The following is a 55,400-nucleotide window of genomic DNA, read 5'->3' as shown; positions in this document are numbered from 1 at the left end:
CTGCAAGAACCCTGAAGAAACCAGGGGACAATGAGTTACAACCACACTCATGACTTTTGGTCATGAAAGGTTTCATTGTTGTTTAGTATGTTTTTAAAAAAGTAGAAACGAGTTTAAGCAGTAGAGAATGATTCCCTTGCAGAGTGTTAAAATTTCTTAAGTGTTGGGGCACCTGGGTGGCTCAGTTGGTTAAGTGGACGACTTCCGCTCGGGTCATGATTTCGTAGTCTGTGAGTTCGAGCCCTGCATCGGGCTCTGTGCTGACAGCTCAGATTCTGTGTCTCCCTCTCTCTGACCCTCCCCCGTTCGTGCTCTGTCTCTCTCTGTCTCAAAAATAAATAAACGTTAAAAAAAAAAAATTTTCTTAAGTGTTGATAGGAGGCAAGGATTCTGCAGGCCAGGCAGGGTGTTGGGAAATGGGAATATAATGTCACTTAGGAGGGAAAGTGACAAAACCACCCGGTTAAGAGTTCTGGGATTTCACTTGCAAATTTACAAGGGGGAGTAGGGAGGGTTGGGGAAGGCTTCCTGGAAGAGGAAGTCCAGTCCCAAAAGATGAGATGGGATTGGTCAGGTCAAGAGGAGGATGGGAAAAATGGCTTTCATTCGAGGCAACTGCATTCAAGGCAACTGTAATGTGTACAAAAACTTAGGAGGCCAGAGCACGCTTGGCTCCGGGGAATTAAAAGTTGCTTCTGGAGAATGGAAGAGGGCTAAGAGACTGAGAACTCAGAATTTTCTAGGCACCAGCTCATTAAGCACAGAATATTTGGTTGTGTAAATTCCCTCCTCTGCCCCATGGGGCCAGGTCAGTGAAGAAGCTGGCATCCACAATCACAATAATAACCCACCTCAGGACATTCCCCACGTCTTTCAGGATACTGCTTTGCAGAGTTTCAAATTTAGCTGGCTTGCTCACAGATTCGAGAGAAAAGGGTTGCAGGCATGTGGGGGGAGGTTGGGGCAGGCTCTAAGGCTGAGCTGCACGGCCTTCACCCAGGCAGGCCAGGCTAGCTGGTAGGTCTGTGACATTTGTGCCGTCAGAGGTCCCAGGTCTCCTTGCTGGAAAAGGCTCCCCTGCAAGCCTGGCATCTCCCAGTTTCTGGTTAACACACCAGTGCCCAGGGAAGCAGAACACAGTCTCTGTCTTCATTAACTCTTTAGCAAGAAGGGAAGGCTGGAGGGCTTGGGGGGCAGCAGATGCTGGAAAAGTGAGGGTGGGGAGGGATCTGGGAACGCAAAGAACAATCCTGCCACCTCTCAGCTTTGCCGGATCCAGCTACACTTAATGTCTGTACTTTAATCCTGAGATACAGAAAAGCTCTTGTTGGTGGAGTAGATTCTGACACTGCCCCCAGCGTCGTCACCCAGGCTGGGAAAAGCCCCTCACTCCCCTCCTCCCACTTCAGGAGAACATAGAAACACAGCAGTGGGTGCGCACAGAGTGGGTAGCCAAGGAGGATTAGAAAATTCTGGGCCCTCAGTCCCTCACACCCTGTCCCCCTACCTCCAAGTCTTGGCGTCTATTCCTTTCCTTATTCCTATGATAAGCCCCTGGCGCTTCTGCACCGAGCCTCCCCGTCCCCGTCGCATCTCTAGCTGCACAGCGTCCTAGAAGCTCCGCGCACCGCCAAGCCCTTGGTCCCGGGTCTGTTCCCCTCCCCACCTTTAAACTTGGGCATCCTGAGGCTTTCTCACCTCCTCTCCCTCCCCCCAGCTCCCAGCCCAATCCAGTCTTCTCTCCACCAACTTCCCCTGCCTTGAGCTTGCCCGCTCGGCTTTTCCAAGCCCTCCTGCATCTCTAAGGCTCTCTGGATCCTTCCGGAACAGACTGGACCCGGTGCCCAGGGCCCACTGCGCTAGCTGGAAGACCTAGTGCTAGGACCTCCCCTCTCTCCCGGCCTCAGTTTACTGTGGTGCACCAGGAGGGAAGCCGGCCTAAAGAGTTCCAACTTGGGGGGGTCTTCCCCCCCACCCCCCGACGCCGCCCGCCCGCCCGCTCCCGGGCCTCGTAGTCTCACCTGCACGCGCGGGCCCCGCAGCTTGCAGCGCTCTGCAGGCGGCCGCCTGGACGGCCAAGCTGGAGGCCGGGTGGCCGGGGCGGTAGGCGGCCGCCTGCACCGGGCCCCCCGCCTGGCGGCCGAACACCGCGCGCAGGAGCGCCTCCAGGAGCCGCAGCCCCGGCGCCACCGCGTCCTCGGGCCCGGCCTCGGCCACCAGCACCCCGACCAGCGCCGCGCCGGCCCGCCGCCGGCCGCGCACGTCCCGCAGCATCTCCCGCAGGCGGCGCCGCGGCTCGCGGGCGGTCAGCGAGGACGCGCGGCACAGCACGAAGACGAGCGGCGAGCGGATGGCGCGCGCCGCCGCCGTCCCGGGCGGCCTCTGCGCCCCCGGCGCCCCGGCCCCCGGCGCCCCGGGCCCCGCGCCGCCGGGCTTGCCCGCGCCTGGCTCCGGCGGGAACACGGCCCGGGCGAAGTCCCGCAGCAGTGCGCGGCTCTGCTCGCGCTCCCACAGCTCGCCCACCAGCAGCACCTGCCCGCGGCCGCCCGCCGCCTCCACCAGCGCCTGGAAGGGCGGCTCGGCCGGGCGCGGGGCCCGCGCCGCCAGCTCCTCCAGCTCGCGCTCCATGCTCGCCGCCGCGCGTCCTCTGCGGCCGCCGGGGCCAGGGCGCGCCAGAAGCGCCCCTCTCCAGGCGCCGGCGCCCGGGCCCAGTAGGACACGCCCCCGAGGGCCAAGCTCCGCCCGACCCCCGGCCCGCGGGCCGCGTTTTCCGTGCCGCAGCCGGCTGCTGGGGGGGGGGGGGTAGGGAGGGGGGCGCGGCTGGGGCTCTCCCCCCAGGGCTCTAAGGGCGGCTCCTCCCGCAGTGTCTGTGGCAACGCGGGGACACCGAGCCGGCCGGCCGGGTATCCAGGCACCGATTCATCCATCCATTCAACAAACACAAATTGAGCACATACTAGGAACAGGGCAGCCGAGGGTGAAGGAAGACCGAAAATTATGTGAACAAATACACCTTCACAAGTTAGATCGGTTTGAGACCTGGAACAGATACTTCTTTTTTTCCCCCCTAATGTGTATTTTTATTTATTTTGAGAGAGAGAGAGAGAGAGAGAGAGAGAGAGACAGACAGACAGAAAGAGAGAAAGAGGGAGAGAGAGAGAATCCCAAGAAGGTTCCACACTGTCAGTGTGGAGCTTGATTCCAGGCTCCGTCCCCTGGCCATGAGATCATCACCTGAGCCTGACAATTAACCTTCCTCTAACTATGCCGCTTTAGAGATGATGGAGGGGTGGGGGGGGGGGGGCACCAGAGACGGAAAGCAGACAATGGGGTAGGGAGGTGAGAAAAGAATGGAAAGGGGGATTTCTTCGCTTCTGTCACTTAACTCACCTTTTGGGTCTTAGCATTTAACAAAAGCTAATTGAGGGTTCATTATTGCAACAAATACTTATCGTCCACAGGGCAGTGCCCCAGGTGCTGGGGGGAAGGAGGTGAAAACTAAGAAGGCCGACAGCTTTACTCCCCGTGGAGCAGAAAGCTTAAGAAGGCAGATATGGGCACTGATGGTGCTGTGATCTGGGCAGGGGTAGTGGTGGTTTAGGGGGTGGCAAGGGGATGTCAGTAGGCCAAGTTAGAAGCAGGGGTGCATTTACTTTCATTCTAAGTGTCTAGGTCAGCTTCGTCCAATGGAACATTCTTTGATGATGACAATATTTTATATGATCCGTACTGTCCAATGCAGTAGTCACAAGCCACATGTGGCTGTTATTAGCAACTGAGAAGCTGAATTTTACATTTTATCTCGTTTTAATGAAATGTAAATAGCTGCACGAGGTTAATGGCTGTGGCAGTGGACAGTGCTTTACTTCCGATGACTCCCTTTCGGTCACTAGCATATTCATGCTCAGCTCTCTCCTTCACCATATAACCCCCAATGTGCTCTTCAGTTACCCTATTTCCTGCCGCCCCCCATAATTATACTGAAATATCTCCTCCCGGAGAAATTGTATGTCCATTCAATAAAACACACCTTTTTTGAGCACCTACTGTGTGCAAGCAGTGGGAATTTGAAGATGTGCAAGCAGCCCTGCCCTAAGTCGAAATTATTCAGCAGTTGTTTTAGCCAGTGCTTGGAGTAAGGACCCCATATCTTTGTTGTGAGCCTAGTTCATAGAAAGTTCTTCTCATTGTGTACGGTCTTTGTTCAGGGCACAGATCCAGGGGCTTGGGTGGGAAAAACCCAAGATTTGGAAGCCCTGGGCCAGAAGCAGGGTTGGGTTCCAGCACCAGCTCAGTGATTCAGTCCCTCAACTTGTATGTACTGAGCATCTCTGCCGTGTATTGTGCCCGGTGCTGGGGAGACAGCTTACCCTACTGGATAGGCTGTTCTAGTGGGGACTTGTAGAGAGAGAGAGAGAGAGAGAGAGAGAAAACAATACACGCATAAATAATAGCTTCAGATGGTGATCGGTGCTATGAGAAAAGTAATGCAGAGCTGACAAAAGGGTCACGTACTTGAGATGCTGGCCTCTTCCTGTGAATACAATCCTGAAGATGCCACAGAAACAAGAGGGGGGTTGATGAGGATTAAGAAAGCAACGCACAAACCATGAGAACTTCTCCCCGCCCCCCCCCCAATCCTACCTCCTTGGAGGCACCAGGTGGTTGGGTCATGGAGGGTGGGAAGGAAACAGCAATCCCTTGCAGGTAAGGGCTGGGGGCCCTAGAAGGGGATAGGATGAGTGAATGTCTCACAACATGTACTTTTCTCTGCCCGCATCGGCTTGGATGGATCGTTGCCCAGCCCCAGCCCCACAGTTATCGCCATCACTGCCCTGGCGCTCTGAGGCAGAAAATAGTTGTGCTAGCCAGGAATGGTAACATCAGGCTGGAGTCGGAAGCATAGCATAACCGGACCTGGCAGCCCCTCGAAGTCCAGGCCCTTCTTCCCCCTGCCTGGGTCAGGGCATTCCACTCACATGACCTAGCTCATGAAAAGAGTAGCGGCCAAGGGAGAGTGCCTAGAAGTCCCTTGAGCAAGGTGCCTGGTAAGGGTCAGAGGGGGGTCTGAGGGACCTAGAGGTAGCCCAGTCTACACTGTAATGCCAGAGGCAATTCCCTTGTCCTCACCGCCACCCTCCCTTCTTTGAGCTCCCCAGGAGGGATACAAGGTAGAATTTAGGCTTTTGCCTCTTCCAGGGTAGCTGATATCCAGGTGAGTATCAATCACTGGGAAAACTAATCAGATTTAATTAAGACATGAATTACGATTCATTTCAGCTACTAATAACACAGACTCCAAATAACAGCTACTGATAATACAGACTCCAAACACAATGAAAGTTTATTTTTTCCCTTTTGTAGAAGTGCGGGGGGTGGACTGCTCATGGCCGACATAGTAGCTTTGTATCACTAGTTCTTGAGGACTCAGGTTTCAATCCAGATCACTATTCCCCCATCTCATCTTCATAATCCAAGCTAGCAGCATCCGCGCCAGCCATCACATCTGTATTCCAGGCACCTGGATAGCAGAGGGCTGAGGAAGGAACAAACATCAGATTGACTTCAGATTTCTTCACAGCACCACTGCATTTAAGATGATAGTTGAATAATACTTTTAAAGTATCAAAGAGAAAGAACTTCGAACCTAGATTTTAGATTTCTAGCTAAATTATCAGATATTTAAAGGGTCGGAAGTTTTCTCGCAAATAGCCACCCTTTGAAAACACTGTTAGAGGAAGCACTCCAACAAGAAAAGAAATAAATACAGGGATGCTCAACAATACTGAGTAAGAGGGATTAAATCATTTGCTTAAATCACTCTTGTCTGAGTAAATGGTACAGTGCAGGGCCAGCAAAGCACAGCCTGGGTGCATAGAAATGCAGAGGCGACAGCCTGTGGGAGTCCTACCTAGGGAATAGACAGGTAATGGACCCCAGCGAGGTCACTTCTTTGAGGAAGAGAGGAAGACACAGCAGCTGACTAGAGCATTGCTCTTATTTTTGGACTGTCTTGCCAGGCTTGTCTAAAACCAACATGCTCTGCTGCGAGCCATTTATTCTATTTATTCTTCGGCTTTAAACTTCCAGGTAACAATTCCAAGCCTTCCAGAGGTGGGATGGAGAATGAATCAGAGAAGGGGTGGGTGTTAAACAAAGGTCAGAGTCCAGGGCCAGTGAAGTTTATCTTTACCTGCGCTATTTACATGGCGAAGGTTCAGGGATTAAATTAACAGGAAACTACAAAGACCTTAAAAAAAAAAAAAAAGGCAGGAAGCCAAGATTATTTTTCCCTCCTCTGTGTCCATGCCCTCGACAATATCATGAAACAAATAGGCTTTTTCTGATTTCTCTGGTTTTCAATGAAGATGTAGAGTGAAACTGGGATTTCTGGAACAATTTGCTTCCTCATGGTCCCTCAAGCAGAACTTGGTAGGAAGAGTGACAGAAAAGTGTTGATTTGGAGAAAAAGGAGTGATTTTGGTCTGGTTTCGGGTACCTCCTTTCTCCTCTAGTCTCCCGATCTTTCAGGCTATCTTTCCTTCTTCCTTCCCTCAACCCCTCCCTCCTTCCCCTCCCCATCCTTCTCGCCCCACTCTACCCTACCCCTCAACCCTTCTCTCGTCCCCCTCCCCATCCTGCTCCCCATCCTCCTCCCCCTTCCCCTCCCCCTCCTTCCCTTCTCCTTCTACCCACTCCTCCTTCCCCTCCTCTCCTCTCTTCCCCTGTCCCTAAGTCTTTTTTCCTTCCCCACTGGTCTTCCTTTACATCTTTCCTTCCTTTCTCTTCACCCATGAAACAGTTGTTTTCGGAGCTCCAAGGAAAGTGGGGCCTGGGGAGAGTGTATGGGCTCCTGGGGATCCCAGTAGAGGGAGAAAGATCTTCAATGTGAGGAAGACCGTGAAGGGGAAAGAAGTTGGAGGAGACCCCGGGACTCAGAGAGGACCAAGGCTGGAGCCAGAAAGGTTTCAAGACTGCGTCTGATGGGGGCGCTGTGGGCCCGACAGTGGAGCAGCCCCTGTGCTGGGTCCCCGCTGCCGCATGACCACGAGGGCACCCCTGTGCTAGGACTTCATTTCCTTGTTGTCGAGGTGCAACGTTTTCCTTTCTTCCTTTCTGGGTTCTTCCGCTGGTCTAATGACGAAATTTACATAAGGCAGGTTAACGGGAGAAAAAGAAATTTAATTACATCCTTATGGGAGGCAATTGAGGCTCACTTGTTGTCCTGAGCTGAGGAAAGGGATAGGGGCCTGGGGGCTCCAAAGGGGAGGAGGGCAACTCACAGGACGATGAGAAGGCAAAAGTCTGGTAATCAGATGTTGGCCCTACCATGCAGGTGAGTCTCGCAGATAAAAAAAAAAATTAAAAAAAATATCTATCTATCTATATCTATATATATCTATATATATATATCTATCTATATCTATCTATATATAGATATATATATCTATATATAGATAGATATAGATAGATATATATATGGTAATGATTCTCTTTCTGGGCCAAGTCCCCAATCTAAATTCTTCTAGGCAGTTAAAGGAGAGGTAAAAATCTTTTCCTGAACATTTTGGGTCTTGATTGCCTTCAGCTCAAATAGTCCACATGCCAAAGTGGCATTTTTGGGTGAGGTATTCTGTTCCCTTTCAGCGTCTACCTGACCAGGGCTGGTTCCTGTCAGGGCACTGGGGATGTAGATCTCTGTGACGGCTCATGCTCCTATGAGGGTCAAGCGTCTCAGTTTTACTTGAACTTTAGGTAAGTGAGGGTCTAATGAAGGTCTGTTAAGAAGGCCGGGCAGAAAGACCCTAGCCCTAATCCTTACTGCACCCTTGCCGGGCCCAGGACGGGTCAGCCGTGTCAGCAGGGGAGGGGGCAGGCCCCCTGGGCACGTCTACACAGGCTGAGGGCGTGGGGGGCAGGAAGGCGATCCCCCATCCTCAGAAATGCGTACTCAGCCGGTGCCTGAGCATTCTACCCGCCCCCACCCATCCCCCTCCGAGGTGTGCACTAGGAGACCGGGGAGTCACAGCTGAAAGAGCATCCATGCAAGAGCGGGGACACCCGCCAGCTCCGCCTGGCAGCCGGGAGCAGGTGACAAGCTTGCCTGAGCATCGCCAGCGTGTCTGCAGCTTCAGCCCGGCAGAATGTTGGCAAAATGCAGCTTCAGCATGCAATCCCAGGGAGGCCGTCTGCACCTGCTGCCCTGGCCTTGGCCTCAAGGTGACTTCACGAGGATCCGCCTATGTCTGAGCCTCCGGCACAGCGCGGAGGGGAGCAGCAGCTGACCTGTCCTGCAGTGGCGTGGGGTGACCTCGAAGCCACTCAACTTGGTCCTCCTTTAAAATCCCCCTGGCCAGGTCAAGTTAGAGTTTGAGCAGGAGTCTCCCAAGATCCAACCTCGCAGGAGAATGGCACTGGCCGGTAGTGGCCAGGAAGTGGCTGCGGTCTCCAAGAGCCGAATGGGGCCTTTATCTCCTCCAGGATATGAATGTACCAACCTCACTCCAGCTGGCACTTAGTTGTCAGGCCTCTGGAAGTTAGAGTGGAACTGGGGGGGGGGGTGGTTATCACAGGACACATTCCTCTTCCTCTGCCAGGGTTCAACACGCGCACCCGTTTATAGACAATCAAGTACAATGTCAGCTGTGTCCATGGGGTGGACCTGAGGCATAGCGCTCCCCATGCACTTCCTGCCCCTGTCTCATTCTGTGCCCCTTCTGCAGCTCCTTAGTGCCCTCGCTGATGAGCTATAGGAAGCGTGTGTGTTTTGGGGACACGTGCAGTGGGCGACTTCATGACCACTCTTCACAGGGTGCCTGGCGTAGGACCAGAAAACCATTAAATATTAATCTCATGATAACATTATTTGCTCAACCAGCTCCCGGCCAGCACCTCTCCTGCCCAGAGAGATGCGTTGAGGATTCAGTCGGGATGGACTCTGTGAGTGCACGAAAACACGGGTTTCATTGCCAAATCTGTATGTCGAATGTGGCTCCACGGCTCAGAAAGCTTCTGCGATTTCTGGCTTGGAGACTGCTCAGCTCACCAATTTCGGGTTGTGCTGGGCAAAGGTGATGGGGGTGTTGCTGATGACACGATAGTGGCATGACACTGGTGGGACAGTGAAACCCTCACCTCACAGCTTTAGAAGAAGCCTCTTCTCACTTATCATTGGCAGCAGAAGCTGTGGTTGCCAATAGAACCTTCTGTGATGATGAAGATACTTTATGTCTTTACTGTCCAGTCTGGTAGCCACTGGCCACAGTGGCTGTTGAACACTTGAAATATGGCTGGTGTGACTCGATTCTAATTTTTATTTAATTTCAATTATTTTTAGGTTAAATTTAAGTAGCCACAGGTAGTCAGGGGCTATCATATTGGGCAGATCTAGAGGTATGCTTTCATTTTCTTCCAAGGATGATTTCTGTGACTTTATCGACAATTTAGTTTACATTGTTTTTCAACATTAGACAGTGACGGCGTGAGGTTACTGGCTGTGGCAAACATTGGTGGTTCCCTACTCGCTGCCACTCCATGCTCACCGAGCTCTGACTTTGTTACAAAGGGCCAGGGGTTGAATCACTGGTAGATTAAGCCACCTATGATACTCCCGCCCCTCTTTGCCAGTGATTGGTCTTGGGGTGGGTTTGTGACTCAGTTCTAGCCAGTCCAACACAAGAGGAAGTCCCCTGGAGAGACTTCTGGGAAAGATTTTCTTTCCCAACCAAGGAAGGTGAATAACCCCTTTGAGCCCATCATTTTTCCATCTTGTTTGGGACACTGTTATGTGGATTTGATATTTGGACCCGGGACAGCCAACTTGTCATTGTGAGGGAAAGGCCAAGACAATCAATATCTTTCTTTGAACTGTTGATAATATTTGGGGAAACTCAGTGAACCCATGTCCTGTGAGAGCTTCTAAGGCTCACCTTAGTCTAAGCACAGTATCATCAATGAGGTGGACCGACATGGTGTTCCATAGGGCAGTGAGATGGTCAAGGTCATTCCAGCACAAAGTCTAGAAGCAAGATGGAGGGGACTCGCCGTTGTCCACTCCTGTCCCACACTTTCTTCGGCACTGGCCAAATGGGAGAATTGTATAGGACTGAGAGAGTAATCATCCCCCTGTACACGCGCACACACACACACACACACACACACACACACACACACATATTCACAGTGATACTAATGGCTGTACTACCTTCTGGGCTTGGTCTTCCTCCAGATTTGCCGTTTGTTGGGTGGCAGTGGGGGGACTCCAAGGGCTTCTCCTCTGCCCTTCCTGTCATAATAGCCCTTACTTTTGGGTCAGAGAACCAATGCGAGGATTCTGCCTGAGGTTTAAGGCATCTGTTTCAATCCTACACCCAGGCTTTGGAGAAGTAATGGGCTCAGGGTTCCAGCAGCCCTACTATGAGCGGGAACTCAATCAAGTCTCCATTTATCACTCAACTCAGTGGTGTTCTTGTCCCCTGGGATTACTGTTGGCTTGAGCTAGCATCCCAAATCCCCTGAAAGGGGGTATTCATTGTTTTCCTTGGGGCACAGATTCCCTGACACATGGTCAGACCCCCTGTAGGAAAAGCAGGAGTAAGATAGGCAGAATACATTTTTGATGTTATCACATGCTTGTTTTCTTTTCCAAGGGGACCCAGTCTTCATTCAATTCGATGGACTGTGAACTGACACATCAGAGAAGCCACACTGCCACTCTGGGACCTTCTGCTGAAAATAGAGAGGCCATTTTGATGGCAGTGTCCTCTTAGTAACAGCCTGCCTGGCATGCTGGCCCTGACATTATTGCTGTTGGCCTCTCAGGATTATGCTGTTAGACTCCCAACTCTGCTTCAGCCACTGTGAATATTATCTGATTGACCATAGGGCCTTTCCATCATTCCTTCACAATTCAATTAGGCAGGAACACCTAATTGTCTAGTTTAGGTTACATGATGATGTACTAGTTATAAAGAAGCTGAATGAGAATATTTGATTCCCCTTTGGGTTCCATAAAGAGAAATAGATAAGAACCTTGCCTGCCACCTGTCCTAGAGGCTGGGCAGCCAAAATACTGGTGATTTTTATCTTCCCTTATTCCTTTTCTTTCTTTCTCTCTTCCTTCCTTCCTTCTTTTTTCTTTATTGAGGTATAGTTGGTATATAACATATTCGTTTCAGGCATTTTACAAATGATTCAATATTTGTATATATTTCAAAATAATCATAATAATTCTATTTAAGATCAGTTACCACACACAGTTACAATTTTTTCAATAATGAGCATTTATTACATGCCTAATTTTTATTGTTCTTTTTAAAAAATATTTAATTTATTTTTTTTAAGTAGACTCCTCACCCAATGTGGGGCTCAAACCCATGACCCCAACATCAAGAGTCGCTTGCTCTACCAACTAAACCAGCTAGGTGCCCCTACATGCCTAATTTTTAAAAAGGAGTCTGTCATTTTAAATATTTTTCAGTCAGCCAGTTCCAAAGCTATAATGATTATACATGCTTGAGGCAGGGAGGTGGGGGGTGGGCAGGCATTAAAAATGGTTCTTGGGCTTGGAAAGGTCAGGAATACTAGCCTAAGAATTTGAGGTGTTGGTCATTTGTGTGTGAGGGTAAGACTGAAATGGCCCTGCCTGGGTCCTGCCGGCTGACACCCGCCCCTCGCACCCCCCCCCCCCGGCCCCCTACAGTATGGGTATATCTGGTGACCTCTATTCAGGCTCCTTGACTTTCAGAAGAGGCTGTTAACCCTGCCCCAATCTCAGTTGTCTCTTTAAACATTCAGGTCTGCCCTTAACCAGCAATATAGAATATCAAGGGTCCTTGTCAGATCGGAGCCACAACCTAAAACTCACTCTTGTTTGATACTTAGCAAACATTTGGTTGAATTTAACAACATTTAGGAAGACTTGTCTGAATGGCAGGTCACACAGTCATGCATAAGAGCTCTAGTCTTTTTTATTTTTTAATTTTTTAAACACTTATTCATTTTTGAGAGACAGAGACGGTGTGAGTGGGGGAGGGGCAGAGAGGAAGGGAGACACAGAATCTGAAACAGGATCCAGGCTCTGAGCTGACAGCACAGAACCCTATGTGGGGCTCGAACTCACAGACTGAGATCATGCCTTCAGCTGAAGTCAGACGCTTAACCTTAACCGACTAAGCCACCCAGGCGCCCCGAGCTCTAGTCCTTGTTAGCATTTATTTTAGGTTTGAACAATACACTTAGATGATCACGTGCTCTCTGCCCTGGTAGGATTTTTTTTGGTTTGAACCCACATGGAGTCATGCCATTGACTTAAAGAAGGAAGACTGCCAACACCAACCCCACAGCACTCATTGTTTTATTTACAGTAAGGATGTTTTTTAGGGCCTTGTTCACTATATTACATAGGCCCTTTGAATGAAAGCATATGGAAGAAATTCCTTTCTGGTCTTGGAATTAAGCTCCTGATTTGTTTTTGTATCTAATGAACATTGTGAGTGATATGGCTGGCCTTGTTTCTTTCCTTGCATGGGCTGCTAGGAAGCTCAGAGTCAAATTGTGGCCCATATCTAGCAAGCGTAGAGGATTTTCACGGTAAGCATTTTGTGTATTAATTTTATCTCTGGCTTCACAGTATCTCTCCTAACCTGTTTTCCCTTCTTCCTAATGTTTCCTGTGACTTTTTATTTTTAAATGTTTATTTATTTTTGAGAGAGAGAGAGAGCACGCACATGAGCGAGGGAGGGGCAGAAAGAGAAGGGGACAAAAGACCTGAAGTGGGCTCTGTGCTGACAGCAGTGAGCTGGATGTGGGGCTCGAACTCACAAACCGTGAGATCATGACCTGAGCAGAAGTTGGATGCTCAACCGACTGAGCCACCCAGGCGCCCCTCCTGTGACTTTTTAAAAAAGCATTTTATTGGTATATTTTGTAAGCAAGCTTAAATGTTTGTTCTTTATTTTTTAGTCAAAGAAAGATAAAAACAAAGATACACACAAAATATTTAAAATTTTATATTTTCACTTGGACCCTTATACTGAACTCTGAGCTATTCTCTAATCTGGGGAGCTCAGGGATCTTATTGGGCCTGAAGTTTTCATTTTAGTCTTTAAGAATAATCATTTTGTCACCACTCCTGCGATCACTGTGGTAGAAAGAATTTTCATCCATTTGCAATCTTTCAAAACTCCTCTTCTGGCTTCTGATGTTTACTTAGTACCTGACACCATCGTTATGAACGCATCTTTATTCTCTGGAGAGCGGAATGGGATTCAGAGACTCGTGTTCTCATTCAGTTTTCTAATCCTCTAACAAGAATTCCAAGCATTTTGCGTTTTTACACTTTTTTTTTTCCTCTTTGCTGTGGATGTGGGACAAATCCACATCAAAAAATCACTAGTTTGCTTTAGAGGCAATCTTGAGAGACCAATCTGTACTCAGTGAAGTTCAAGTTCCCTCAGCCACCAACACAAACAACAGAAACCTAAAAACAGTGTTTGCGTACAGAGGAATTTATGTATTCATTCTGGGATAAATCTGAGACAGCAGTTACAATCCTCTACTCACCATGTTTTTTGTGGAAACAAAAACAAAACATAAGGACAATGAAAAAGAAAAAATATCACTCAGTTTCTTATTATTAGCAACTAGGGGATTAGCCTTCCAAGTTTATTTATTTATTTGTTTATTTATTTATTTTAATGTTCATTTATCTCTGAGAGAGACAGAGAGACAGGGCATGGGCAGGGGGTGAGGTGGGTGGAGGGTAGAGAGACAGGGAGACAGAGAATCCGAAGCCGGGTCCAGGCTCCGAGCTGTCAACACAGAGCCTGACACGGGGCTTGAACCCATGAACAGTGAGATCATGACCTGCGCCGAAGTCGAACGCTTAACCACCTGAGCCACCCAGGCGCCCCAGCCTTCCAAGTTTTGAACAAAGTGCTTGTTATAGTCAACAAATATTTATTGAGCACCTACTATGTGTTATGTCCTGGAATATAGCATTGTTCAAAACTAGACACAGTCCCTACTCTGTGCTTCCTATCATGCATCTCACAGCCCATAATACCTTTATGCGAGTGGTTATCCCACAGTACATAGTGTTATCATACCTACTCTTCTCTCTGGACCATATAGTTTAGATACTTTTCCATATCAACACCTATGGACTGACATCATCATTTCAAAACGCCAAATAGTGTTATGTATCTGATTACCATACTTTATTTATTTTGAGAAAGAGAAAGTGAGCTTGAGCAGGGGAAGAGTAGAGAGGCAGAGAGAAAGAGTCCCTAGCTGGCTCCACGCTGCCAGCACAGAGCCTGATGCAGGGCTCAAACCCACAAACTGCGAGGTTGTGACCTGAGCCAAAGCCGGACACTTAACCAATGGAGCCACCCATGTGCTCCTAGCTGTACTCTATTTTAGTCAGTGCCCTCATGTTGTAAACTTCCATGCGATTATAAAAAGCACTTCTGTCCACAACTTGACAGAAAACCTGTGCACTGATGCTTTCAAGATGCTTTTAAGTCATCCTCAGAAGCACCAATGTGGACAAGTGAGCCCACATCACCGGTAATCTTTCTGACTTTTCTAGTTCAATGACTTTGGCTGTACCTTTGGCACATGAAGCCTGACTTGCTCAGGCCTCGCTACCCAGAACTGTTCGGGAGATGATTGAAGAAAGCATCTGGCTTCCTCCTTACAAGGACCTTCCTTTCTACAATGACAGCATCATCTCATGTTGGTCTCAATGATTGCATTGCCTCGTCACTTCTGGTAGCAGAAGGAGCCGGCTCTCTTTCTATTCATGGCTTGCTTGAGAGCTGGCACTCTCTTCCTGCATTATCCTGCTGCTCACTAAGTGTGTGCCTGCTAGATGAATGCACAAATAAATAGATTCCAGGAGCACAGAATTGGTATGAGTGAGGGACAGACAGTCCACAGGGACGAGGTGACATGTGGGGGTGATGGGCAGGCTTAAACTCAACACTATGGATGAGTTACAGATACATGTTTCAGTTTCTAGAAAAAAAAAAACACTAGAAACAACACCAAGAAGCTTACCTAAAGAGCTAATAGATGAGATAAGTGGCAGAGTAAATGATACTCAATTCACCTAAAGAGTGGCAGAGAAGGATGAAGAGAGGAAAAACAAACTTGGGGGACAAATAGAAAACTAAACCAAGATTCCAGACTTAAACTTAACCATGTTAATAGTTACTTATTATCAACAAAGTAAATACTTTTTAAAAACGTTTATTTATTTTAGACAGAGAGAGCATGAGCGGGGGAGGGGGAGGGCAGAGAGAGAGGGACACAGAAGATCCAAAGCAGGCTCTGTGCTGAGAGCAGAGAGCCCAATGTGGGGCTCGAACTCACAGACTGTGAGGTCATGACCCGAGCTGAAGTCGGACGCTTAACCGACTGAGCCACCTAGATGCCCCTAAATACTTTTATGTAAAAATCAGTGATTATGAGATTGTGTAAAAAAGCATACGGAACATTCACCAAGATAGACCATACGCTGGGCCATGAAACAAGTCTCAATAAATTTCAAAGGATTGAAAACCTGCAGAGTACTTTATCTGAGGTATTAAATTAGTCATCAATCATACAGGTATTAAAATTAATTATCAGGGGCGCCTGGTTGGCTCAGTCGGTTGAGCATCCGACTCTCAATTTCTGCTCAGGTCATGATCTCATGGTTTGTGGAATCGAGCCCCGTGTCGGGCACCATGCTGAGTGTGGAGCCTGCTTGGGATTCTCTCTCTCCTTCTCTCTCTGCCTCTGTCTCTCTCAGAATAAATAAGCATTAAAAAATGTAACAAAATTGTAAAAATATATATATAAAATTAATAATCAATAATAATATGATATCCAGGAAGTCCTCAAATATATAGGAATTAACCAAACAATCCCAAATAACATCTTAATTTTTTAAATTTTTTAATTTTTTAAAGTTTAATTATTGATTTTGGGGGAAACAGCGTGAGTGGGGGCAGGGGCGGAGAGAGAGAGGGACTCTCTCCCAAGCAGAGTCCTTCCTGCCAGCTGTGGAGCCTGACGCAGGGCTCAAACTCACGAACCATGAAATCATGACCTAAGCCAAAACCAACAGTTGGTCATTTCATGGACAGAGCTACCCAGGGTCCCCCTCACACAAATCTTAAAACACCACACGTGAAATGAGGAAATATTTTTACTTGAACAAAAGCAAAAACGAAACGCCAAAATTTGGGAGCTGCAATTAAATGAGCGCGTGGAAAGATTTTTTTGTTTATAGCTATGGGCTAGTGATTATTACGCGCCTCCCTTTCCCCTCACCTTCTGAATGAGAGAATAAGCTATTATATTTTCCTATCTCTGTCTCGCCAATATGTGTCAGGTGCGCGTTGGGGAAATAACATCGTTAGTCCTGGTTCACAGGGCTCTGCACCTAAGAAACCAAATCTGAGGAGTATTTGAGGAACCGAACCAGGGGTGCATCACCCCACCCGGATCTAATCTTGACGCTAAGATCCCGGACCTCAGACCCGAGGGTCGTGCTGGAATGGCGAGATAACTTGGGACGTTTTATTTTGCTTCGTTTTGTGGGGTGACTCCGTGTCACAAGTGGATACAAATGATTAGGAGCTGGAGGGCTGACCTGTGTAGATTGTCCCGCATCAGTTCCATACCGACTCATTTAGCTCTATATCGACTCAGGGCTTGGCTATTGTGACGTTGGTAAGAATGATGCAAATAGAGACTGGGTAAGGGCCTGCACCGTGGGGCTTTGTCCTCTTGGAATACCCCCTTGGAATTCAGCTGCCACGCGTAAAGAAGCCCCGTGTTAGGCTACAAGTGAGGAAGGCAAAGGGGAGCCGACCCTGCAGGATGAGAGGCGAGCTTGGGGGTTCCAGGTCCTGCCAAGCTGCCAGCTGAACGCAGCTACAGGAGGGACCTCAGCTATACCATGAACTACCTCATTGAGCCCATTGGCCCGTAGAAACACGAGACATAACAAGTCATTGCGCCACTGTTTGGTTTGGTAAGTTTTGGGGTGGGTTGTTATGTGGCAATAGAAAACTGGAACACATAGGAAACTTTGGAGCTGGGATGGTCTTTCAGAGTTGTCTCAAAACGAGACGCAAGCGCAGGCCTTTTCATCCCCACATGGACCTGAAGGGGAGCAGAATATGCCACCCCAAACTTGGGCATGTGGATTATTTTGAGCAGAAGGCGATCCAGTCCCAGCAGACTCAGGAAAAGCTTTTTTACCTCTCCCTTAAATGCCTAAAATAATTTACATCGGGGGCCTGGCCCAGAAAGGGAGATGTTATCAGAGATAACTTCTTTTTATGTGAAATACATCTGCATGGCGGGTCATTTGATTACAGAACATCCGCTCTTCTCATCTTCCTGTGAATTTCCTTTCTCCCCTTTGAAGCCCCAGGCTCCCATCCCTTCCTTTCCTTAGCTCACGATGGCACATAAGCCTCAATTGCCTGAGTGCCTTTGAGTCTCATATTTTTATGGGGCTCCCTCCCATACGCCTGTAATTAAATTTGTTTTCTCCTGTTAATCCGTCTTATGTCAATTTAATTATCAGAGCAGCCAAAGAACCTAGAAGGTAAGAAGGGAAACATTTTCTGCCTCTACAAACCTGTCATTAAATTCATCTTGCCTCTCGGGAGGTGGCATGATCTTGGGTGAAGCAACATTTTTTTTTTTTTTTAACCAACGGCAGTTCCCAGAGATGGGCACCGCCGTGAGCACTCAGTAGCCAACACTTCTGGCATCTAAGGGAATGAGTGCTTGGATCCAGTAGAACGGTACAGCATTCACTACAGTCAGATTTCTATAGGCTTCCACTATTTTCCCATTGGTGGGATAAATGAAGGAGGCTACAGACACTTTATTTGATGTCAGGTCAAACTTCCGGCATGATGTGCTTGGCTTAAAAGAAGAGTTTAATATAAAAACACATGGTAGGTGGACCTATGAGGGTATCTCTCCTGGATTTCTGGCCCTAGGGGAGTACTTTCCCACCATAGCTGGCTGCTGTGCAGCGAGAATTGAACATCACATGTCCCAACCCTAGAAGGCCAGCCTGACTCATTTCTGTGTTCATTACAGGCTGTGGAAGTAATGATAATGAAGTCTGACCTTGGAGCAGCAAATACACAGAGAGAGGGGGACAGGGCAAGTCTGAAGAGGGTATGGGGGGGCTCTGGTAATCAGAGGAGAGTGACATTGAGAAGGAATCTTCAGCAAAAACGTACGTATCTTTAGGGATGTTCATTGTAGCACTGTTTCTAAAAGTGAATGATTGGAGAAACTTCTTTATCCATCAGCAGGTGAACTGCCACAAGAGGAAAAGCTCATAATGAGAACCCACCTGTGTTCATCGTCTTCCCAGCATTATATGCTTCCTGAACTAAAATCAGCTAATTTTCATTCAGATATTCTGCCTTTCCTCAGGCAGCCTACTCAGGGGAAGCTAACCTCAGCCCAAACTGCGGCTGGGCCCGGGGTGGCCTAAGTCAATCAACACATGCCTTTGGTACCAATCATCGGTGGTCATGTGACCCAACGCCGTTCAATTAGAGTGAATCAAAGGACTCTCGCTTGGAATGCTGGGAAGGGCACCTGCTAGTGGGCACTCCTGCTGGATGGCTCTAGGCAATGCAACGATTTCTTTCTACCCTCTAAGGGTTTTTTTTTTTTTTTGGTTGAGACTGAGAATTAAACACCTAAGGCCCGTCAGCGGGAGAAAGGCACACAAATTTATATAAATTTTATGTGACCTGGGAACTCGTAAGGGAATGAAGACCCAAAGAAATGGTGAAAACGACTTACTCCTCCGTTAGGTTGAACAAGGCGAGACAACCGTGGAAAAATTACTAGGCTACGTGGGGAGGCTAAAGGAAGATGAGTATCTTGAAGAGGCCTGTTTGTGTAGAATTCCCCAGGTCTCAGCTGCTTGTCCTTGATAAGTGTTGCTTTCCTTCTGGTACAGGGAGGGCATCTTTCTCATGGGACTTGTTAATCTCCGGCTTTCAGAAAGAAAGGGGGAGATTAGAATGCCCTTTCTAGATCTGCTGTTTTTAAAGTGCTTTTAGCTCAACCCTTAGGCCAAAGTGGCGTCTTGTGGGATGGCGTAACCGGCCACCCTTTGGGGTCTCATTTGAGCAATTCTGGAGCAGTCGTCTGATGGGACATCATGCAGCTGCTAAAACTGAGCGATTGGAAAGATTTCCATGAGAAATGAAAAAAACGGGTATCAAATCTATGGTACGAAATGCTGTATAATCAGGGGGGGAAATGTCTATTTTAATCAAGTGGTCTCTTGGTTTGGGGGGGGTTAGAAGAGGTCGTGGGAGGAGAGAGGAATCCTGTTTTCCTCAGTTGTCTCGGCTTGAATCCCGCCTGAGGCCTGAGGCCTGAGGGAGGAGAGGGCACCCCCTCCTCCAGGGAGAGCTGCTGCAGGAGGAGAGGCTCCCAGGGGACCTGGCAGGAGGTGAAGCCTGAGGCACTGGAGAAGGGGCCTCACGTACAGATACAAAGACAAGACTTAAAATACCCAGTCTTACTGACACAACAGCCATCCCTGTGGGGATCTGTCCCTCTGAGAAGGGGCTGAGACCACACACAACCTCAGGGTTCTACGGGCTGAAAGGAGCAGGAGGCCTCAGGGCCCCAGGAGAGGGGAAAGTTTGCTCCTCTGGAGGCTTGTCTAGCCCCCTGGATTCGAGCTTCCGGTGGGCAACAATTCTGTCTTGTTGTTGGGTCCCAGTCACCCGGGACTAACGTGGGTATCGGCGCAAGACTGTACTGAATGAAGGAGGCAAGGCCAAGTGGGGGAGGGGCGCAGAAAGCAAAAGGAGGGGGCTTTCCACCTGCATGCCCCCAGGGAGGTGAGGCCCAGAGAAACTGGGCCCCCCTGGCCTTTTGTCGTCAAGCCTGACTTCAGCTGGGAGTTCTGCTTTCTGGTTGTTTCAGACATTTCTCCTTTCAATGTAAATATTATTTTTAAGGAGCCTCCAGCCCAAGGCAGTCTTGGTCAGCTTAACCGCTCTCTGTGGGAATACGCAACTTTAAAGTGTTTGAAAAGAATCTGCTTCTGAGGAATTTGCATTTCCAGAACGCTTTCAATAGAGGGCCAAGCGATGGAGCCTGTGAATAAGGGCTTTCTGTGTTTGCTGTACCATGTGAACAGTACAGGAGGGATGAGAGAAAGGAGGCACATTGCATTTCCCCCCCACCCCCCCCACCCCAGCAGCTGCGGCTGAGGGGGTGGGGGAAGGCTCTTTGCCAAGAACCAGTGAGGATTCTGGGATGTCCGTGTTGAGTCATCTCTTCCCTGCAGGTTTCCAGGGAGCTGGTTTGCATGAGGTAAACTCGCGACCTGATTCCCAATTCCAAGGGCCACTGTTCCTTGCTCTGCAGCCTTCTCTTGCCTCAAGGATGTGGCCTGGTGGGGAGGGGGAGGGGAGTCCTGAGTGGGGGAGGGGGAGTGTTGGGGCAGAGCCCGGCTGTTTGGGCGCCGACGTGGAATTCAGTCCCACACTCACATGGGCTCCTTTTCCAGCCCTTCTCCCTTCAGTTGGGACCAGTGGCTGCTTTGGGCAGTCAGAAGACCTCCCTGTGTGGTTTGCTAATGCTCCCTTTGGCCCCACCCCTCGTTCATCTTCGTTCTCTGAAGAAGCTGAGAAAGTGGTTTGTCTTCACTCTCCGGGGCTGAGAAAAAAAACCTTGAGAAGGAAGGTCACTTTAAAGCCCCACCCACCAAGAGTCGGCCATAGGCTTCCTGCCCCCAGCTTGGGAGTCCCCCAGTTCTGGGTTCTCGGCTCACTCCGGGAAGCTCCCCCTAGAGGTCACAGTGACAAGGAAGGGGCGTTCGCCAACACTCCTTCCCACTCCTACCCCTCCCCACAGGAGTCCCTCCCCTGTGGCCTGTGGTCAGTCTGTTGGGTGTGTGGGTCCTCTTGGACGGACACAGACTAGCAGAGTGCCAGAGGAGCCCCGTGGCACCGTGAGGGTGTTGACCCAATTCTTAGCGTGGGGCCTGTGACTGTACTTGGCTCCAAAGAGCTGAGGGGTCCAGATGTGTAACTTTGAAGCCCTTTGAAGTCACTTGACGTGCATGGGACATCATTTCAGGAGAGCTTCTTCTTTTTTGAAAATTATTTTTCAAAGTTTTTAATTTATTTTTGAGAGAGAGAGAGAGAGGAGGGGAAGCGAGCCCGATTCGGGGCTCGAACTCACAAACCGTAAGATCATGACCTGAGCTGAAGTCGGATGCTCAGCCGACTGAGCCACCCAGGTGCCCTTTTTTTTTAAGTTTTTAATTTACCTTTTAAAGCAATCTCTACACCCGAAGTGGGGCTCGAACTCATGACCCCGAGATCTAGAGTTGTGTGCTCTTCTGACTGAGCCAGCCAGGGGCCCCTCAGGTGAGCTCATTCTAAGACCAGCCTAGACACTAGACCAAGAAAAGCCCTTGCTTTTATTTCTGACATTAACCAAACAGGGTGATAAAATGGACAACACACTAATCGAACAAAAGAGCCTCCATATGTGGCTTCCTTCCCCTAGAAAAATGTTACCCTACACACTACTCTTTCTTCTTCTCTCCCCATTCCTTCTTTTTTCTCTCCCTCTCTGCTTCACTCTCTCCCTTTCTTTCAATCCATACAAAATATTGACTCTTTCTGTATGCCAGCCACTGGCATTGCCAGGAACTGGCAGTATACGTGTGAACAATAAAGAGATCCTTGGCCGGCACATCTTCCAGGCTAGAGGCAGGACACAGGCAATAACAACACCATAAGCAATAAGTGAATTTTACAGTGTTTTATAGAGGACTGAGGGTCATGGGAATAGAATAAGTGGGGGTTTGCAGTTCTAAGCAGCTGGTCAGGGTGGACCTCATTGAGAACATGACACTTGAGCAGAGACTCGAAGGCAAATGCAGAGAAAGAAAAACATCTTTCCCCCTGCCCGTCCAAGTTCTTGGCTGGGGATTCTGTAACAACAACAACAACAAAAACCCCAGATTAATAAGAGAAAAGCATGCAGACTTATTTAAGTTTTATGTGATGTAGAAGATTTTATAAGGAAATCTAGACCTGAAGAAGTGGTTATACCTGAGCCTTTCAATGCCAGGTTGATGAAGAATGAAAAGTTGTAGGAAAATGCGATAGGACAGCTGTCTTGGAGATAAGGCTTATTAATTTTTTTCTTGTAGGTATAGAGAAGCCATCTCTCACCTGAGGGTCTATGACCTACTTGAGGGGAAGGTCACAGAGTCCTTCCTGCACCTGCTGTTTTTCAAATTCCTTCGGCTCAGATAGCCATGCGCTATGGAGAAGAGCGTGCCAGGCACAGAAACCAGCCAGCACAAAGGCCTAGTGCCTGGCTCTGGGGAGACATAGCAAGGAGGTCTCCCTAGCTGGAGCGCAGTAGGTGGGGCATAACAGGACATTCGGTCAGAGAGGGAGGGGCCTTGGAAAGACCTCAACTGGAGGATTTTTAAAACACTTAAAATTTAAAGAATATATTTTTATAAAAATGTTTATTTTTGAGAGTGAGAGGGAAAGCGGGCATGAGCAGGGGAGGGGCGGGGGGGGGGGGGGCGGAGACAGAGAATCTGAAGTAGGCTCTGTACTGTCAGCACAGAACCCAACATGGGGCTCGAAGCCACGAATCATGAGATCATGACCTGAGCCGAAATCAAGAGTCAGGCAGCCAGCCGGGCGCCCCAAAGTGTCTCTTCTTGACCTAATTGTAGCCAGGCTTATCTGGCCCAGACCTGGGCCTGCTTCATCTGGTTTTAGTGGGAATCCTGCTGGGTCAGTTTACAGAATCCTTGGTATCTAACTATCCTTGATATCTGATCAAAATCCTCACCCATCTCAATATCTTTCACCCTGGCTTGCCTACAGCAAGAATCCTGTCGAGTTGGTTAAGCCAGAATTGCCCCTTACCCTATGTTTCCTCTTAGTAATTTTCTGCCCATTGACCCCACCCTGCTCCTTGACTATAAATCCCCCCTTGTCCCTATGTTCAGAACGGAGCTCAGTTCTACACTGAGGTCCCTCTTGCCCTATTGCAATGTTTCCAGAATAAAACGTGCCCTCACTGCTTTAACTTCTGTCTGGCTCTGGTCCTCTTGCAACACAAAAGTAGAGTGAAGAAGATGATAAACTCAGCGTGAACCAATCACACGGGTTCCACAGTGAGCAGCTCACGGCCACCTTGTTTCATCCGTATCTCCATTTCCCGTGTCCCGCATCATTTCATCCCTAAGAATTTCTATGTGTATCTCTGAGGAGGATGTCTTTTAAGCTGAACATAAAGTCATTTTCACACCTACAAATTTACAATAATTCCTTACTGTAATTAAATATCCCGTCCTTAGGTCATTAGAGGGTGTTTTGCGGAGGGATAATGTGCTCTAATTTACTTCCTTAAATGGTCACATTGTGTGGTATACTCTGGCACAGGAGGGTCAGATGGCACAGCCACTTTGGGAGTGTGGCAGTTTCTTTCCAGGTTAACCATGGGCCTACCTTTGGACCCAGGAATTTCATTCCTAGGTATACACCAAAGAGAAAGGGAAACTTTAGCCCACCAAAAGAATCACACAAACATATTCGTAGCAACTTTATTTTAAAATCCCCAAACTGGAGGGGCGCCTGGGTGACTCAGTCGGTTGAGCGTCCGACTTCAGCTCAAGGTCATGATCTCGCAGTTTGTGAGTTTGAGCCCCGCGTCAGGCTTTGTGCTGACAGCTCAGAACCTGGAGCCTGCTTTGGATTCTGTGTCTCCCTCTCTCTCTGCCCCTTCCCCGCTCATGCTTTCCCTCTCTCTCTCTCTCTCTCTCTCTGTCAAAAATAAATGAACACACAAAAAAAAAAATTAAAAAAAAAAACCTCCAAACTGGAAACCATCTGAATGCCCATTAATGGGCAAGGAGATAAACACATTGTGGCATGGTCACACATGGAAATACCCAGAAAGAGAAAGGAATAGATTATTGATATATACAAGACTATGAATCAGGTTCAAAACATTGAGCAAAAGAAGCCCGATACAAGTGTGTGTGCTGGTTGATTCCACTTATATGAGTTTCCAGAACAGGCAAAACTATGTGTCTGTCTGTCGGTGGGTGTAGAAATCAAACCAGTGGTTGTCTTGGGTGAAGGGGACATGAATATTGACTAGAGAGGGGCTGGTAGATGGGGAGACTTGGGGGTAAAGTTTGAAGACAGAAGAGTATCAGGGAGATGTGCGGTGATTCAATCCCCGCCAGCACTGAAGCCTACTTGGAATTCGAGGTCATAAATTTAGAGTAATTCCAGGAGGCATGGTTGTATTTGACCAAGTCCCGCTGGACGTGCACCAGAGATGGAGAACTGGTTTTTGAACCAGGATGTGGTTTTGCTAAGTGAGTAAGAGGAAGAAAGTGGGCAAATCGGTTCCTAAGCCCACTAGAACAAGAAGACTTTCCTTTTGCTTCTTCCCACAGAGAAAGCAACACCCCCCCACCATATGCGCGAAACACAAATCCCCCCGAAGTGCAACATAGACCCCAAAAGTTCCTCCAACCCACTTCTCCTGGTCAGCTCTGCCCAGCTCCAGGGGCTCGCCCGGGGGGCCGGCTGGGCTCTTTGAGCTACAGTAGCTGTGGGATTCTTCCACACGCACTACCTCCTTCAAGATCCCTTATCAGCTCATCAAAACACCTCCTACCACATCTGCAGAATAGAGCACCAGAGGGTAAATCTAAATCCCAGTGGCATTCTGCAGCCGACTTCAATCCACACAGGCGTCCTGGGTATCCTCGGATTTCCCAGAACAAGGTACAAGCAGCTCACCCTTGACCACTAGAGGTGGGCAGGCAAGAGAAAGGCAGAAAAAGTGGAAGAGGGAGGAAGAGAAAGGTAAAAAAGAGAACACAATCCCAGGGGTTCAGCATCTTCATGGAGCTGGCCCACCCAGACCTTTCATCCTGAGTCTAATGCAAGACAAGCCGATTGTCCAATTCATCCATTTTATGTACTCCTTTTTTTAATGTTTATTTTTGAGAGAGAGAGAGAGAGAGAGAGCATGCACACAAGTGGGGGAGGGGCAGAGAGCGAGAGAGGGAGACACAGTATCCGAAGCAGGCTCCAGGCTCCGAGCTGTCAGCACAGAGCCTGATGTGGGGCTCGAACCCACGAACCGTGAGATGATGACCTGAGCCGAAGTCAGATGCTCAACTACTGATCCTCCCTGGTGCCCCTATTTTATGTTCTTCTTAAGTGGGATCAGTCGCCCCGGATTCGAACAGAACTCCTTAGCTCTCAATCTCCTGGAGGAGTTTGAGCCTGGATCCCTTGCTTCAGCCCTGCAGCTAAGACCAACTGGCCTTCTTCCTTGGATACTTCCCTCCTTGGCAGCCAACAATGCAACACTCCCAGTAAGGAGGTACCTTAAGACTTCTTAGCCCCAGTCCTTTTGCCAGCTCATGGCTCAGTTCCCTGACTTTGGCCAGGAACGTATCATGAATCGTTTTTACAAGGGCACTTTGCCAACTCAAATTCCTGCTCCGAGTCTCCATGACTAGCTGTGTGAGGTGTCGTGAGAGTATAGTATCTGCATGTTATTAATGTGTATGCTGTCGCTGCCTATACCGAGGAGCGCTGGCTGGGGAGAAAAGGTCTTCCAGAATCTTCCAGTGAAGGCAGAACTTGCAGCAGCAGCGTGAAAAGCTGTCTTACCTCTACGGGCTACCAGCAGCCACAGGCCTGATTTACTGCCCTGCCAAACATAGCATTGAGCCTGGGACCTCAGAGGAGATGGAAGGGGCTGCCCTTGGGTGTTCCACCTCAGTTTTACGACTGGACTTGTCATTTTGGTTCCCTGCATCCTGCTTACTCATTCTACCTGTAGCCCACCAGGTTTCGTGGCCAGTGGGAGAGTGGTTGTCCTCTGGAGGGTAGGGTGGGAAGGAGGAGGACCAGAGAAGTATCTGAAAAGCTCGGGACCTTTCAGTTGGTCCTAGCACCTGGCGCCAGTTAGCTGGGTGGGCCAGATGGGCGGCTGCAGGGGGCTCGGGCAGCCTGGACTTGGCTCTTCACCTCTTGTAGCCTCTTCCGGTGTACCTCTTCCGCCCTCAGAAGGACTGCTGCAACGGGACAAGACCCGACTTTCTCAGGAATAGCCAGTCTGTGGTCTAGAGACCACAGTCAGAGCCAAGGTCTGAATCTAGCCTGGTGAAGATGCCAGGGTGAGCTCTGGTGCACAGGCCCAGCCTCAGCCAGGCTGTCCCCAAACTCACAGCCACGGTAGCCTTAGTTCTTGCACTGTGGTCAGAAGTATACTTGGCCACGCTTCTTTCTAGCTCTCCTCTTCCCTCTCCAAAGCACCTGTTGGGGCTGTTGCTCGAAATTGGTGGTAATTAAAATAGTTCAATCCAACGATCACTGTAAGCCACTCTGAATGCAATGGCCTAACCCAAATCTCAGCTTATCAAAAAATGGTCCCAGTGGGGGCAGGCTTATTCATTCATGAGATTCTATTATGTGCCAGGAAGGATTCGAGAGAGGAAAAACAGCTGGTGTCTGCCTCCAGGACCTAACAAATAGAGGGAAGAGGGTATGCCCTACAGGAAATACCAACAGAACAGAACATACCAACATCCCCCCATTACTTGGGGGATGCTTGGCATGTGACCGTTTATCATGCATGGTTTCCGCTCTTCGAGAGTGATGCCTATGGTCCATGACCAGTACTGTGAGACCCAATGCAAGGGCAGTGTACTACCAGAGTATCCACGGATGAGCCCTGGTGGCAGTGATTGCCAAAGAGAATGCTATTGACATTTTGGGTGGGATAACTCTTTGTTGTGTGGGACTGTCCTGTGCTTTGCATTCTCAGCCTTCATCACTAACAGCCCATAGTATCCCCCAGTCATGACGACAGCCAGTTACATTTCCCGCAGGTGGGAGGGTAGGACTGCCCAGGTCACCACTGCCCTGAGGAATCCAAATACCATGGGTCCGTGGCTCAAGGCAACTGTGAATTCTTGACTCCTAGCGACTCAGGCATTCATCCTGGTGAAATGGTGGCGGTGGAGGGGAAGGGGGCAGCAGTGGAGGGCAGCACTAGAGCTCTGGTCACAGGCTCAAAACCATCTGGAGTGGAAAGCTGTGGTTTTTAGCTGCCTGGCATGGGTTCCCACTTCTTTGGGTAACAGGTTACCAAAATTATCCTTTGGCCTCTTCCCTGCCGTCAGTCCTCAGACCTTCCGTGGGGTTGACCCTCAGTTCCAAAGGTGGTTGTAGCCTGGCCAGTCAGAGCGTTGCCTTCCCCTGGGCAGAGCATGGGTTCCAGGAGGGACACAGGACCTGATCAGAGGCTGATCAGAGCCCTTTTGCTGCTGGGAAACAGACCACCTTCCCTGCCAGACTTGACCTTCAGAGGCTGGGGGGCTGTTGCTGCTGTAGCCGTCAGGTCCCCTGCCTGAAGATAGGTGACCCTGCAAAAGCAGAAACAGGTTTGGGGGCATGGTCTGCACCCCTGGAACCAGCCACATCTGCACTGGAATTTCCTTCTTGACGGGAGCCAATACATCCCCGTCTTGTTCAGGTCAGGTTGGGTGAGGTTGTCCGACGGGGACAACGAAAAGGGACTGATTAATATGCCGGGAAAAGGAGCTGAGTGTCTTCAGTCAGAGGAGCCAGGCTGACCAGGGGCCCCAGTCCTCGGCACCAGATCTATGCCCCCTTCATGCTGACCCTCAGGACAGGACTATAGCGTGACCCTGCCCCAGCCTGGAAGTCTGCATTCTTCTTGGGGGGGGCTGCTTCCCAGAGGAGGTGACTCTCAGTCCAGGGGTAGGGACCCTCTCCCAGCCTATCAGTCAGTGCCTGTTTAGGAAAGGAAATCCCGGGATGGGGAGGTGACGAGTGGGCTGCAGGGTTCCTTGGGACTGGCCCGGCCCACCTGGCCCAGTCCTGCCTTCCCTGTTACAGGTAGGCTGGCTCCCTGCCCGCTCACATCCCCTGGTCATTACTGAGGGCTTCAGTGCATTTTGGACTCCCAAGGGCAGCCATCTGCCTTCTTTGCCTGGGAGCTTCATCTCTGGAGCGGAGGAAAGTCCTGGCAGAAAGAACCATCTCCCTTCCAGCAGCCCTTAACTGAGGACCAATGGGACGGGTGTCTAAACATCCAGCTTTCCTGCCTCCGGTGGGATTATTCTGAGGTATATGGTCTGTCTCCCATCGTTGCCCCAGCAGAACTGGGTAGGCCTCAGTTGTCCTCAGGGGCCACCGCACCTGAATGGACTGTCATCTCTTCCCTGTTTCACACCCCTCTCCCGTACTCCCACTTTGAACTGAGACCTCTGCCTCAGCTGCTCAAGCCCCACCAGCCTCTGGCGGGTGTGGTTAAGTCCTCCGAGAGAGCACAAGACTGCAAGTGGTGACTGGCCTTGACCCCGCGTGTCCCCCATCACAGGTGAAGCTAAATGAAGCCACCTCCCAGAGACAGAGTGTCCCCAGGCACAGGGCCCCTGTTCCCCAAGGCGCAGGCCTGGAAGGGGGCCAGCACATTCCTCCTGTTCCCCTAACCGGGATTACCACTGCACGGAAGTGCAGTTGACTGTGTTAGGTATTGAATTAAGTTCTAGAATTCTTGTTTTTAGGTTGGGAAAATCAGAAACAGTTTGCTCTGAATGTGCAGAGAAAGTTGCCCTCCCCCCACCCCCCACCATTGGGTCTGTGGCCCCAACAGGAAAGTGCAGGATCCCACCCTCATTGCCTGGGGCCCTCAAAGTCATCCCAAACCCATCTCCCAACACACTTGCCAAGTCGAACTTTGTGTCTCTGGGTAAAACACACTCATGAAACAGAATTTTTTTTTTTTGTTCTATTTTGGTGACAAGAGAGATCCTTGATGGAAACTGGATCTGTAAGAAAAATGAGGATAGAGCCATTAGCTTAGACAATATTCCATGACCTTGGAATTTTGGTGGCTTCCCAGTTTTACCACCCCATGGGTGAAGGTTCAGCAGCTAAGATCCTCTTGTGGAAAAATAAATGATTTAGGATTCAAATTTCTGTCATTGTCTTGTCAACTAGTTTCATCTAAACACAGCCACTTAGAGCCTGGTGTTCCCTTTAGGCTATAACGCACTTATGCAAAGTTCTTGGCAGGTACTTGGCTCAGTCAACATTGGCGCCTTCTTTTCCTGTCCCTTCTCCCAGGGCTCCCAGCAGCTACGATAGAGCCTCATGGCCCCCAAGCTGGATTGTGGCAATGAATTTTACTATGCTCAGTGCCCAAAAGGAGAGGGGAAACAGCCCTTTGCTTGTAGTGTCTCATCATCCTTGGAGGGATGCTAAGAGAGGGGCTTCCCATGCTTTAAGAAGGAGGATTCTAGAAACACCTTTTCCCAGAGAGGAGGCTTTGTCACTGTCATTAGATGGTTCTATAGTCTATGGACTAAGAAGGACACCAAACTCTCTATTTCCCTCCCACAGTGTCTAATTGCTGAGCCTATGGAACCCAGGATGACTCAGTGTACCCCCCATGCACGCACACACACACACACACACACACACACACACACCGACTTTCATATAACCTCAGGGTCGCTTTCAGTGGCTAAAGCACTTGTCCAAGCCAACAGATCCGCATTGGGAGTTCATTCTGCGCTTGGCTCCCATATCACCTTCTAAAAACATTCCTACCTATTGTAGTGGGTGCTTTCCCTTAGGAAAGGGAAGCACATGTCTGTCTGTCCACACTCCGTGGACAAGCAGAAAGGTAGCGGCAGGGTCCTTATGATCAGAGGTCCCAGCCCTGCTCAGCCCCTTCCACTGAGATTCTTGTCTCCTTGCTGCCTTTCCCTACCTGTGGACACCACTTGTTGACCTGAACCTATCTGTTCTGCTTATCTCTGAGAACTTACAGGGACCCTGCATACTTGCTTGACCCAGAGCAGACCCACAGTAGGTGTCTTCTCCATAGGCACCTTCCTTCACTAGCAGACTTCTAAACGACCTCTTCCGGGCCTCAGTTCCTGGCTCTCTGCTCTATTTATGCCTTCTCCCCGAGTCATCTTAGCCACCGCCTGTGGCTGTATATCTCAGCTATTTCTAATCACTCCTACGCTTAGAGCTAAGACTGGGCTTTTCCGCTGACTTCCATATATCCATCTGCCTATGTGACATGCCCATTTGGTTGTCCAACATCTTAACAGTAACAACGAACAGAACTCTTGATTACTGCCCCCTCCTGTGCCTTGTGCCTCTGGCAATGGCACCTCAAGGACTCCTTGAGGCTTCCTTTCCCTCATCGCTTCATTCAATCTATCAGCAAGACTTGCTGGTTCTATATCCGTAAGAGCCATCACCCTGTTCCGAGTGTCATCTTTGCCTGCCTGGAGTAGTGCAAACAATTCTGATCTCGTCCTCCTCCCCCTTTTCCATTCTCTATTCGACAGGACCTGCAATTATTTTGAAATCTAAATCAGCAGCTTGAGAGACTTCCCTCTGAGGGGAGGATGAATGAACGAGTATATGTAAAGGACCCGGAACAGTGCCTGCACACAGGAAGTGCTATATAAGAATTTGCTCTTGCCCTGCTTCTGGGGCTTCCAACCCATCTGGAACACAAGAGAAATCTTCGAGGCCCTGCCTGACCTTGGTCCCTCCAGTGGCATCTTGGCTTCAGCCATACTGGCCTCTTGTCTGGCCCCCAAAACGTGTGAGGCTCCTTCCTGCCTCAGGACTATTGAATTTGCTATTCTGTCTGTAAGAACACAGACATATTTGCATAGTCTGGCTCTTTCTGGCATGTGTGCTTCAGTTCAGAGAGGCCTTTACAGACCAGCCTGTTCCCAGCAGCACCCCCCCACCCCCAATCATTCTGACCTTCTCTGTTCTTTATCAGATCAACTTTATGTCTCTATTTCCTTCCTAACATTTGCCACACAATCAAGAGATCTTGTTTATTCGTTAACTTGTCAATTGTCTGTGGCCTCTAGGATGCAGGCTCCACCAGGGGAGGGCTTTTGTACATCTTGGTTTACTCCTATAGCACAGGGTACATACCCAAGGAATATTTAATGAATGAATGCATTATTTAATTAATGAACACTCTTTCCCCCCATCTGCACTCTGCCTTCTAGCTTGGATGTCAGGTAAGCATTTGTGTCTCCCTGTGAATTATTATCCCCTGTTCCCCTCTCTTGGGGGCCTTGACCAGCCTAGATGCACTGACTTTACCAGACCTCAAAGTCCCAAGCCTAGCCGTCGGCTGTTGGTGGACCTTGGTGTCATCAAGTCTCACCGTACCCGGTGTGGTGCTGGGCACATGGTCAGTACTGACATGTCACAGCCGTGCTGCCCCACTTGCCTGTTTGTCGACAGAGTTCGCAGGGGCTCTTGTGGGGGACAGTGGGAAGTCAGAGTGGGAGACACTGTGCTTGACTAGTGTCCAGGAACTGTCACTGCAACCTCTAGGCTTCTAGAAAGGCCTCTCCTGCCCCCTGCTGGTGGTGCCATAATCAGACCCTCAGACTCACAGTGTCTACTCAATGATGGGATATGACCCTGTAGCACAGGCTCGGACAGAAGCAGGTCTGGAAGAGGCTAGGCCTGCTGAGGTCGGTTAAAACGCATTTCAAGTACCCCAATGCCATCCCAGTGCTGGAACAGTAATTTGACAAAAGCAGTGGGTTACGTGCAGAAAGGCCACCTCATCATGGCTGTGGGGTCTGGGAAGGACCCTGTCTCAGGCCACTCAGGGTGGGTGGCACAGCCTCCCTCTCCCTCAAGGGAAACCAGAGTGGTCGCGGGACAGCTCCGTGCACAGAGAGGACCAGCATGTCCCTGGTCCCTGGTCGCTGGCCGGACCAGCCTGTCAGGTTGGAGACCTGTCCCTGGGCTGGTTTTGTCTGGCCCCGAGAAAGCTGCACCCTAGCCCTGCATCCAGGCACCGGGCCCACCCTGAGAGGACATAAGGAGTTACCCCTCGGAGCAGAAGAAAGCTGGGTGAAGTTCGTGCACTGCGTGCGTTTCTAAGTGACGTCCGCGATTTAGGGCCCACCAGCCACTTGAACCCCCACCCCCAACACACTCGGGGCTTCAGTCTCTGGGGTCTTGTTGACTCTGCCACTGATTCACTCTCAGGCCCTGGGGGAGTGACCTCCTCCAGACCCGGGGCGGGTTTCCATTCCTCTCCCGTCCTCTCCATTTCCCCCTCCCGGCCACCTTCTCTTCCCCTCCTTGCCATCAACCATCTCCTTCCTCCCCTCCCTGCACCCTCCGCGCAGAGCTCAGCACTGTGTGAACTGCAGTATATACGATGCTTCACATTAAGTAACTGGAGTCCCTGCCATTCCTGGGGTCTCTCAACTCCGGTTAAAGTGGAAGACAGCGTCTCAGTGTGGCGCTGCCTGTCTCAACATCCAACACCTGTCCTTGGAGCACACAGGGCACTGCCTTGAAAGCGGAGGCTTTCTCAGGTATCCTTATCGGCTAGAATTCCATGACATTTTGGATGTATATTTACTGTGTAGTCTTTTTATGGAAAGGGATAGGATTTTCCATTTATGGCCGGAACTAAATTTCCCTTGAAAATAAATGCGTGGGAGTTAAAAAGAAAGCTAATTAAAAAAAAAAAAAAGAGTAAGTGATATTACAGATGTCAACCCAGTGAGAGGGATACTATCATTACCTCCGTTTAACAAAAAGAAAAATGAGGTGTCAGGAGTTAAGGAACTTGTCCCAGGCTCCAGAGATCCTGGGTGTGGAACGGGATCTGACGTTAAACTTGCATGCCTCGAGGGACAGAACCCAAGCTGACACTGTGGGCCCTGTTGTAAGGAGCCTCTAGAACAAAACGGCTCAAGGGCATTCTTCAGACTGCCGGTCACCATCTACCCATCCCCTGTGACCCGCCTGGCATGTCTGAACATCCCCTCAGTGCATCCTCAAAACCATCGCCCTTGGAGGCCGTCACTAGTCCCCCTACGTTAGCCATGGCGTGGCTCTCACAGAAGTTAAGTGATGCGTCCCCTAAGACCCAGCCACCAGGGAGCAGAGTCAGGCCTGGGACCTACTCCAAAGCCTGCATGTTTCCAACCACCCCCATGGTGGTAGGGGTAACAAGACCCGCCACCTGGCCACCTTATCTTACATTCCAATAATCTTGAGAAGAAGGCCCCACGGTCTTCCCTGTTTCTAGATGGGGAAATAGAGCCTCTTGGTGGCTCTGGAATTTCATGAAACTTAAGGTGCATCCACAATAGTCCCTCGATCAGGCAGCAGAGCCCCTGAGCAGCTGGTGAGTTTACTGTCTGGGTCGGGCTTTTGAGATACTTTGAGCATCTGTTCCCACCTTGTGCCCTGCTGTGGCCACTCCCTGTCCATTCTGGGGCCGGCGGAGGTCTGGGGGTGGGTGGAGAAGCTGCCATTACCACCCGACCAGCATTAGCAGGCGTTCACTGCAATGGGGACTTGGCACTGGGGACAACTGTGGGTGCTCCTGGTGCCCACCCAGATCCCCACCAGCTCTGTGGTGTAACTCACGCACCAAAGCTCCCCTGGGGTCGAGCTGAAGCTGGACTCCCCGCTGAGACCTCCTCCTCGCTCTACTCTTTCCTCTGTCCTCTTACCTCCCTCACTCCCTTTTTCCTCCACAAATCCTGTGCACCCAAATCCCTGTCTCAGGCTCTGCCCCTAGGAGCCTGGCTAGGAACCTCTGCTCCACGTCTCCCATTTCCTCCCGTCTGGTATCCCAGGCCAGTGGGGGTTGGGGGAACCTTGGTTTGACAATCCCAGTAATGGGTCTGGCATTGTCCAAGAGCTTCGGGGCTGCTTGACAAAGCCAGGTGACCTTGAATCCAGGAAGAGTCCCTCGGTTCTTAAGCTTTCCCCGAGAGGCTGGGGGCTTGGTCCACCCATAAATTCCCCCTTTATTCAGAGAAGGAGAGACACTCCCTCGGCCCGGTCCTGCAGGGACGGCGGCTCGGTGGCTTGAGGACCAGCTCTGCAAGGGGGAGCGGGCACAGAGGGGGTCCACGTACCTGCCGGGCCGCAGGCCTGGGGTTTGTTCACAAGGATTCAGTGATGTAACAGGCAGCCCCCAGGGCTCCCAGAGCCACAGCGGCAGGCCCGAGAGCTTGGAGCACGTGAATTACGATGAGTGGAGTGTTTTCTTGCAGGTTCTCTGTAGAGCGAAACAGAAAGCCCACAGGTTGGGGGAAGCTGGGACTCTAGGGCCCGTCTACAGGCAGGGAAAGCAGAAATCGTAGGGTGGCCTCAGGATTTCAGGAACGCCTTCTCCCCGTGACCGAGCCTCCTCTCAGGGGGACACAATTCTGCCCACCCCTTCCAATAAATCCCTGTCGCGAGAGTCCCTGCGTCTGAGGATGGGCTAGCCTGGGGTGCCAGCTCCCCGGGACACCCAGGGAGCAGGGTACGAAGGCGGCGAAGGCCGCGGTGTGCCAGGCCCCGTGCCAAGCATCTCACACCCAGCGTCTTCCTCGAGCCTGACAACGACCATGTGAAGCGGGGTGTGTCACGTGACTCCATTTTGGAGGTGAGGAATCCGAGGAAACAACATATGACGCCCACCACACGGGCGAGGAAAACAGATGATCACGCTCCCGAGGAAGGCTTTGACAAAATGCAGTATCCGTGTTGACATCAATCCTACTGAAGTAGAGAACCTTATTCAACGTGACTGTGTGTTTCAGGCCAAGGTCTCACATTCCACTGCACCGAGAGGTGTCACGATGATGGACGCTGGTGCTAGAATTTGAGTGGAATCAAGACTGACACGTCTTACCCCGGCCAGACTGGATCTCTGCCCCTTCCCCTCACTTGCCTAATTCTGAGCCTTTTACCTTTCCCTCTGCCACCTAGGATGCTCTGTCTTTTCATCTTAAGCCACAGAGGATCCCAAGACCCTTTTTGACTCAGCTCAGATACCAATGACACTGCAAAGTCTCCCTGGACGCTGATTTAGGAGTGAGCGCTCTTTTCCTGAAGCTCTTAGAACATCTCTAGGACAGACGTCACTTTCCGGCTTGCATCTGAGATCCTAAGGCCCATGTCTCAGCTTACCACGTAGACGGTACGGTTTTTAAGGGTAAAGTTCCCTGTTCTGGTTTTCCTCACAGGGCTTAGTATTCTATCCAGAACAGGTTTTCCTGCTTGTTGGTTTTAAAGTGATACGAATCTGTGGCTCGGCTTAGCACCAGATGGATAGGAATACTAAGTGCGTGGGAGGAAAGTCAGTAAAGGGGAGTGGTGGGCAGATCATTCCTCGACGGGGACTTACCAGGTTGTATTTTTGGCTTTACGCATGTTCTCCCAACACACCTGGGTATCCGTTTGCTTCTCGTATGTCTGAGAGATGGTGCTTTTCAAGGATGGACAGGAGAGGGGATTTGGTGGTGGAGACACCAGCCAAGAGGAGGAGCAGGATGAGGGTGAGGGGTGGGTAGGCTCTGCTTCTGGGTTAGGGGTGTGAGATCCCCAAGTGGGAAGCCGCTTCGTGGACATCGGGTGAGACCCTGAATACAGGTGCAACTACTCTGGGGCCCAGAACTGGGGGCAGATGATGAGGGTTCCCCTCCAACCAGCCCTTGCACAGAGCCCTGCACCACTGGGCAGGGGGACTGACATGTTCAGTCCATGTTTTCTGCACAGGGGTCTTCCCACGAGGGGTGGCTTTCTCCTGATGGCTCCGTGGAAGAGGAAAGGAAGGCCAGGTACCGTGGGAGACTCTACGGGAGGCTGCCCAGCCTGGGGGCATGTCTCCTGTGGAGCTGCCGGAAGTAGCCGGAAACCGCTGAAGGAGTGGGGATCTTGCTATTACCAAGGGCACGTGTGAGTTGCAATCAGCATCTGTCACTAAAGTCTGGGGGGTAGTGCAGATGCGGGTCAAGAACCAGAAGCTCTCAGCTGTGGTATGGGCCAGAGAAGGCGGCCAATCGCCAAACACAGCATTTAATCACAAAGCTCCGGGTGACAGGGGATTTACTAAGGGCTGTGAGGGCATAGACTCTGAGGAAGCAGTGGGCCTATGGAGAAAAGAAAAACGTGCCTCCCAAAGAAGCCATTTTCAGTAAGGAAGAAAATTGGCACCCCTCCGTGCAGGTGGGGTACCCTGGGGGTGTGGGTCTGGTCAGAAAGGGCAGGGTGCCAAACCCCAGGAACTGGCCACCCCGGGAGAGGCTTCCTTTCTGCCTGGGCTTCCCAAGAAGTAGTTACCCATGGCTGCTACTATGGTCCGGGGCAGAGCCTGACCCCAGGAATTGTGTGCCCTGAGGGTCCAGCCCCCCACGCGCTCCAGAACCTGTAGAAAGTGAGGAGGCTTGGAAATCCTCTTCCTGGCATGGTCGGCCAGGGTAGAGGAAGGAGGACATCAAAGATGCGGCTGTGACACAGGCCCAGACGACGCCAGCAAGCAGAGCTTCCGGGGCAAGCGGAACAGGAACAGAAGGCCCGCGGCCCCGCACGAGTCAGAGACCCTGGATGGACAGAGAAGGAGACAGATGAGGGACCCCCTGCCTCCAGGAGGCCGGCGGGAGCCAGGGAGACACAGGAGAGAGAGCAGGGGAAGCTGGTTGTTTTAGGGACCGGAGCTCCCTGGGGATTGCAAAATCATGCTGTTAACAGCTCACACCCGAGCAATGCTTCCTCCCTCCCCTCGTCATTATCCTCTCGTCTGTCAGGACAACCCTGCCGAGTGGAATATCGCCATTCTCAGTTTGCAAATAGGGAAACAGAGGCTCAGAGAATATATGGGCTGTGCCCTTATAACAAGTAGATTCAAGAAGTGGGTTTCGGCTCAGGGTTGCTAACTCATTCGGCGCTCCTTCGACAGACTTCACGGTAATGGACGGCAGCAGGGGACCGTCCGCTCGGCAAGAGGGGGCATCTGACATTGGTCCAAGGTCCATTTGCCCGGGGTTCACTGACTTATCCAGAAGCCAGCTGCTGCTCTGATTTACGGTCCTTGAGACGCCTCCCCAAACTTGTCTCCCATGTGTCCCCTGCCAAGGATCCCAGCGGAACTCGGAGATGCTGTGCTGTTACCCAAGGGGCCTTCCGGGTGGATAACTCCCTCCTCGTGCAGTGACTTCAGTCCTGGCTTCTTGACGGAGCTACAGGTTCTTCTGACCAAAGCTCGGCCAGCGGTCCACCGGGCAGACTCAGCACCCTTCCTGCTTAGACCCGCCCACAACAGATACTTTTTCTGGAATGGGGAAGGAAGGGACTCTAAAGGCAACATTGGTCTTTTTTCTCTGTTAAAACAATTTTTTTAATAGGCTTTTAATTCCTGTATATGACATTTACCCCTTAAAGTTTTCAGTGGTTTCGGTCAATCAACAAAGGTGTGCAACCATCATTACTGTCTAATTCCAGAACATTTTCATCTGTCCCCCAAGGAAGCCCCGTAACCATTGAGCAGGCACTGCCTTTCCCCACTGCCCCCCGGTTCCTGGCAAGAAATTTGCCTACTCTGTACCTTTCATAAATGGAATCACACATGTGGGCTTTTGGGGGAGTAGCTTCTCTCACTTAGCCTAATGTCTTTGAGGTTTACCCGTGTGGCAGCACGTGTCAATATGTCAGACAGTATTTCATTGTATGGATACCCCTCACGTTGTTTATCCATTCATCAGGTGGTTGATATTGAGTTTTTTCCCCCCACTTCTCGACTATTATTACTGAAGCTGCTGTGAACATTCACGTACAAGTTTTTGTGTGGATGTTGTGTTTTTAATTCTCTTGGGTATGTACCTGGGAGTGGAATTGCTGGGTCACATGGTCACTTCACTTTTTTTTTTTTTTTAAGTTTACTGATTTATTTTGAGAGACAGAGAGCATGAGCTGGGAGACAGGCAGAGAGGGAGGGAGAGAGAAAGAGAGAATCCCAAGCAGGCTCCATGCTGTCAGTGCAGAGCCCAACGCAGGGCTCGATCTCATGACCATGAGATGGTGACCTGAGCTGAAATCAAGAGTCGGTTGCTCAACTGACTGAGCCCCCCGGGTGCCCCGGTCCATCTTTCGATTATAGCCATTTTAGTGGAAGACTTGTACCTTCCTGAACTACAATGTTTTCTGCATACAAAGAGATTTGGATTTTAGAAAATGGCACCCTTTATTTAAATAAAGGCCTTTGTCCCTTATCGCCAACATTGTTTCCCACTCCGGTTCAAAGGGAGAAAATTCCTCTGGCAGAAGAAGTGTAGGGGGTCCACTGTAACCGCTGACAGATCATCACTGTTTCCTGCTCGGCCTTCTCAATAAGCAGAATCCTTTCCCCAGGGGTGAGCCACATGCATTCATCAAAAGATTTGGGGATGGAAAATTTTGCTTTCTACAGATACCAGTTCTGAAGGCCATAATCCAGAAATGTTTATGTCCGTGGTTGATGATCACAATACACATGATGTATCACACTTATAACTATTTCTACATGTTAAAAATGAATTGATTCTTAGCCATGGAAATAGGATTGTTGTCACAGTGGTATGTTGGATCTGGCTCTCTCACTAAACCCCACATTTTTTTTTTTTTTTGTATCCACACCATCGCAGAGGAATAAGCTGCAGCCCAGAGAGCGTGGCCTGCTCAGGACCATAGAGCCACCGGCACTGGCTCACGGCGAATTCAACAAAATCCCAGAGAAGGGTGTTCCTCCTCCTGGGGAAACCACCGGACTCCTGGGACCAGAAGGTCGATCAATGTCACAGTGGAAGAGCAAGGGTATTGGAATCAGAGTAGATGGAGGCTGCCCTCTCCCCGCTACTACTGCTTGCTTGAGAGTGTGTGGTTTGATTTCTTTGAGCCTCAGTTTCTCCATCTATAAAAGGGAGACGAGGATAGCAGTAGCTCCTTTATAGGACCGTCAAACGGGAAGGTTAACATACACAGCTGAGCCGAATGCTGGGTTAATACCCAGTGGCGAGAGTTAGTTACTACCACTATTAGCAAAAGTATGAACCAGCCCGTCTCCTGAACGCCACTCGAATTCCCTCTACACAATCCGAGGTTCATTCGGACCCTGGCTACCCAAGAAGACGGGGGACCACTTTTCCTCGACAGCCATTCCATTTTCAGACAGAACTAATCGTCGGAAATGTCTTCTTCGTGTTGAGCAGAAATCTGCCTGTCTACGGTGTCTTCCACAGGGGAGGCCGCCCGATTTAGCAAATAAAAATGCAGAATGCCCGTGCCATGTTAGGACACACACTAAAAAATTATTTGTCTGTCCGAAATTCAAATTTTACTGGGTGTCCTGTATTTTATTCAGCAACCCTACTCCTGGGCGCTTAGTCAGACGTCGGAGGGCAACACGGAGCAAGTGTGCTCCCGACATTCACTTGACAGATTTCCTCCGATGCCTTCAACCAAACCGCATACGTCAAATGGTTCTTGCTTCCCTGCCCTCTCATCCCCCATTAACCCGCACTATCTCTTTTGGACTGGACTGGGAAGCATCTTTTACAGCACACAAGGATAGTCCGACGAGGGCGGAGTATGACCACCTCCCTCGTCCTAAACCGTATATTTCTGTTAACGCATCCTTGGTTTTTATTTGTGAGCAGCCGCACGGCACTCCTGACTCCCGTTGAGCTAGTATCGTGGCAGAGCCAAGGCAAATGTCGTCGACATGTACGCGGGCCTGCCTTCTTCATTGAGACTCAGGGTGGTGGGGAATGGCGAGATCCAGGAATCCTAGTCTCTTGGGTAAACGCGAAACCCCAAACCCGCACACCCCACAAGCACAGGTCCAGGATACGTGTCAACCGACGCCACGACCCGAAATGAGCCAGCCTCTGGGGGACCCTGTGCCCACCTGATTTCCTGGATCGAGAGGATGCTTTTGTGGTAGGGTCCGGAGGCAACTGGCCCAGGGCCGGTGCAGGGGCCCGGGCTGAGGGTCTGCTTTCTGGAGCTGGGAGAGCCTGGGGTGCCGGCTGCTGGGGGATGGATCCAGAGCTGGGCTGCGGGGTGGACCCAGGGCTGGGCCGAGGGGTGGACTCCGAGCTGGCGTGCTGGGGTGTGGACTCCGAGCTGGCGTGCTGGGGTGTGGACTCCGAGCTGGCTTGCTGGGGTGTGGACTCCGAGCTGGCGTGCTGGGGTGTGGAGCCGCGGCGTCTGGACTCTGGCTTCTTCTTTTTGCCCTTCCTCATGGTGGGTTCTGTTCACCTACGTGGGGACCTACATGGAGCTGCCTAATCTTCCGGCTCCCTCCTGGAAGGGGGCCGTTTGCCCCTGCCCTGGGGGAAGGCTCTGCGGACCTCAGCCCCGCAGAGAACAGTCACCTACAGCCCTCCTGTGAGGTCACAAAAGCCGGGGGGGCTGCCGTGGCAGGGCTCTGCGGACAGCGTCCTCTGCCCACACTAGCCTGCTGCCCTCCCTCCTCCCCAGTTACTGGGATGGGCAGAAGGCACCCGCTGGGCCCTCCAGCACCTAGTTCCGCCTGGCCACAGGGCCTGTGACAACCTGGACCCCCACGGTTCTGCTACCTGAGCGCCTCCTTCAGGCCCCTCCCCGCTGGTGTGTTCGTGGGTCCCCGTGCGCTTTCTGTTTCGCTCGGAGGCACCCTGGCTGTGAAGCTCATGTGACGCTCAGCTCTGTCACCGGTTTCCACATACCAAAACCAAACGATTTCACCACGTGCTCTGGGAGTTTTAGGTAACTTTACCGAAAACTGGGGAGTCCGTGGATCAGCTGTCCCCCCCTCCCCCCTGCCCACTCAGGTTCTCTTAAAGTAGCTTCTCCTTTCTTCCCAAACCTGCCCCCCCTCCTGTGGGAAGGGGCAGGGGATCCCCAGCTGTAATAAGAACCCTTAGTTATGGTGAAAGACGTTCCCCTGAAAACATACCAGCTTTGTTCGAACTCATTACGCTGGCAACAACTGACTACCTCCTAAACCCCAAAGTCGTCGGGTCAATCAGGGGACTCTGAATCTTTCCTGAAGGTAAAAATATGATTTTCCTTTTAGGATGGACGCGGATAAAGCATTTTTAAAAGACAACCTGAAACGTCACACTGACTGCAACACGGGATGTGTTCAGATTAGAAGACCCTCTCTCCACTACCGATGCATCACCAGGTGGGTGCATATTCAGCTGTTAACTGCATGTTCCTAGGGGGTGAAGCCTTTGCTCCAGGACAAGGTTAAGGGCAGACATAGCCAGAAGGCACCTCCACGCAAGGCCAGAGCCAATATGAAATATGAAATGACAGAAAGTAGTTTAGGGATTCTAGAGCCTGAAAAGAACTGAAGGAAGAGAAACTGAGGTTTAGAGACGTTAAATCACCTTCCAAGGTGACACAGCTGGTTGGAAGCATCCGACAAGGCCAAATTCTCATTCAGAGCTCTCTCATGATTTCAGAAGGCAATAGGGAATCGGATCATTATATAGGCCTTAAAGTTAATGAACTAAAAAAGGTCTTGAGAAGATTGAAGAAGAAGAAAAAAAAAAAAAGGCACCAGGGATTAGAAGTGGAAGATGGCTCAGATCGATAAAGTTGCATCGAACTTGGTTGACCCTTCGCATGAGGAGGTTCAGGGAGCAGGTGAGTAATTCCCTGAAGTCAAGAGCGATGGATCCCTCTGGGGGATTCAACTTAGAGTCAGAGACTGGAAACCCGGGTCAGGGACCCCGTCCAGATAAAGCAGACAGGTCAAGAACTCCTAAGGCATTCATCTCTGCAGTATTCAATTTTCAGACACCAGTGGGCTTTTGCCTGGGGTTTCCACCTGGCTTAACCCGGGGTTTCTCAACCTCAGCCCTACTGATATTTTGGCTCAGATAATTCTCCTGTGTGTTGGAGAAGTTTAGCAGCATCCTTGGCCTCTGCCAAGAGATGCCAGTAGCATGTCCCCCTGCCCCCCCCCCACGCCCCAAGTTGTGGCCACCAAAATGTCTACAGACAATGCTAAATGTCTCCGGTGTGTGCGTGTGTGTGTGAAAATTGCCCCTGGTTGAGAACCACTGGTTTAAATGAATTAGATAAGGCAAACTCATGTGGGTAGTATTTCCTGGTAGATGAAAGAAACGTGCCATGTCATGCCGAGGGGCCAAGTGGCACAGAAAAGAAGTCCCTGTTCCCGGGGAGAGTGATGGAGGAAACAGAGGAGTGAGAGGTTTACGGCGCGAGAAAATACTGGTGCGTTCTTTAAGCAAGAAGCAGGGAGACAGTGCCTGTAGACTGAGGCTGGCCCAGAGGGACGAGGAAGAATGGCATTGCAGGACTTTGCTAGAAGGTCTTCCGTGGCCCCCTCTGCCTTCTGGCTGGAGCACAAGGTCCTGGCAGGGAGTCTGACTCCTCTAGAACACAGTCACAGACCAGTGTCCCAGGCTCATTGACCTTGTCCAGCCCTTGGCAGCCACGAGCGTGGAGGCCTGCTTCCCTGCATGTATGAAAGCCCTTCCCCTCCATCAGACCTCTCTCCCTTTCTCTCCCATCTTCCAGATCCATCCCAAGTGGACCCCTCTCCTCCTACAGCCTTTCTCGAGATCCCTACCTGGAAGTGACCCCTCCCTTTCCAAGCCCCAGATCATTCATATACTGCGTGGAGTTAGGATGACGTTTCTCCTGTCTTTTCACGTGGTCCCTGCTCACAGGCAGTGAATGCCCTGGAGGGCCAAAGACCAGAGAAGAAACTCAACACAAGCTGCTTGAAGGCGACGGTAGGAGGAAGAAGAAAGCAGGAAATCATTGCAAGCAGGGTGGGCATGGACGATGGGGGACAAGGCACTCACAGACTGCATCACCATGGGGTTCTTTTCAAGGATGGACTGGGGCTTTCTGGCCTTGGCTGAGGACCACCCAACAGTCTGAGCTCTCCTCCCGGACATGGCAGCCATGGGGCAACCTCATGGACTATTCAGGAAAGTGAGAAAGATGGAGTCTATGGGGGATGCGAGGTCAGGCAGTCAGGATACAGTTCCGAGGGTGTTAAAATCCACACCCAGTGATCCTGGCCCTCTGGCTGTGTCCAGGGCACGAGAGCAAGCGTGTCAATATTTGTCCTGAAGCTAGTGTCGTAGAGTTGGATGAGACCTCGGACACCAACTGACCCTTGGCCCCCACATGTCAGGAGGGCAACTCGTCCTCAGAGGAGACAGCTTGCTCTGGTCACCAAGTGGGAGGGTGGCAGAGCCTTGAACAACTGGACATTGGACCACCTTGCCCAGAGCACTTCTTTCTTCCCTGCTGCTGCCTCTGGAGGGGACTTCAGAGACAGAAGGCACTTGGTGCTCATTTCTGAGCCCCCTGTCCAGGGCCCTAGACCCGCAGATTGACCCTCTGGGCCCACAGGCCTGGATTCCTTGATAGGAAAGCTCTCAAGGGCTGAATAAGAATCGCGCAGTCGGCCAGCTACTCTGACATAGCACCTCTTCCGGAACACAATTGCGAGCCTAAGACGCAAAAAGCCCTTAGTACAGTGCCTGGTTCACAGTAGGCAGTTTTTACCGTAAACTGTGATTTCTTTGGAGGAGAAGCCCACAGAACCAAGCAAAAAATAAGTGGATGTGAAGAGGAAGGTGTGGGCCCAGGTCCTACAAACTCCCAAACCTGTACCTTGCAAAAAAGTGTGATTTGGAGTACGGGGCAAGGGGGCAAGGGGGCAAGGGGTCGGTCGGGTGGGTGGGTGCAAGTGTAACTCTACAAATTAAATAAATTCGAACATTTTTGACCGGAGATCGCCCCGTGAGCACACCTGGGGTGACAAATCTAATCAATCTGCACCCAGAGTGGTGCAGGTAGGGCCACGAGGAGAGGGGCCGTGACATCGGGGACTTGCCCACCACACTGGACCAGCACGGCACACTCCCTCCGTCCTTGCGGTTTCCCACACCCCCGCTTTCGGGCCCCTCACCATCCGTCTGGGTCTCCCGATGCGCTAGGGGGACGCAGCCCCGCGCTCGGCTGGGCTGCCGGCGCGCGGGACGCCCAGGCTGCAGTCGGGGCGGCTCGGGCTGAACACCGCCGTGTGCGCCTCCACGGTGGGGCGGCGCGGCGCGAGGGCGCTGCAAAGCAGGGTCTCCGTGGGGCGGCGCGCCTCTTCCTCCTCTTCGGGCCGCGGCTGCACGACGATTCCGACGAGCGCGGCGAGCGGCTGGCGATCCCGCGCGTGCAGCTGCTGCAGGAGCAGCCGCCGCCGCCGCAGGTCGGAGCGCAGCGGCCGACGGGCCGCACAGCGCCAGGAGCAGCCGCGCGCCCGGCTCCGGCGCCTCCCGCGGCTGGCAAGGCTCCCGGCATCCCGGCGCCGGCTCCTCCACCGCCTCGGAACCACAGGTCCCGGCCAGAGCCCGAGCCGTCACGGGCTCGCACGGGTCTGCGGTCTTGCACCTGCGGCGTGGCCTCTCCCGGGTGGGGCGCTGGCGCTCGGCGGCGGGGCAGTCGGCGGGCTTCCACGAGCTGTCGCCGGAGCGCTTGGGCCGCCGCGCGGCGCAGTTGCTGTGGCTCGGGTGGACGAGGGCCGGGAGCACTGATTGGCAGGGGCCTGCTCCGGAATGTCCTGCAGGGTCAGGCAGCACTGGTCGCTCTTCCAAAGCTCGCCCAACAGCGGTATCAGGCGGCGGCCCTCGATGCGCTGGGCCGCAGCCGGCTGCTGTGACTCATCCGGCCCGTCGTGCGGGGCCCTGGAGGGCCCGTCCCCAGGCTCCATGTCCAGTCCGGCTCTCTTGCCCCTCCGGGCCCGGGCCTCTGTTGGTCACGGGACAAGCTGCCCTTCCCTGGAGCAGGCCGCAATACCCCGGGGTCCTGCCTCTCCCTGTCCTGACCAAGGGCCTGCGCTCTCTACTTTTTGGAAATCTTTCAACACAGGGAAATTGCTGTTGCTGGCTGCTCTAACGCCAGCTGCGTTTAGTTTCTCTGTCACTTCGTGTGACTTCCGTGTCAAAAGGGCAAAAGCCTTTACCTCGCGGATGCACCATTATGCCCCAGCCTCCAAGTAAAACAGCTTTTTGTGCACCTGGTGGACATTTAAAAAGCAGTGGACCTGGGTGCTCACTGCATCTGGGATATTTGAAAAACAGTGAGGAGCAAAGAGGCTGGTTCTAGATGGCTGAGCCTGGGAGGCGCGCCCTCCGGTGGCTGGGCCCAGCTGCTCTCTGGACGATCCGGGAGCCAGGGTCCCGGTCCAAGCCTGAACTACTGGGGCTGCAGGAGATGGTTTGGGGTCCGCTTCCATCCAGTCTTCTATGTGTATGTATTAGAAAAATCTAGCCTTTCCCCCCTGTATTTCTCCTTCGCGACTCACACCAAACCACGTTCTGACACTTCTGGTCACCAAATACATGTTTTTGTTTTTGTGTTTTTGTTGTCCCTACACTGAGCAATTCTGTGGCACCAGCTGGGAGTCCTACAATTTAACTCAGTTCTTTTTTAATTTTTTCAACGTTTACTTCTTTTGAAAGAGAGAGAGGGAGCGTGATCGCATGAGTTGGGGAGGGGCAGAGAGAGAGGGAGACAGAAGATCCAAAGCAGACTTTTTGCTGACAGCAGTGAACCCCACGTGGGGCTGGAACTTGCCAACCCTGAGATCGTGACCTGAGCTGAGCCACCCAGGCGCCCCAATTTAAGTAAATTCTGACGCTATCTTCCTGGAGATGGTATCAGATCCCATAGATTAATTCCACGAGACTGTCCCCACCTCCAGCTGCCAGTTGTTACCTGTGCTTCTGACCAGTTGGCTGGAAATCTGAGTTTCCCACTGTCCCCTCCTCAGGTGTGACTGATTTGTTAGAATGGCTCAGAGAACTCGGGAAAACAGTTTACTCAATGTTTACCAGTTTATTATAAAAGGATTTGATAAAAGACACAGATGAGTATCCAGAGGGAAGGGATGTGAAGGGCAAGGGACGTGGGAAGGGGCACGGAGCCTCCCTGCCACTTCGGGGCACATCGCTCTCCCTGAACTCCCACGTGTTTCTCAACCTGAAAGTTCTCTAAACCCCAACCCTATTGGGATTTCATGTAGGCACGATCAATGATGAACTCCGTCTCTAGCCCCTTTCCCTCTCTGGAGGTGAAAAATCTGGAAATCCCAAGCTTTTAATCATGACTTGGTCTTTCTGGTGACCTGCCTCCTTCCAGGAGCCTACCCAGAGTCACTTCATTAGAACAAAAGCCACTCCTATTACCTAGGAAATTCCAAGGGATTTAGGAGCTCAGTGTCAGGGACAGGGTCAATAGACCAAATGTTAGAACAAAAAAAATGCTCTTAGTGCCCTTATGACTTAAGACATCGCAAGGGTTTCAGGAACTGGAGGCAGAGACCAATATGTATCTTACAGGGTATCGGAGGCTCGTCAAAGTGCCAGAAAAATCTTTAGCAAAACCAAAACAAAAAGCATAAAACCTCCTTCCCTGCCCTGGGGAGGTGGGACAAAGGCACTCAAGGTGGCCACAGTGACTAGAGTTCAATGGTGGGGAAGATTTTTCCCTTTGCTGATTTTTTTTTTTTTTTTTTAAATAAATGAGCTTTGGGTGGCTTAGTCAGTGAGCGTCCGACTCTTTAAAAAAATTTTTTTTAAAGCGTTTTATTTATTTTTGAGAGAGAGAGAGAGAGAGAGAGAGAGAGAGAGAGAGGGAATGATTGGGGGAAGGGCAGAGAGAGAGAGGGAGACACAGAATCTGGAACAGGTTCCAGGCTCCGAGCTGTCAGCACAGAGCCCGACATGGGGCTCGAACCCATAGACCAGGAAGATCATGACCTGAGCTGAAGGCGCCCCTGAGTGTCCGACTCTTGATTTCAGCTCAGGTCACAATCCCAGGGTCGTGGGATCAAGCTCCACTTCAGGCTCTGTGCTGAGCGTGAAGCCTACTTGAGATTCTCTCTTTCTCTCTCTCTGCCCCTCTCCCCTGCTGGCATGCACGATCTCTCTCTCTCTAAAATGAATTCAACGAGGGGCACCTGGGTGGCTCAGTCGCTTGAGCGTCCGACTTCGGCTCAGGTCATGATCTCGCAGCTTGTGAGTTTGAGCCCCGCGTCGGGCTCTGTGCTGACGACTGAGAGCCTGGAGCCTGCTTCGGATCCTGTGTCCCTCTCTCGCTCTGCTCCTCCCCTGCTCATGGTCTGTCTCAATCTCTCTCAAGAATGAATAAAACATTAAAAAAAATTAAATGAAAACAATGTTTAAATGAGCTTTTTTAGGTTGTTTAGAATTATTTTTAAAAATATGTAAGTTAAAGACTCTGAAAAGCAACCTGTCAACCAGAAAACCCCAGCTGGAATCCTGCCGAAAGCTGCAGGACCCCTCAGGCCTGGGGACTGGGGAAGACCAGGTAATGGCAGAAGACCCCCGCAGCTTTGCGGAAGCAGGATGGACATTGTTGGGGTCCTGGACAGTGTTGGTAAGAACCTCTCCAGCCTCCTCCCTTCCCCTCAGCAAATGGAAAAGGTCAGAATTAGGGACTCATGGGTGACCCTTCCCTAGGGTGCTGGGCCGCTGTATTATAAATCGATGCGAGTTTCTTCCAGGACGCATCATACCTGTCGCCGTGCCACCCAGGTGTCTGCTATTGCACAGGTTAACCTGAGTGTGTGAATCTTAAAAAAAATTTTTTTTAATGTTTATTTTTGAGATTGAGAAGACAGTGAGAGTGGGTGACAGTCAGAGAGAGAGAGAGAGACAGACAGACAGAATCTGAAGCAGGCTCCCAGCTCTCGGCTGCCAGCATGGCTGAGCACGGGAGTCTTAGGATTTGGATCACGCTGCGAGGGAGGAGGCCCTTACCTGGGCCAGGACTTGACTCGCCCTTTCTAAACCCTCTTTTATCAAGTCCCGAACTGGGGAGTACCAGTTAGGAAGGGCTAGAGTTGAACTGAACTGTCAGGAGGGTAGGGTGCTTCGCTCTCCTGCTCTGTCCCCCATGCCTGGGGGCAAAGGCAGCCCCGGGCTGCAGGGGTGGGGGGTGGGCCCAATGTTGTGTTTCCCGACATCAGTTCAAAGAGTCAGACAGAGGTGTCAGAGGACCTTTGCATTCACCTGTCTGACACGGAGTACTGTCCTTCAGCGCAAGGTTAAGACTCAAGGGCCACTGCCAAAGGGTCCCACCTAGGCCACATCCCTGGGCAGAGTGAAGACACAGCATGGAGAGAGGAGCAGGGAGGTGGCAGGACTCTGTGTGACCTTAGAGAGTAGGAGGATGAGGCCGGAGCCCAGTCATCCCTAACAGCCCTTCTTGGGGCTTTTTTTCTTCCCCCCGGGAGGGAGAGATCTGGCAGGAAGTGGCACTAAGGGCAGGTGCTGTATGTGCTAGTGTTAAAAAGTGGATTCTAAGACTCCTGAGCTTACACTCTGAAGGGAGGCAGAATATACGACCCAAAATGCATTACTTGGGCATGTGGATTATTTTGAGCTGAAGGCAATCAAGACTCAAAGACTCAGGAAAAGCTTTTTACCTCTCTTAACTGCCTAAAAGAATTTACATGGGGGTCTGGCCCAGAAAGAGAGATATTACCAGAGGTAATTTATCTGATAGACTTACCCGCATGGTGAGCTCAACATCTGATTACTAAACGTCTGCTCTTCTCATCGTCCTGTGAAGTGTCTTCCTCCCCTTTGGAGACCCAGGGCCCCTGTCCCTTTTCTTAGCTCACGATGGCACATAAGCCTCGATTGCCCGACTGCCTTTGAGTCTCATGTTTTTATGGGGCTCCCGTGTGTACAGAATTAAATGTTTTTCTCCTGTGAATCTGTTGCATGTCAGTTTAATTCCTAGACCACCTAAAGAACCCAGAAGGGAAGGAGGGAAAAAGTTTCCTCCTCAACAACTTTGAACTCCTTCATGATTCATCTAAGTTGATGTAACAAATAGATCCAAGGATATATTGGCTTAGAAATGACATTTATTTCTATTGAGCTCAGTGATCGAGAGGTGGTGGAGAGGCTCTCTGTCCCTTCAAGAGGCGGCTTCCTTTCCTGCCTCTAGGACAGCTGGCCCAGGACCCTTCATCTCCCGGACAGTGAGAGATACAAAGACAGGAGGGAAAGGAAGGAAGCATCCTTTCTAGGGCATGATTAGAAAGTTGGGTGAATCATTTCTACTCATATGCCATTGGCCAGAATTAGCTGCGTGACCATGTTGGTGGCAGGAAAGGCTGGGAGATGTGGCCTCTGCTTGAGTGGCCAGGCACCCAGTTCACCCTTCTATTACAAAAAGGAAGAAAGGGTGAGAAGATATTGAGGGACATTTAACAGACTCTCCTTTGCCTCTGGTAATAATTGCCCCCATTGACCGAGGTCCTTCCATGTGCTGGGTATAAACATGTCATCTTTACTGTGAATCGGCAATGGATAGGGCACTGTCTCCAAGTTATAGATGCAGAAACCAAGGTTCAGAGGGATTAAGTAACTTGGAGAAATTCAACTAGCTAGTGAGTTAGGTCTGGAATCTAAACCCAGACCGGACGGCTGCAAACTGTAGGTACCTGCCAGGACGTAGTGAGTCCCATGGCATCCTGAGGCTGAGGTGGGGCTAACCGTCTGTCCTACTGGCTTCTGGAGGCTAATCTTGACTGATATAGGGTGGGGAGATAGGGAGGGAAGGGGAAGGCTGGTTGAGGAAGGGGGAGAGGAGATTACCCGGAAAAAACCCCTTCCTCCACTTGTTTTAGGCTCTCAGGTTATAAAGCCTTCTGGGTACAGTTTTAAGGGCACAGTGAGAAAAGGTTGGAAATTTCTGTTCTAACCAAATGATTAACCCTTCCTTCCTTCCTTTGAAGGTGGCAATTTTCTTTCCTTTTTTTTCTTTAAGACGTTTTCCTTTTTAAAGAATTTTTATTTGAGAGAGAGAGGGAGATAGAGCATGTGAGCAGGGGAGGGGCAAAGAGAGAGGGAGAGAGAGAGGATCTCAAGCAGGCTCCTCACGGCCAGCGCAGAGCACAATGTGGGGCTTCAACCCACAAACCGTGAGATCGTAACCTGAGCCAAAATCAAGGGGTGGATGCTTAACCGACTGAGCCACTCAGGCTCCCTAAGGTGGGGGGTTTTCTGACTAAAATATTTATAAAATAAAATATTTTCATAATAAGATATTGAGAAGAAAGGATTGACTATTTCAAATCTCATAAAAGCTCTCATTTCTAACTTTGAAAAGTCAGGAAGTTCCCGCTCAGATAAAAGGTTGAATCAGAGGTTTGTAAACTGAAGTGTGAGAGGTGTGTAGACGGTCCCACACCTTGCACTCATTGGGGTCCCTTGCCTTTATGGCCGGTTGCCAAATTGAGATGCCCTATGACATTTCATTTGAGGAAGGATTCCGCTGATAATGCTTAGAAACCCCTGAAATAGACCAAATAGAGTGATGTGGGTGATTCTTATTTATTTTGAAAAATCATTTAATTATTTTAAATAGGTAAAAAGACATTGTGGCTTCTGTTAGGCTCTCCCGGATTGCTTTTTCTAGGGGAGCCAGCTGCCACCTTGTGAGGACACTCAAACAGCCTGTGGAGGGGTCCACGGGTGAGGCACTGAGGCGTCCTGCTAACAGCCACACGGGGAGCCATCTTGGAAGCTTTCGGCCCTCGGCAACCTTTCAGATGAGTGGACCCTTGGCTGATACCTTGACTGCAGCCTTGTGAAAGACCCACACTAGACTACCCAGCTAACCTCCTCACTGATAGCTGACCCTCAGAAGGGGGTGAGATAATATTGTTTTATGCCGCTAAGTTTTGTGGTAGCTTGTTACACAGCGATAAATGACTCATGTAATCACCACCCTTAATCCCTGCTCCAGCCACCTTTATGAACTTTAGGAACTTTATGACGAAGTGAACTCTTGGAGGTTATGTAATTACTCTAGGTCTGTGGTAGGCAGCATAATGGTCCCCCAAAGTTGCCCGTGTTCTAATCCCTACAACCGGTGACTTTGTTAGGTTACCTGGTAAAAGTGAATTAAAGTTTCAGATGGAATTGTGGTTGCTAGTCCCTCACTTTAAAATAGGGAGGTTATTTTGGATTACCCAGGTAGGCCTGATATAATTAAAAGGTCCTAAAAGGGAAGGAGAGGGGATGAGTCAGAGGAAGATGTGACTGTAGAAGAATGCCAGAGCGTTGGCTTTAAGGATGGAGGAGAGGGGCCACGTGCCAAGGAATGTGGGCAGCATGCGGAAGCTGGAAAAGGCAAGAGAACAGTCTTAGTCATCTTCGGCTGCTATAACAAAAATATCATAGTCCAGGGGTGCTTATAAACAACAGAAATGTATTTCTCCTACTTTTGGAGGCTGGAAAGTCCAAGATCGAGCCGCCAGCACATTCCGTGTCTGGTGAGAACCCATTTCCTGGTTCATAGACAGTCGTCAACTTGCTGTGTGGAAGGGGTGGGCCAGAGGGCTACCCTCAAGACCTAATCAAGTCACCTCCAAAAATCCCCCACCCCCAATACCATCACATCAGTGGTTGGGATTTCAACAGGTGAATTTGGGGGAACACAAGCGTTCGGTGTATGGCAGAAATGGATTTTCCTTTGAGCTTCCAGGAAGGAACACAGCACTGCCAACTTCTGCATTTTAGTCCAGTGAGACCCGTGTTGGGACTTCCAACCCACAGAAACTATAAGACAGCAAATGTGTGTTGTTCTAAGCTGCTAAGGTGTGGTAATTTGCAGCCGTAAGAAACTACTACAAAATCACATAGCCAGGGGGCACCCGGGTGGCTCAGTCAGTTAAGCATCTGACTTGGGCTCAGGTCATGATCTCACAGTTTGTGGGTTCAAGCCCCTCATCGGGCTTTGTGCCGACAGCTCAGAGCCTGGAGCTTGCTTCCGATTCTGTGTCTCCGGCTCTCTCTGCCCCTCCCCTGCTCATGCGCTCACTCTGCCTCCCTCAAAAATAAATAAGCATTAAAAAAACAAAGCCACATAGCCAGAAAGTAGCAGAGCCAGGATTCAAGTGCGGTCTGTCTAACCTGAAGCCCATTCACATACTAGACAGACTTACCTTTTCTGCCGCAGAAGGAGCTCACAAACCTGATGACTGAATTACTTGAGCTGGAAGTGTGGCAGCTGTCTTATTGTGGGGAGAGGCCACGCAGGCTAATCTGGCTGTTCAGGAAACTGTAGCTACAACACAGGTCAGATCTGTTAAATTAATTCAACAAGGAAGCCATTAGACTCATGTGTCTCTAATGCTGTGGAGGCCTGTGGAGGCAAACCAAAATCTAAGCCTGTAAATGCCTCGGGATTAAGAAATCAAAATGCTAAGAACAACCAATCACAGACAGCCAACGAGGCTTTAAGCTACACTCAAAGAATTTCCTTTCTTTGCTTCTACACTTTCTCTATTTGTCTTTCCCATGGCTCTGACCAGCGAAGTGCTCCCAACCAGTTCCAGTTTGGTGCTTCCCAATCTGAGTTGAGTTTTGCTCAAATAGACTCAAAAATCTTAAAAGGCCTCAGTTTATCTTATAACAGATCCTAATAGCATTGTACTATCTCCCTCAAAGTGGGTGGTCACACTTTTTCCTCCTGTGGAAAAGCATCTGAAATTTGCTCATTTGGTATATACATATATATACGTGTGTGTGTGTGTGTGTGTGTGTGTGTGTGTGTGTGTATTTTAAGTAGGCCTCACGCCCATTGTGGAGCCCAGTGCAGGGCTTGAACTCACAACCCTGAGATCATGATCTGAGCTGAGGTCAAGAGTTGGATACTCAACTGACTGAGCCACGCAGGTACCCCGGTCAGCATACATTTCCTGAATGCCTGTGATGTGCAAGCATTAAGTATATTCTATGAGAATATAATGGTGGCCACGATAGGCATGAAAGTTTCTTGCCCACGTGGAGGCTGCCATCTGGTGAGGAAGTGGAAAGCTAATCTTCCCAGTAACCCTACCATGATCACCAGCCCCGCTTTGCAATCAAGGAGGCTGTTGCCGAGAGGTTAAAGGCCATGTCCAAGGCCTTGCTGCTGTTGAGTGAGGAGTGGCAGGGAGGCTTTTGACCCCACAGTCTAATTCCTGAGCCCGGGCCTTAGTGGTTCTCTGAGGAAAGGCCCACTTGTTGCTTTCTTGGGTTGCAGAATTCTGGCTGGTACCTGCAGCAAGGGCGGAGGAAAGCGAGCCTGGTAGTGGAGTACCGGAAACCAGAGAAGGCCCAGGGCAGTCGGGCCCTTGGAAACAAGAAGAAGGTCAGGAAACTATAATTACGTCCAGATGTCAGAGTCTTATATTATGCCAGCACGGAAAACTAGGCTGTAAGAGAAACTTTGATGCTATTAAAAAAACGTTCATGGGATATTGTTAAGTGGAAAAATGAGGTTGCAAAACAGTCTACCTTATGAGCCTCTTTCTGCTTTTTTGGGTAAAAAAATGTACATATACGGATTTTAAAAAGCTGTATAAATATACTTCAATGTGTTGACTAGAGTGTAACTAGGTTATGAATATAGAGGTGCCAGGTTTAGCAAATAAAAAAAAAGGACATCCAGCTAAATTTGCACTTCAGATAAATTGAAAATTTTTAGAACAAGCAAGGCCCACGCAATTATTCATTGTTTATCCGAAATCCAAATTTAACGGGATGTCCTTTTTTTTTTCTTTTTTTTTTTTAATCTGGCAACCCTATGGGTGGGATTTTGTTTGTTTACTAGTGTGTTTCATATTAAATATACATTACTTTTGAAATAAAAAGCGGAATCAATCGGAGTCCCGCCTTGGTAAGGATTAGAGGCGCGCGGGGATTCCTGCATTGCCAAGGGCCAAGTCACCTGCGGTAGAAACTGCCCTCCCACACCGGGTCTCCGGCTTGACCGGCGACTCCCAGCGCGGGCGGAGCGACTCCTTCCACCGGGTGGCGCTGCCGGGCCGCGGTCCCGGCGGCCTGGGCTCGCAGAGTCCCGGGAGGGGGAAAGCTCAAGGTGCTTCCTCCGATCCAGGTGCCTTTCGGATCCAGGTGGCCCTGAGGCGTCCCCAGGGGCAGGGCCAGGAGGGGTTTCAGGAAGAGCTGGGTGCAAAGTTGGAGCTCTGCCGCCAAAGCACACCCCTCGCCTCTTTCGCCCCGGAACTGACTGTGTGGACGGATCCGCGGGCTGAACAGAGCTAGCAGCCACCTGCCTCCTCCTGGGTGCCCTGCTCCCTTTCCTCCAACTTGACCCCACGCATCTCTCACTGACTCAGCTCCTATGCCTCTGGGGACGCAGTCCTTGCCCTGGGACGCTCAACTGGGGGCGGACTCCAGGAGAGAGGCGGGGAGGCGAATCCACGGCTCAGAGAAGGCAGGGTCTAGTTCCCAGGCAGAGAGAAATGAAGGCTATTTGGCACGTGTGTGGAGATGCTCAGAGATCGTAAATTGCTGACTAGCGGAGCTTAAGTCCACACTTAAGCATAGCATGTGTTGAACAAAAAAGTTTAGTAAATGTTTTGCATTCAATCAACAAATACTCTGAGACGCTCTTTGTGCCCGTTGCTGGGCTGGGCTCTGGGGATGAGATCTCTGCCCGCCCGGAGCTTATATTTTCGTAGGAGAGAGACAAACAACAGGCAGGTAGAACAGTACTATTGTTTCACACGGTGTTAAGCTCTAGAAGAAAAGTAAGCAAGGTAATTGATCCCGGTTCATCCTCATCTTGTTTCCTGCTGGTCCGGGCTGGCAGTGATGCAGTGGGGAGGGAGGAGCAGGAAGAGGGGGCGGGGAGAGCCACCTGCACAGCCGACAACCCTTGATTCCATCTAGAGGTCTTGAGGAGAATAGAATTCTGGGAGCTGCCAAAGTATTGGGAACTGCCTGGCTGGAAAAAGAAAGGTCCGGGAAAGAGGAGTTTAAGTGCCTGGACCTCTTTGGATAGAACAGGGCAAGGGAGAGCTTCAGGGTCAGCCCAGCCTGAAAGGGAGAGGCAGAGAGAAAGAGAGGGAGAGCCAGAATCCTCAGCGATCCCCAGAAGGCCTCGGTGGGACAGGTGTTGGGGAGTGTGATGGTTAATTAATTTTATGTGTCAACTTGGCTGGGCCATAGCACCCATATATTTGGTCAAATATTCTAGATGTTTCTGTGAATGTATTTTATTTTATTTTAACATTATTATTTTTTAACATATAATTATTAACATTTTTTAACAGACAGAGCACGAGTAGGGAAGGGGCAGAGAGAGGGAGACACAGAATCCGAAGCAGCCTCCAGGCTCTGAGCTGTCAGCACAGAGCCCGACGCAGGGCTCGAACTCACAAACTGTGAGATCATGACCTGAGCTGAGTCGGACGTTCAATCAGCTGAGCCACCCAGGTGCCCCTCTGTGAATGTATTTTAAAGATTGGCTTAACATTTAAATCAGTGGACTCGAGTAAAGCAGACTGTTCTCCATAATGTGGGTGGGCCTCATCCAATCAGTAGAAGGCCTTACGACTGACCTCCCTCAAGAGAGGGGGAATTCGCC

The 55,400-nt window shown here is 50.6% G+C and overlaps 2 protein-coding genes and 1 long non-coding RNA gene across 4 annotated transcripts in view; 1 reads left to right on the top strand and 2 right to left on the bottom strand.

Moving 5' to 3' along the window:
* The window catches only part of CC1H2orf72 (chromosome C1 C2orf72 homolog), a 7,661-nt gene extending 5,006 nt beyond the window's left edge, over nt 1-2,655 (bottom strand). The window contains exon 1 of the mRNA XM_042997712.1: nt 2,022-2,655. Coding sequence (XP_042853646.1) covers nt 2,022-2,628 — 607 coding nt within the window. The 5' untranslated portion in view covers nt 2,629-2,655. The remainder of the gene's footprint in view (nt 1-2,021) is intronic.
* A 19,167-nt stretch (nt 2,656-21,822) lies between these two features.
* On the bottom strand, nt 21,823-40,301 carry SPATA3 (spermatogenesis associated 3). The gene is made up of 6 exons (XM_007082954.2): nt 39,859-40,301; nt 36,346-36,520; nt 34,067-34,209; nt 28,834-28,939; nt 27,232-27,508; nt 21,823-22,009 (listed from the first exon to the last, which is right to left on the bottom strand). The coding sequence occupies exons 1-3, from the start codon at nt 40,193-40,195 to the stop codon at nt 34,104-34,106; spliced, it is 618 nt and encodes a 205-aa protein (XP_007083016.2). The 5' UTR covers nt 40,196-40,301; the 3' UTR covers nt 21,823-22,009; nt 27,232-27,508; nt 28,834-28,939; nt 34,067-34,103.
* Nucleotides 40,302-40,376: 75 nt separating this feature from the next.
* On the top strand, nt 40,377-43,643 carry LOC122241047. Of its 2 annotated transcripts, XR_006220979.1 has the most exons (4): nt 40,377-40,700; nt 41,011-41,121; nt 41,405-41,588; nt 42,489-43,643. It is a non-coding gene; the product is annotated as an uncharacterized LOC122241047 (long non-coding RNA). The 2 variants fall into 2 exon arrangements; XR_006220980.1 differs by having other exon boundaries at nt 41,011-41,588.
* The last annotated feature ends 11,757 nt before the right edge of the window (nt 43,644-55,400 follow it).

This window comes from Panthera tigris, chromosome C1 (assembly GCF_018350195.1).
Source record: "Panthera tigris isolate Pti1 chromosome C1, P.tigris_Pti1_mat1.1, whole genome shotgun sequence".
Lineage (NCBI taxonomy): Eukaryota > Metazoa > Chordata > Mammalia > Carnivora > Felidae > Panthera > Panthera tigris.
Note: the sequence above shows the minus strand (reverse complement) of the source record. Positions and strands in the feature narration are given on the sequence as shown.

Bases quoted from the DNA above. Each gene is read 5' to 3' on its own strand.
- SPATA3 (XM_007082954.2), bottom strand. From the start codon at position 40,195: ATGAGGAAGGGCAAAAAGAAGAAGCCAGAGTCCAGACGCCGCGGCTCC. The intron at 36,521-39,858 runs GTGGGCACAGGG...CTGTCCATCCAG, and splicing joins CTCTCGATCCAGGAAATCAG to GGTCTCTGACTCGTGCGGGG. The intron at 34,210-36,345 runs GTTCTGGAGCGC...TTCGCTCTACAG, and splicing joins AGCCTCCTCACTTTCTACAG to AGAACCTGCAAGAAAACACT.